This window comes from Hyla sarda, unplaced genomic scaffold (genome assembly GCF_029499605.1).
Source record: "Hyla sarda isolate aHylSar1 unplaced genomic scaffold, aHylSar1.hap1 scaffold_1422, whole genome shotgun sequence".
Taxonomy (NCBI): domain Eukaryota; kingdom Metazoa; phylum Chordata; class Amphibia; order Anura; family Hylidae; genus Hyla; species Hyla sarda.
In genome coordinates, this window is record NW_026608052.1 from 30,747 (window position 1) to 91,784 (window position 61,038).

The 61,038-nt window shown below is 43.8% G+C and overlaps 1 protein-coding gene, 18 non-coding genes and 1 pseudogene across 19 annotated transcripts; all 20 read right to left on the reverse strand.

The window, feature by feature from the left end:
* LOC130307377 (U2 spliceosomal RNA) overlaps positions 1-35 on the reverse strand; it is a 218-nt pseudogene extending 183 nt beyond the window's left edge.
* A 7,180-nt stretch (positions 36-7,215) lies between these two features.
* LOC130307367 (U2 spliceosomal RNA) lies at positions 7,216-7,406 on the reverse strand. Its single transcript, XR_008856551.1, has one exon. It is a non-coding gene; the product is annotated as a U2 spliceosomal RNA (small nuclear RNA).
* Positions 7,407-9,487: 2,081 nt separating this feature from the next.
* Positions 9,488-9,678, reverse strand: LOC130307356 (U2 spliceosomal RNA). Its single transcript, XR_008856540.1, has one exon. It is a non-coding gene; the product is annotated as a U2 spliceosomal RNA (small nuclear RNA).
* Positions 9,679-11,787: 2,109 nt separating this feature from the next.
* LOC130307357 (U2 spliceosomal RNA) lies at positions 11,788-11,978 on the reverse strand. The gene has a single exon (XR_008856542.1). It is a non-coding gene; the product is annotated as a U2 spliceosomal RNA (small nuclear RNA).
* Positions 11,979-14,067: 2,089 nt separating this feature from the next.
* On the reverse strand, positions 14,068-14,258 carry LOC130307358 (U2 spliceosomal RNA). Its single transcript, XR_008856543.1, has one exon. It is a non-coding gene; the product is annotated as a U2 spliceosomal RNA (small nuclear RNA).
* A 2,076-nt stretch (positions 14,259-16,334) lies between these two features.
* LOC130307370 (U2 spliceosomal RNA) lies at positions 16,335-16,525 on the reverse strand. Its single transcript, XR_008856555.1, has one exon. It is a non-coding gene; the product is annotated as a U2 spliceosomal RNA (small nuclear RNA).
* A 2,094-nt stretch (positions 16,526-18,619) lies between these two features.
* Positions 18,620-18,810, reverse strand: LOC130307359 (U2 spliceosomal RNA). The gene has a single exon (XR_008856544.1). It is a non-coding gene; the product is annotated as a U2 spliceosomal RNA (small nuclear RNA).
* Positions 18,811-20,890: 2,080 nt separating this feature from the next.
* On the reverse strand, positions 20,891-21,081 carry LOC130307360 (U2 spliceosomal RNA). The gene has a single exon (XR_008856545.1). It is a non-coding gene; the product is annotated as a U2 spliceosomal RNA (small nuclear RNA).
* A 2,080-nt stretch (positions 21,082-23,161) lies between these two features.
* On the reverse strand, positions 23,162-23,354 carry LOC130307376 (U2 spliceosomal RNA). The gene has a single exon (XR_008856560.1). It is a non-coding gene; the product is annotated as a U2 spliceosomal RNA (small nuclear RNA).
* A 356-nt stretch (positions 23,355-23,710) lies between these two features.
* Positions 23,711-28,532, reverse strand: LOC130307348 (uncharacterized). The gene is given in 7 exon segments (XM_056552161.1): positions 23,711-23,914; positions 24,577-24,666; positions 25,330-25,371; positions 25,462-25,510; positions 26,593-26,727; positions 26,977-28,019; positions 28,022-28,532. Coding segments are annotated over 7 exon segments (1,662 nt in total). The 5' UTR covers positions 28,263-28,532; the 3' UTR covers positions 23,711-23,852.
* Positions 28,533-30,569: 2,037 nt separating this feature from the next.
* Positions 30,570-30,760, reverse strand: LOC130307363 (U2 spliceosomal RNA). Its single transcript, XR_008856547.1, has one exon. It is a non-coding gene; the product is annotated as a U2 spliceosomal RNA (small nuclear RNA).
* Positions 30,761-40,420: 9,660 nt separating this feature from the next.
* On the reverse strand, positions 40,421-40,611 carry LOC130307371 (U2 spliceosomal RNA). The gene has a single exon (XR_008856556.1). It is a non-coding gene; the product is annotated as a U2 spliceosomal RNA (small nuclear RNA).
* Positions 40,612-42,708: 2,097 nt separating this feature from the next.
* LOC130307372 (U2 spliceosomal RNA) lies at positions 42,709-42,899 on the reverse strand. Its single transcript, XR_008856557.1, has one exon. It is a non-coding gene; the product is annotated as a U2 spliceosomal RNA (small nuclear RNA).
* A 2,079-nt stretch (positions 42,900-44,978) lies between these two features.
* On the reverse strand, positions 44,979-45,169 carry LOC130307349 (U2 spliceosomal RNA). Its single transcript, XR_008856534.1, has one exon. It is a non-coding gene; the product is annotated as a U2 spliceosomal RNA (small nuclear RNA).
* Positions 45,170-47,246: 2,077 nt separating this feature from the next.
* LOC130307361 (U2 spliceosomal RNA) lies at positions 47,247-47,437 on the reverse strand. Its single transcript, XR_008856546.1, has one exon. It is a non-coding gene; the product is annotated as a U2 spliceosomal RNA (small nuclear RNA).
* Positions 47,438-49,539: 2,102 nt separating this feature from the next.
* LOC130307364 (U2 spliceosomal RNA) lies at positions 49,540-49,730 on the reverse strand. The gene has a single exon (XR_008856548.1). It is a non-coding gene; the product is annotated as a U2 spliceosomal RNA (small nuclear RNA).
* A 2,091-nt stretch (positions 49,731-51,821) lies between these two features.
* LOC130307374 (U2 spliceosomal RNA) lies at positions 51,822-52,012 on the reverse strand. The gene has a single exon (XR_008856558.1). It is a non-coding gene; the product is annotated as a U2 spliceosomal RNA (small nuclear RNA).
* Positions 52,013-54,102: 2,090 nt separating this feature from the next.
* Positions 54,103-54,293, reverse strand: LOC130307365 (U2 spliceosomal RNA). The gene has a single exon (XR_008856549.1). It is a non-coding gene; the product is annotated as a U2 spliceosomal RNA (small nuclear RNA).
* Positions 54,294-56,383: 2,090 nt separating this feature from the next.
* On the reverse strand, positions 56,384-56,574 carry LOC130307366 (U2 spliceosomal RNA). Its single transcript, XR_008856550.1, has one exon. It is a non-coding gene; the product is annotated as a U2 spliceosomal RNA (small nuclear RNA).
* A 2,090-nt stretch (positions 56,575-58,664) lies between these two features.
* Positions 58,665-58,855, reverse strand: LOC130307378 (U2 spliceosomal RNA). The gene has a single exon (XR_008856561.1). It is a non-coding gene; the product is annotated as a U2 spliceosomal RNA (small nuclear RNA).
* Between the last annotated feature and the right edge of the window lie 2,183 nt (positions 58,856-61,038).

Genomic DNA, 61,038 nt, shown 5'->3' on the forward strand with positions numbered 1-61,038 from the left:
TTTTTTCCTCAGTTACAGACTATTGTTCAAGCGATCATCAGGTCACCTACCAAAACTCATCACTTCTAAACAAAGTCTGAAAAAACATCATGCGGAAAAATATCTCAATAAGAAAACTATAAGAGAAGCACAAATTCAAAACCTTGATCAGGATACTTACAACTTTCTCCATTCCTTGTATCTCCAAATCTTTTCAGCCTCTTCCTCTCCCATTCTCTTCTTGTCAAATAGAAAAATAATAAACAACCTTCCAAAAAAAAGTCTCTTCAACTCCCTTGGAGAAATACACACATTTTTAAAAACAAGCAGGTTTCTAGAATCCCATAAAACTTCTTTAAAAACAGAAAATACAATCCAGCTTTCACGTGTGTCCTCTCTCCTGCTAAAATCCTGACCAATAAAAATCTTCTCAAAATTAAAATCAACATATCCCGTGATTGCAGAAAAAAACCTCTGTAGAAGCATAAAAAATTCTCTTGCATAAAAACAGTTCCAAAATAAGTGCACTGTATCCTCCCTGCCTCCACAACCCTCTCTTGGACATTTCTCGCTCACTCTTATTCCTCGTCCATTCAGGAAAGCTCTGGTTGGGAGGCAGCCATGAAAAGTCATCCAGTTTACATCTCTCTGTCTATTCGATAATCCTCTAACATTAAAAAGATTCCAGATCTTCACAGACTGAGCAGTAGTGCAGAATGGTACTTCATATAATCTCTCATTTTTTCTTATTTCATTTTCAATTTTCTTTTTCTCAGGTTTTCCCAGGGAACTCAAACCAAATTGATCACTGAAAGACCTGAGAACCACATAGAAGGTAGGTATAACTTGCGCTATTGGTCTCCTCAGATCCTTCTCACACCAGCCCCATTTGGAAAACAACCATCCTGCCAAATACCTGCTCATGTCTGCCACCCAATTATTGCACTGAGACACTTTATAAATTAAAAGAAAGTAATGAGTCTTTAAAAACAGATTAATATCCGGGAAATTATATCCGCCTTTCTTCACGCTCTTCATCACTTCCTCCCTCTTCATCTTTTCCATCTTTGAACCCCAGAAAAAAATAAACAACTTCCTTGTCATCCTTCTGGACCATAATTTGCCGGGTGGGAAAACCATTGCAGTATATAATAGTAGTGGCAAAATTACTGCCTTTAAAATCAGAACTTTACCTTTAAGGGACAAGTTTCTCAATTTCCAAAAAGATAATTTCTTCTCTATCTTCTCCTCCAACTTCTCATAACTTTTCCCTCCTTTTAGATTTTTTTCAAAAACAACGCCTAACACTTCAATATCTTCCTTCTCATCCACGCCATCCACCACCACTTTTCCTTGCTTTCCAAAATTACTCAATTGGCACTTCCCCCAATTGACTTTCATACCAGCAATACAACAAAAAATCTTTACATGCAAATTCACTCTATTAAGATCAGCTTGGGAAGTGCAAGTAAAAACCACATCATCCATGTAACTTAAAACCTTCAAATTCCTTCCATTACTTCCCGGGATAAAAACACCACTCACACATTTGTCCTTCTGTACATTTTTGAGCAAGGCCTCAATGACACAAATGAATAAAATTGGGGAGAGTGGGCATCCCTGTCGTACTCCTGATAAAATATTAAAACCCGGCCCCACATGTCCATTGACTAAAATCTGACTTGTTGCCCCATAATAAAAACTTTTAATCACAAACAGTAGCTTCTCAGGAATACCCATATGCTTTAAAACCATAAACATAAAATCATGAGCAACTCTGTCATAAGCTTTTTCAAAATCAATGGATTCCACAAAAAGTGCATTCTTATTAAAATTACTATAATAAATAGAGTCTCTTAAAACTAATAAATTATCAGTTATTCTCCTATTTGGCACTGCACAAACTTGGTATTCTCCAACAAGGTGCTCAACTATGTCACTCATCCTGTTCGCCACAATCTTTGCAATGATCTTATAACCTGTATTCAATAATGTGATCGGCCTCCAGTTTTTCAAATCTCTTTCATCACCTTTCTTATGTATCAAGGTAATAACTCCTTTCTTCATAGACTCCGCTAAAATACCTGAGTTAAAAACATATTGCACCACCCGTGTAAAATCTTGCTTTAAAATATGCCAAAAAACTGAATAAAACTCAAAGGGGAGGCCATCACAGCCCGGTGTCTTCCCTTTCGCTGTCTTGTCCAGAGCCTGCTTGATCTCCCCTTCACAAACTTCCTCAATTAAAAATGCACTTTTTCCTTCAGGGACATTATTCTCTAAAATATTACAATAATCATTCATCTCCGTCTCACTGGCTCTGCTCTTATTACTAAAAAGTGTTTCATAAAATCTGCCAATCTCCTTCACCATCTGATCACCAACAACTTCCCCTGTAGGAGTTAAAACAGACTTAAAAACACCCCTAGCATTAAAACATTTTTTAAAGAAATATCTTGTACATTGTTCATTTTCCTCCAAATGTTGAACTTTGGATTTAAAAACAATATTTCTACCTCTTTCCAACAACCTGTTCTTCATCTCAATTTTCACCTTCTCAATTTCCTCCTCCACCTCCACACCAACATGTTTAAACTTAAAGAGAGTTTCTAAACGTGAGATAAGCCTTTCATAACCCCTCCTCTTTTCTTGTGCCCTCCTTATGCAAATGAACTTAAAATACTTAGCAAACTCACTTTTTGCCCAATCCCACCAAGCTAAAACATTACTAAAAACAGATTGTTTAGAAGTACAAGATAAAAAAAAATCTTTAAAACCGGCCATTACTTCTTCATCTTCTAATAGACTTACATTTAATTTCCAGAGCCCTCTACCAAAATGAAAGGACTCTGCAATACTTATTTCTGCCGACACCATCTTATGATCTGAGAAAGTTGACATCATTTGATTGCACCGGACCACCTTAATCCCCTCAGAGACAAGAATGTAATCAATCCGGGATTTACAGCGGCCACTATCTGATATATAGGTGTATCTTTCATCAGTGCTAACCATCAGTCCAACATCAGAATAATGTAAGTCTTGAATAATTTGGTTTAAAACATTTGAAGTAATATCAGTTCTAACCTTAGCAGAGCTCTCACGATCATTGACGGATCTAATGCAGTTAAAATCACCAACAATAATAGTACCATCACGACCAGGAATAAAAAGTTTAAGAGACTCTAAAAATAACACACGTGCCTGTTTTTCTGCTGGCGCATATACATTAAAAACTCTCATTCTCTGGCCTAAAAACTCAAAATTTAAAACCATACAACGACCTGGTACTAAAACTTGGCAATTTAAAACTTTAATGTCCCTGTTACACAATAAAATCCCCACACCTTCATTTTTATTCTCTGTGCATGTAGACCAAAAAGACTGCCCTCTCTTCCATTCATCTACATAAGGTGCAGACTTAATTGCACACTCCTGTAAACAAAATATATCTCCCTTCACATTCTCCAAAAAATCAAAAACTGCTGCTCTTCTGATGGTTGTTCCTATACTCCGAACATTAAGAGTAGCCACAACCAATGCCATTAAAAAGGAAAGAAGGCAATCCATTTTCTTAACATCCATTTTAACTAGAAGTTAGTATTCTGACCTTCAACCTTCCTTAGCAGCATCCCATAGCAATCAGGCGACCCCACTTGAGAGTCCCTGTCCATCATTTTCTCACCTCCATACACAGGATCCGTCTGATCCCCTGACCAACTCCCTTTCTTACACCTTTTACTTTTACCTTGAAAGCCTCCATTTGCATTTTCATCTTCATCTTCCCCCTCCTCCTCCTCCTTCTCCTCCTCTTCAGATGTTACATTCTCCTCCCCACTAATCACCCTCTGCCCAGGTGTTAGGGATCTCTCACTCTCATTCTCCTGAAACTCCATCCCCTCCTCCTCCCCCACCACTGGGTTTGGGCATTCAAAATCCTCAATTGTTTCTTCACATGGGGGAACCTCCCTACACACAGTCTCCACACTCTCCACCACTTTCTCTTTTTTCCCTTTACGTGCTTTCTTCTTACTGACCTCAGTAAACTCTTCACCAACACCAGTCTCCTCACAATGCACACCAGTGGAGTCACCCTCCTCCCCTTTTCCAGATTTTTCCTGAGTATTCATGTGCTGCACTGTCACACCTGCTGCACTCCCTTTTACAGAGTTCTCGTCAATCACCTGAGTCACCTCAGCATTCACACCAAAAACACGTGGAAATGGCCTTTCTCCTCTTTCCTCTCTTCTATTTCCTGCTGCGTCAGCATAGCTCATTTTCTTTCTATACCATAAACTGCATCCTCTAGCCAAATGCTCCTCACTACCACAGATATCACACGTTTTCTTCTCAGTACATTCACCCGAGTTGTGACCTGATTTCCCACAATTCCTGCAGCATACTCCTTGCTCAGGGCAAGACTCCTGTACATGTCCATAAGCGTGACAACGTCTACAGTACTGCAACTGTCCTTCATAAAAACAAAAACCTCTTTCTCCTCCAATAGAAAATACCTGTGGTATACTCTTCCTTCCCTCTTCCATTCCTTCGTCCTTTTTAAATTTTACAACAAATTTCCTTTTACAATTAAAGTACCCATGTCTGTTCTTGAGTCTTCCAAGAAATTTAACTTCATCACAATATCGGTACAAAAAATTGGTCACCATCTCATCCGAAACCTTCGGGTTGTACATATGGACTATAACAACCTTAGACATATTCATGAATAATGGCTCCACTTTCACCTTACTCATTATAGCTGGCTCATTCCTCCTCTTCATCACTTCTAAGTCCATGTAGACCCTCTGGCAAACCTCAGAATCATAAAAGGTTATATCGTAAATCCCTTGCCTAGGGAAGTCTTGCATAGCGATTACATGCCATACCTGAAGGTACTGGAGCTTGCGAAGAATCTCCAGCACAACTTGATCCAATCCAATCGTCCCCCGGTGTTCGCCAGGAACGTAAATCCGCACCGTATCCTCGAGTCCTCGAGTCCTCTCTCCGCTCATTTTTGCAGGTTAAGATACCCACTATCGCAACCCAGTAACAATCCAGGGCCCCCCGCAAAAGAGGGCCCCGATCACCACCCCTTCCGACTCCTACCCTGCCCGGTAAACCGCACAGGATCGAAGCCAAAAGGCCGAGAAGCGATAACCGTGAAAGGGGCGGGCCCAACAAGGTGCCCTTCATGGGCACTATCACTGCTTGCTGTCAGGGAGGCTGCCAGACAATTTTCCATGCACACTCTGGGCTGGGGGGCAGTCAACCACCAGTACACACAGCAGAACCTAAACCCATACCATTATTGCTAAGCAGCAAGACAGGGGCCCATTGCACTCCCACGGGGCCTTTTTAAATGCAATCCATAACCCGGATTTGCCAGGAACCCTTCTTACTCCTCCTACTTGCATGTGACACTGGGCTTAGGATCTGCATAGGAAACACACACACAAGCACACACCTACCTTTGTTGCCTGCAGATGCCTCCTTGGCTGTCCCCAAACGGTATCAAACCAACACCCACGGGAAGCTGTAAGCATAGAGGACATGCCTGCACCCCATTGGACTTACCTGTGTGGGTTAAACCCGGGTTATTTGACAACCTATGGCGGTGATGGTTCTGCTCAGGCAGAGCAGTGCTGATGCTCCTCATAAAGCTGTCGCTGCTGTGAAGGTTCTAGGTGACATCACAAATCCCTATGGTTACATACACAACAAAGCTGGGTTGTTGTTGTTTACACTCTGCAAGGCCTGTGGAAGTGAGTGACATCATAGCACTGTAGTTCTGAGGGTTCTAGATGGATGCAACAATCTCCTGTTGCTTCTATGAAGGCCATAATAGACGACATCACCAAACAGCTCCATAGTCACATACACAGCAAAGGAGAGATGTTGTTTACACCTAGTGATGTCAGTGGTATTGAGTGACATCACAGCACAGTGCTAAGGCTCCTGGGCCTGGACACAGCAGCGGCTGCAATATCTCAACGGAGAATACGTTTATATATATGTGTGTGTGTGCGCGTATATATATATATATATATATATATATATATATATATATATATATTTCTCCGCCGAAATCACTTTTAAACCCATTTCCACCTTTTTTTCCCTTCTCTTCCTCTTACTTTTTTTTCACGTTTTTTTACGTTTTTCTCCTTTTCGCCTCTTTTCTGGGCGTATTATTCTTCTTTTTCTTCTTTTTTTTCGTCTAATGCATACCCCATCAGTGCAGCAATGCTTATTCAATACCGCCAGCAGATGGAGACACTGGGGGATAATTTTCGAAGGATTTATACTGATTTTTCCTGTCTGAATTTGTCGCACAGAAAGTTGCAGGCCAAATATGTGTGACATTTCTGCGACTTTAGCTTCTAGAGCATTTTTACAACATTATACATAGGTGCTGAATACATAAAAAGCGACTGTTCAGCGACAGACAAGTCGCATCGGCTGAAAGTAGGCCAGAATGTCAGTCCATGTTGGAGCAGGTTTAGATACAGTCTAAAGTATAGATCTCAAAGTCTGTGCACAGAATTTAGCAAGGGCCTCGCACCTTCTGATGCATCAGGTAGGTGCACAATAGCATAGCCTAACCCTCTGTACTTTGGTCTATATTGATGCGGGACATAGACAGCCAGCTGATGACCAATCCATTAGTGCAATGGATGGCTGGAAGCATTTGTCTTTGCCTTTGCAATACCACAGAAGCAATGCATGGTCAATGTACAGCAATGACACACCTGTGTGAACAGCCAGGAGACCCCCCCCCCCCCATGTTATGTTACATAGTTACATAGTTAGTACGGTCGAAAAAAGACATATGTCCATCAAGTTCAACCAGGGAATTAAGGGGTAGGGGTGTGGCGCGATATTGGGGAAGGGATGAGATTTTATATTTCTTCATAAGCATTAATCTTATTTTGTCAATAGGAACATTCAGCACCCACCCGCTATCAAGGCAGCTGCCTATCATGTCATGCCCTACCTGCACAGGTGTGCTGGCTACTCAAATGATCCAATTAAGGAGGCCATTTAGTCAGCAGCAGCAGAAGTCCTGTGCCTGGACGCTCCAACAGCGGCCAGACACAAGCAGAAGCAGAAGCAGCAGAAGCAGCAGCAGCACCACCTTTTGTTTTTTGGCTGCAGCAGCAGCAAGGCCCACAGGGCTGGCTAGCCAGCAAGCAGGTAGCAATGAAAGTAGGAATCTTTCTTTTTAACCCTGTACGGGGGTGGTGCACTGTACCCGAAGATACTGCCATATCGGGTCAATGCATAGGGCGACGGAAGCAAGCTTCGAAATCGGCCCCCGTTCTCAAAAATCCATTTAATATATGGTCCCCAGATAGGGGACGTATCAGATATTAAACTGATAAGAACAGATACTACACTTGATCTTAGCCAAAAGGCCGAGAAGCGATAACCGTGAAAGGGGCGGGCCCAACAAGGTGCCCTTCATGGGCACTATCACTGCTTGCTGTCAGGGAGGCTGCCAGACAATTTTCCATGCACACTCTGGGCTGGGGGGCAGTCAACCACCAGTACACACAGCAGAACCTAAACCCATACCATTATTGCTAAGCAGCAAGACAGGGGCCCATTGCACTCCCACGGGGCCTTTTTAAATGCAATCCATAACCCGGATTTGCCAGGAACCCTTCTTACTCCTCCTACTTGCATGTGACACTGGGCTTAGGATCTGCATAGGAAACACACACACAAGCACACACCTACCTTTGTTGCCTGCAGATGCCTCCTTGGCTGTCCCCAAACAGTATCAAACCAACACCCACGGGAAGCTGTAAGCATAGAGGACATGCCTGCACCCCATTGGACTTACCTGTGTGGGTTAAACCCGGGTTATTTGACAACCTATGGCGGTGATGGTTCTGCTCAGGCAGAGCAGTGCTGATGCTCCTCATAAAGCTGTCGCTGCTGTGAAGGTTCTAGGTGACATCACAAATCCCTATGGTTACATACACAACAAAGCTGGGTTGTTGTTGTTTACACTCTGCAAGGCCTGTGGAAGTGAGTGACATCATAGCACTGTAGTTCTGAGGGTTCTAGATGGATGCAACAATCTCCTGTTGCTTCTATGAAGGCCATAATAGACGACATCACCAAACAGCTCCATAGTCACATACACAGCAAAGGAGAGATGTTGTTTACACCTAGTGATGTCAGTGGTATTGAGTGACATCACAGCACAGTGCTAAGGCTCCTGGGCCTGGACACAGCAGCGGCTGCAATATCTCAACGGAGAATACGTTTATATATATGTGTGTGTGTGCGCGTATATATATATATATATATATATATATATATATATATATTTCTCCGCCGAAATCACTTTTAAACCCATTTCCACCTTTTTTTCCCTTCTCTTCCTCTTACTTTTTTTTCACGTTTTTTTACGTTTTTCTCCTTTTCGCCTCTTTTCTGGGCGTATTATTCTTCTTTTTCTTCTTTTTTTTCGTCTAATGCATACCCCATCAGTGCAGCAATGCTTATTCAATACCGCCAGCAGATGGAGACACTGGGGGATAATTTTCTAAGGATTTATACTGATTTTTCCTGTCTGAATTTGTCGCACAGAAAGTTGCAGGCCAAATATGTGTGACATTTCTGCGACTTTAGCTTCTAGAGCATTTTTACAACATTATACATAGGTGCTGAATACATAAAAAGCGACTGTTCAGCGACAGACAAGTCGCATCGGCTGAAAGTAGGCCAGAATGTCAGTCCATGTTGGAGCAGGTTTAGATACAGTCTAAAGTATAGATCTCAAAGTCTGTGCACAGAATTTAGCAAGGGCCTCGCACCTTCTGATGCATCAGGTAGGTGCACAATAGCATAGCCTAACCCTCTGTACTTTGGTCTATATTGATGCGGGACATAGACAGCCAGCTGATGACCAATCCATTAGTGCAATGGATGGCTGGAAGCATTTGTCTTTGCCTTTGCAATACCACAGAAGCAATGCATGGTCAATGTACAGCAATGACACACCTGTGTGAACAGCCAGGAGACCCCCCCCCCATGTTATGTTACATAGTTACATAGTTAGTACGGTCGAAAAAAGACATATGTCCATCAAGTTCAACCAGGGAATTAAGGGGTAGGGGTGTGGCGCGATATTGGGGAAGGGATGAGATTTTATATTTCTTCATAAGCATTAATCTTATTTTGTCAATTAGGAACATTCAGCACCCACCCGCTATCAAGGCAGCTGCCTATCATGTCATGCCCTACCTGCACAGGTGTGCTGGCTACTCAAATGATCCAATTAAGGAGGCCATTTAGTCAGCAGCAGCAGAAGTCCTGTGCCTGGACGCTCCAACAGCGGCCAGACACAAGCAGAAGCAGAAGCAGCAGAAGCAGCAGCAGCACCACCTTTTGTTTTTTGGCTGCAGCAGCAGCAAGGCCCACAGGGCTGGCTAGCTGGCTAGCCAGCAAGCAGGTAGCAATGAAAGTAGAAATCTTTCTTTTTAACCCTGTAAGGGGGTGGTGCACTGTACCCGAAGATACTGCCATATCGGGTCAATGCATAGGGCGACGGAAGCAAGCTTCGAAATCGGCCCCCGTTCTCAAAAATCCATTTAATATATGGTCCCCAGATAGGGGACGTATCAGATATTAAACTGATAAGAACAGATACTACACTTGATCTTAGCCAAAAGGCCGAGAAGCGATAACTGTGAAAGGGGCGGGCCCAACAAGGTGCCCTTCATGGGCACTATCACTGCTTGCTGTCAGGGAGGCTGCCAGACAATTTTCCATGCACACTCTGGGCTGGGGGGCAGTCAAACACCAGTACACACAGCAGAACCTAAACCCATACCATTATTGCTAAGCAGCAAGACAGGGGCCCATTGCACTCCCACGGGGCCTTTTTAAATGCAATCCATAACCCGGATTTGCCAGGAACCCTTCTTACTCCTCCTACTTGCATGTGACACTGGGCTTAGGATCTGCATAGGAAACACACACACAAGCACACACCTACCTTTGTTGCCTGCAGATGCCTCCTTGGCTGTCCCCAAACGGTATCAAACCAACACCCACGGGAAGCTGTAAGCATAGAGGACATGCCTGCACCCCATTGGACTTACCTGTGTGGGTTAAACCCGGGTTATTTGACAACCTATGGCGGTGATGGTTCTGCTCAGGCAGAGCAGTGCTGATGCTCCTCATAAAGCTGTCGCTGCTGTGAAGGTTCTAGGTGACATCACAAATCCCTATGGTTACATACACAACAAAGCTGGGTTGTTGTTGTTTACACTCTGCAAGGCCTGTGGAAGTGAGTGACATCATAGCACTGTAGTTCTGAGGGTTCTAGATGGATGCAACAATCTCCTGTTGCTTCTATGAAGGCCATAATAGACGACATCACCAAACAGCTCCATAGTCACATACACAGCAAAGGAGAGATGTTGTTTACACCTAGTGATGTCAGTGGTATTGAGTGACATCACAGCACAGTGCTAAGGCTCCTGGGCCTGGACACAGCAGCGGCTGCAATATCTCAACGGAGAATACGTTTATATATATGTGTGTGTGTGCGCGTATATATATATATATATATATATATATATATATATATATATATATTTCTCCGCCGAAATCACTTTTAAACCCATTTCCACCTTTTTTTCCCTTCTCTTCCTCTTACTTTTTTTTCACGTTTTTTTACGTTTTTCTCCTTTTCGCCTCTTTTCTGGGCGTATTATTCTTCTTTTTCTTCTTTTTTTTCGTCTAATGCATACCCCATCAGTGCAGCAATGCTTATTCAATACCGCCAGCAGATGGAGACACTGGGGGATAATTTTCTAAGGATTTATACTGATTTTTCCTGTCTGAATTTGTCGCACAGAAAGTTGCAGGCCAAATATGTGTGACATTTCTGCGACTTTAGCTTCTAGAGCATTTTTACAACATTATACATAGGTGCTGAATACATAAAAAGCGACTGTTCAGCGACAGACAAGTCGCATCGGCTGAAAGTAGGCCAGAATGTCAGTCCATGTTGGAGCAGGTTTAGATACAGTCTAAAGTATAGATCTCAAAGTCTGTGCACAGAATTTAGCAAGGGCCTCGCACCTTCTGATGCATCAGGTAGGTGCACAATAGCATAGCCTAACCCTCTGTACTTTGGTCTATATTGATGCGGGACATAGACAGCCAGCTGATGACCAATCCATTAGTGCAATGGATGGCTGGAAGCATTTGTCTTTGCCTTTGCAATACCACAGAAGCAATGCATGGTCAATGTACAGCAATGACACACCTGTGTGAACAGCCAGGAGACCCCCCCCCCCCCCCCCATGTTATGTTACATAGTTACATAGTTAGTACGGTCGAAAAAAGACATATGTCCATCAAGTTCAACCAGGGAATTAAGGGGTAGGGGTGTGGCGCGATATTGGGGAAGGGATGAGATTTTATATTTCTTCATAAGCATTAATCTTATTTTGTCAATTAGGAACATTCAGCACCCACCCGCTATCAAGGCAGCTGCCTATCATGTCATGCCCTACCTGCACAGGTGTGCTGGCTACTCAAATGATCCAATTAAGGAGGCCATTTAGTCAGCAGCAGCAGAAGTCCTGTGCCTGGACGCTCCAACAGCGGCCAGACACAAGCAGAAGCAGAAGCAGCAGACGCAGAAGCAGCAGAAGCAGCAGCAGCACCACCTTTTGTTTTTTGGCTGCAGCAGCAGCAAGGCCCACAGGGCTGGCTAGCTGGCTAGCCAGCAAGCAGGTAGCAATGAAAGTAGGAATCTTTCTTTTTAACCCTGTAAGGGGGTGGTGCACTGTACCCGAAGATACTGCCATATCGGGTCAATGCATAGGGCGACGGAAGCAAGCTTCGAAATCGGCCCCCGTTCTCAAAAATCCATTTAATATATGGTCCCCAGATAGGGGACGTATCAGATATTAAACTGATAAGAACAGATACTACACTTGATCTTAGCCAAAAGGCCGAGAAGCGATAACCGTGAAAGGGGCGGGCCCAACAAGGTGCCCTTCATGGGCACTATCACTGCTTGCTGTCAGGGAGGCTGCCAGACAATTTTCCATGCACACTCTGGGCTGGGGGGCAGTCAACCACCAGTACACACAGCAGAACCTAAACCCATACCATTATTGCTAAGCAGCAAGACAGGGGCCCATTGCACTCCCACTGGGCCTTTTTAAATGCAATCCATAACCCGGATTTGCCAGGAACCCTTCTTACTCCTCCTACTTGCATGTGACACTGGGCTTAGGATCTGCATAGGAAACACACACACAAGCACACACCTACCTTTGTTGCCTGCAGATGCCTCCTTGGCTGTCCCCAAACGGTATCAAACCAACACCCACGGGAAGCTGTAAGCATAGACGACATGCCTGCACCCCATTGGACTTACCTGTGTGGGTTAAACCCGGGTTATTTGACAACCTATGGCGGTGATGGTTCTGCTCAGGCAGAGCAGTGCTGATGCTCCTCATAAAGCTGTCGCTGCTGTGAAGGTTCTAGGTGACATCACAAATCCCTATGGTTACATACACAACAAAGCTGGGTTGTTGTTGTTTACACTCTGCAAGGCCTGTGGAAGTGAGTGACATCATAGCACTGTAGTTCTGAGGGTTCTAGATGGATGCAACAATCTCCTGTTGCTTCTATGAAGGCCATAATAGACGACATCACCAAACAGCTCCATAGTCACATACACAGCAAAGGAGAGATGTTGTTTACACCTAGTGATGTCAGTGGTATTGAGTGACATCACAGCACAGTGCTAAGGCTCCTGGGCCTGGACACAGCAGCGGCTGCAATATCTCAACGGAGAATACGTTTATATATATGTGTGTGTGTGCGCGTATATATATATATATATATATATATATATATATATATATATTTCTCCGCCGAAATCACTTTTAAACCCATTTCCACCTTTTTTTCCCTTCTCTTCCTCTTACTTTTTTTTCACGTTTTTTTACGTTTTTCTCCTTTTCGCCTCTTTTCTGGGCGTATTATTCTTCTTTTTCTTCTTTTTTTTCGTCTAATGCATACCCCATCAGTGCAGCAATGCTTATTCAATACCGCCAGCAGATGGAGACACTGGGGGATAATTTTCTAAGGATTTATACTGATTTTTCCTGTCTGAATTTGTCGCACAGAAAGTTGCAGGCCAAATATGTGTGACATTTCTGCGACTTTAGCTTCTAGAGCATTTTTACAACATTATACATAGGTGCTGAATACATAAAAAGCGACTGTTCAGCGACAGACAAGTCGCATCGGCTGAAAGTAGGCCAGAATGTCAGTCCATGTTGGAGCAGGTTTAGATACAGTCTAAAGTATAGATCTCAAAGTCTGTGCACAGAATTTAGCAAGGGCCTCGCACCTTCTGATGCATCAGGTAGGTGCACAATAGCATAGCCTAACCCTCTGTACTTTGGTCTATATTGATGCGGGACATAGACAGCCAGCTGATGACCAATCCATTAGTGCAATGGATGGCTGGAAGCATTTGTCTTTGCCTTTGCAATACCACAGAAGCAATGCATGGTCAATGTACAGCAATGACACACCTGTGTGAACAGCCAGGAGACCCCCCCCCCCCCCCCATGTTATGTTACATAGTTACATAGTTAGTACGGTCGAAAAAAGACATATGTCCATCAAGTTCAACCAGGGAATTAAGGGGTAGGGGTGTGGCGCGATATTGGGGAAGGGATGAGATTTTATATTTCTTCATAAGCATTAATCTTATTTTGTTAATTAGGAACATTCAGCACCCACCCGCTATCAAGGCAGCTGCCTATCATGTCATGCCCTACCTGCACAGGTGTGCTGGCTACTCAAATGATCCAATTAAGGAGGCCATTTAGTCAGCAGCAGCAGAAGTCCTGTGCCTGGACGCTCCAACAGCGGCCAGACACAAGCAGAAGCAGAAGCAGCAGAAGCAGCAGCAGCACCACCTTTTGTTTTTTGGCTGCAGCAGCAGCAAGGCCCACAGGGCTGGCTAGCTGGCTAGCCAGCAAGCAGGTAGCAATGAAAGTAGGAATCTTTCTTTTTAACCCTGTAAGGGGGTGGTGCACTGTACCCGAAGATACTGCCATATCGGGTCAATGCATAGGGCGACGGAAGCAAGCTTCGAAATCGGCCCCCGTTCTCAAAAATCCATTTAATATATGGTCCCCAGATAGGGGACGTATCAGATATTAAACTGATAAGAACAGATACTACACTTGATCTTAGCCAAAAGGCCGAGAAGCGATAACCGTGAAAGGGGCGGGCCCAACAAGGTGCCCTTCATGGGCACTATCACTGCTTGCTGTCAGGGAGGCTGCCAGACAATTTTCCATGCACACTCTGGGCTGGGGGGCAGTCAACCACCAGTACACACAGCAGAACCTAAACCCATACCATTATTGCTAAGCAGCAAGACAGGGGCCCATTGCACTCCCACGGGGCCTTTTTAAATGCAATCCATAACCCGGATTTGCCAGGAACCCTTCTTACTCCTCCTACTTGCATGTGACACTGGGCTTAGGATCTGCATAGGAAACACACACACAAGCACACACCTACCTTTGTTGCCTGCAGATGCCTCCTTGGCTGTCCCCAAACGGTATCAAACCAACACCCACGGGAAGCTGTAAGCATAGAGGACATGCCTGCACCCCATTGGACTTACCTGTGTGGGTTAAACCCGGGTTATTTGACAACCTATGGCGGTGATGGTTCTGCTCAGGCAGAGCAGTGCTGATGCTCCTCATAAAGCTGTCGCTGCTGTGAAGGTTCTAGGTGACATCACAAATCCCTATGGTTACATACACAACAAAGCTGGGTTGTTGTTGTTTACACTCTGCAAGGCCTGTGGAAGTGAGTGACATCATAGCACTGTAGTTCTGAGGGTTCTAGATGGATGCAACAATCTCCTGTTGCTTCTATGAAGGCCATAATAGACGACATCACCAAACAGCTCCATAGTCACATACACAGCAAAGGAGAGATGTTGTTTACACCTAGTGATGTCAGTGGTATTGAGTGACATCACAGCACAGTGCTAAGGCTCCTGGGCCTGGACACAGCAGCGGCTGCAATATCTCAACGGAGAATACGTTTATATATATGTGTGTGTGTGCGCGTATATATATATATATATATATATATATATATTTCTCCGCCGAAATCACTTTTAAACCCATTTCCACCTTTTTTTCCCTTCTCTTCCTCTTACTTTTTTTTCACGTTTTTTTACGTTTTTCTCCTTTTCGCCTCTTTTCTGGGCGTATTATTCTTCTTTTTCTTCTTTTTTTTCGTCTAATGCATACCCCATCAGTGCAGCAATGCTTATTCAATACCGCCAGCAGATGGAGACACTGGGGGATAATTTTCTAAGGATTTATACTGATTTTTCCTGTCTGAATTTGTCGCACAGAAAGTTGCAGGCCAAATATGTGTGACATTTCTGCGACTTTAGCTTCTAGAGCATTTTTACAACATTATACATAGGTGCTGAATACATAAAAAGCGACTGTTCAGCGACAGACAAGTCGCATCGGCTGAAAGTAGGCCAGAATGTCAGTCCATGTTGGAGCAGGTTTAGATACAGTCTAAAGTATAGATCTCAAAGTCTGTGCACAGAATTTAGCAAGGGCCTCGCACCTTCTGATGCATCAGGTAGGTGCACAATAGCATAGCCTAACCCTCTGTACTTTGGTCTATATTGATGCGGGACATAGACAGCCAGCTGATGACCAATCCATTAGTGCAATGGATGGCTGGAAGAATTTGTCTTTGCCTTTGCAATACCACAGAAGCAATGCATGGTCAATGTACAGCAATGACACACCTGTGTGAACAGCCAGGAGACCCCCCCCCCCCCATGTTATGTTACATAGTTACATAGTTAGTACGGTCGAAAAAAGACATATGTCCATCAAGTTCAACCAGGGAATTAAGGGGTAGGGGTGTGGCGCGATATTGGGGAAGGGATGAGATTTTATATTTCTTCATAAGCATTAATCTTATTTTGTCAATTAGGAACATTCAGCACCCACCCGCTATCAAGGCAGCTGCCTATCATGTCATGCCCTACCTGCACAGGTGTGCTGGCTACTCAAATGATCCAATTAAGGAGGCCATTTAGTCAGCAGCAGCAGAAGTCCTGTGCCTGGACGCTCCAACAGCGGCCAGACACAAGCAGAAGCAGAAGCAGCAGAAGCAGCAGCAGCACCACCTTTTGTTTTTTGGCTGCAGCAGCAGCAAGGCCCACAGGGCTGGCTAGCTGGCTAGCCAGCAAGCAGGTAGCAATGAAAGTAGGAATCTTTCTTTTTAACCCTGTAAGGGGGTGGTGCACTGTACCCGAAGATACTGCCATATCGGGTCAATGCATAGGGTGACGGAAGCAAGCTTCGAAATCGGCCCCCGTTCTCAAAAATCCATTTAATATATGGTCCCCAGATAGGGGACGTATCAGATATTAAACTGATAAGAACAGATACTACACTTGATCTTAGCCAAAAGGCCGAGAAGCGATAACCGTGAAAGGGGCGGGCCCAACAAGGTGCCCTTCATGGGCACTATCACTGCTTGCTGTCAGGGAGGCTGCCAGACAATTTTCCATGCACACTCTGGGCTGGGGGGCAGTCAACCACCAGTACACACAGCAGAACCTAAACCCATACCATTATTGCTAAGCAGCAAGACAGGGGCCCATTGCACTCCCACGGGGCCTTTTTAAATGCAATCCATAACCCGGATTTGCCAGGAACCCTTCTTACTCCTCCTACTTGCATGTGACACTGGGCTTAGGATCTGCATAGGAAACACACACACAAGCACACACCTACCTTTGTTGCCTGCAGATGCCTCCTTGGCTGTCCCCAAACGGTATCAAACCAACACCCACGGGAAGCTGTAAGCATAGAGGACATGCCTGCACCCCATTGGACTTACCTGTGTGGGTTAAACCCGGGTTATTTGACAACCTATGGCGGTGATGGTTCTGCTCAGGCAGAGCAGTGCTGATGCTCCTCATAAAGCTGTCGCTGCTGTGAAGGTTCTAGGTGACATCACAAATCCCTATGGTTACATACACAACAAAGCTGGGTTGTTGTTGTTTACACTCTGCAAGGCCTGTGGAAGTGAGTGACATCATAGCACTGTAGTTCTGAGGGTTCTAGATGGATGCAACAATCTCCTGTTGCTTCTATGAAGGCCATAATAGACGACATCACCAAACAGCTCCATAGTCACATACACAGCAAAGGAGAGATGTTGTTTACACCTAGTGATGTCAGTGGTATTGAGTGACATCACAGCACAGTGCTAAGGCTCCTGGGCCTGGACACAGCAGCGGCTGCAATATCTCAACGGAGAATACGTTTATATATATGTGTGTGTGTGCGCGTATATATATATATATATATATATATATATATATATATATATATATTTCTCCGCCGAAATCACTTTTAAACCCATTTCCACCTTTTTTTCCCTTCTCTTCCTCTTACTTTTTTTTCACGTTTTTTTACGTTTTTCTCCTTTTCGCCTCTTTTCTGGGCGTATTATTCTTCTTTTTCTTCTTTTTTTTCGTCTAATGCATACCCCATCAGTGCAGCAATGCTTATTCAATACCGCCAGCAGATGGAGACACTGGGGGATAATTTTCTAAGGATTTATACTGATTTTTCCTGTCTGAATTTGTCGCACAGAAAGTTGCAGGCCAAATATGTGTGACATTTCTGCGACTTTAGCTTCTAGAGCATTTTTACAACATTATACATAGGTGCTGAATACATAAAAAGCGACTGTTCAGCGACAGACAAGTCGCATCGGCTGAAAGTAGGCCAGAATGTCAGTCCATGTTGGAGCAGGTTTAGATACAGTCTAAAGTATAGATCTCAAAGTCTGTGCACAGAATTTAGCAAGGGCCTCGCACCTTCTGATGCATCAGGTAGGTGCACAATAGCATAGCCTAACCCTCTGTACTTTGGTCTATATTGATGCGGGACATAGACAGCCAGCTGATGACCAATCCATTAGTGCAATGGATGGCTGGAAGCATTTGTCTTTGCCTTTGCAATACCACAGAAGCAATGCATGGTCAATGTACAGCAATGACACACCTGTGTGAACAGCCAGGAGACCCCCCCCCCCCCCCCCATGTTATGTTACATAGTTACATAGTTAGTACGGTCGAAAAAAGACATATGTCCATCAAGTTCAACCAGGGAATTAAGGGGTAGGGGTGTGGCGCGATATTGGGGAAGGGATGAGATTTTATATTTCTTCATAAGCATTAATCTTATTTTGTCAATTAGGAACATTCAGCACCCACCCGCTATCAAGGCAGCTGCCTATCATGTCATGCCCTACCTGCACAGGTGTGCTGGCTACTCAAATGATCCAATTAAGGAGGCCATTTAGTCAGCAGCAGCAGAAGTCCTGTGCCTGGACGCTCCAACAGCGGCCAGACACAAGCAGAAGCAGAAGCAGCAGAAGCAGCAGCAGCACCACCTTTTGTTTTTTGGCTGCAGCAGCAGCAAGGCCCACAGGGCTGGCTAGCTGGCTAGCCAGCAAGCAGGTAGCAATGAAAGTAGGAATCTTTCTTTTTAACCCTGTAAGGGGGTGGTGCACTGTACCCGAAGATACTGCCATATCGGGTCAATGCATAGGGCGACGGAAGCAAGCTTCGAAATCGGCCCCCGTTCTCAAAAATCCATTTAATATATGGTCCCCAGATAGGGGACGTATCAGATATTAAACTGATAAGAACAGATACTACACTTGATCTTAGCCAAAAGGCCGAGAAGCGATAACCGTGAAAGGGGCGGGCCCAACAAGGTGCCCTTCATGGGCACTATCACTGCTTGCTGTCAGGGAGGCTGCCAGACAATTTTCCATGCACACTCTGGGCTGGGGGGCAGTCAACCACCAGTACACACAGCAGAACCTAAACCCATACCATTATTGCTAAGCAGCAAGACAGGGGCCCATTGCACTCCCACGGGGCCTTTTTAAATGCAATCCATAACCCGGATTTGCCAGGAACCCTTCTTACTCCTCCTACTTGCATGTGACACTGGGCTTAGGATCTGCATAGGAAACACACACACAAGCACACACCTACCTTTGTTGCCTGCAGATGCCTCCTTGGCTGTCCCCAAACGGTATCAAACCAACACCCACGGGAAGCTGTAAGCATAGAGGACATGCCTGCACCCCATTGGACTTACCTGTGTGGGTTAAACCCGGGTTATTTGACAACCTATGGCGGTGATGGTTCTGCTCAGGCAGAGCAGTGCTGATGCTCCTCATAAAGCTGTCGCTGCTGTGAAGGTTCTAGGTGACATCACAAATCCGTATGGTTACATACACAACAAAGCTGGGTTGTTGTTGTTTACACTCTGCAAGGCCTGTGGAAGTGAGTGACATCATAGCACTGTAGTTCTGAGGGTTCTAGATGGATGCAACAATCTCCTGTTGCTTCTATGAAGGCCATAATAGACGACATCACCAAACAGCTCCATAGTCACATACACAGCAAAGGAGAGATGTTGTTTACACCTAGTGATGTCAGTGGTATTGAGTGACATCACAGCACAGTGCTAAGGCTCCTGGGCCTGGACACAGCAGCGGCTGCAATATCTCAACGGAGAATACGTTTATATATATGTGTGTGTGTGCGCGTATATATATATATATATATATATATATATATATATATATCTCCGCCGAAATCACTTTTAAACCCATTTCCACCTTTTTTTCCCTTCTCTTCCTCTTACTTTTTTTTCACGTTTTTTTACGTTTTTCTCCTTTTCGCCTCTTTTCTGGGCGTATTATTCTTCTTTTTCTTCTTTTTTTTCGTCTAATGCATACCCCATCAGTGCAGCAATGCTTATTCAATACCGCCAGCAGATGGAGACACTGGGGGATAATTTTCTAAGGATTTATACTGATTTTTCCTGTCTGAATTTGTCGCACAGAAAGTTGCAGGCCAAATATGTGTGACATTTCTGCGACTTTAGCTTCTAGAGCATTTTTACAACATTATACATAGGTGCTGAATACATAAAAAGCGACTGTTCAGCGACAGACAAGTCGCATCGGCTGAAAGTAGGCCAGAATGTCAGTCCATGTTGGAGCAGGTTTAGATACAGTCTAAAGTATAGATCTCAAAGTCTGTGCACAGAATTTAGCAAGGGCCTCGCACCTTCTGATGCATCAGGTAGGTGCACAATAGCATAGCCTAACCCTCTGTACTTTGGTCTATATTGATGCGGGACATAGACAGCCAGCTGATGACCAATCCATTAGTGCAATGGATGGCTGGAAGCATTTGTCTTTGCCTTTGCAATACCACAGAAGCAATGCATGGTCAATGTACAGCAATGACACACCTGTGTGAACAGCCAGGAGACCCCCCCCCCCATGTTATGTTACATAGTTACATAGTTAGTACGGTCGAAAAAAGACATATGTCCATCAAGTTCAACCAGGGAATTAAGGGGTAGGGGTGTGGCGCGATATTGGGGAAGGGATGAGATTTTATATTTCTTCATAAGCATTAATCTTATTTTGTCAATTAGGAACATTCAGCACCCACCCGCTATCAAGGCAGCTGCCTATCATGTCATGCCCTACCTGCACAGGTGTGCTGGCTACTCAAATGATCCAATTAAGGAGGCCATTTAGTCAGCAGCAGCAGAAGTCCTGTGCCTGGACGCTCCAACAGCGGCCAGACACAAGCAGAAGCAGAAGCAGCAGAAGCAGCAGCAGCACCACCTTTTGTTTTTTGGCTGCAGCAGCAGCAAGGCCCACAGGGCTGGCTAGCTGGCTAGCCAGCAAGCAGGTAGCAATGAAAGTAGGAATCTTTCTTTTTAACCCTGTAAGGGGGTGGTGCACTGTACCCGAAGATACTGCCATATCGGGTCAATGCATAGGGCGACGGAAGCAAGCTTCGAAATCGGCCCCCGTTCTCAAAAATCCATTTAATATATGGTCCCCAGATAGGGGACGTATCAGATATTAAACTGATAAGAACAGATACTACACTTGATCTTAGCCAAAAGGCCGAGAAGCGATAACCGTGAAAGGGGCGGGCCCAACAAGGTGCCCTTCATGGGCACTATCACTGCTTGCTGTCAGGGAGGCTGCCAGACAATTTTCCATGCACACTCTGGGCTGGGGGGCAGTCAACCACCAGTACACACAGCAGAACCTAAACCCATACCATTATTGCTAAGCAGCAAGACAGGGGCCCATTGCACTCCCACGGGGCCTTTTTAAATGCAATCCATAACCCGGATTTGCCAGGAACCCTTCTTACTCCTCCTACTTGCATGTGACACTGGGCTTAGGATCTGCATAGGAAACACACACACAAGCACACACCTACCTTTGTTGCCTGCAGATGCCTCCTTGGCTGTCCCCAAACGGTATCAAACCAACACCCACGGGAAGCTGTAAGCATAGAGGACATGCCTGCACCCCATTGGACTTACCTGTGTGGGTTAAACCCGGGTTATTTGACAACCTATGGCGGTGATGGTTCTGCTCAGGCAGAGCAGTGCTGATGCTCCTCATAAAGCTGTCGCTGCTGTGAAGGTTCTAGGTGACATCACAAATCCCTATGGTTACATACACAACAAAGCTGGGTTGTTGTTGTTTACACTCTGCAAGGCCTGTGGAAGTGAGTGACATCATAGCACTGTAGTTCTGAGGGTTCTAGATGGATGCAACAATCTCCTGTTGCTTCTATGAAGGCCATAATAGACGACATCACCAAACAGCTCCATAGTCACATACACAGCAAAGGAGAGATGTTGTTTACACCTAGTGATGTCAGTGGTATTGAGTGACATCACAGCACAGTGCTAAGGCTCCTGGGCCTGGACACAGCAGCGGCTGCAATATCTCAACGGAGAATACGTTTATATATATGTGTGTGTGTGCGCGTATATATATATATATATATATATATATATATATATATATATATATCTCCGCCGAAATCACTTTTAAACCCATTTCCACCTTTTTTTCCCTTCTCTTCCTCTTACTTTTTTTTCACGTTTTTTTACGTTTTTCTCCTTTTCGCCTCTTTTCTGGGCGTATTATTCTTCTTTTTCTTCTTTTTTTTCGTCTAATGCATACCCCATCAGTGCAGCAATGCTTATTCAATACCGCCAGCAGATGGAGACACTGGGGGATAATTTTCTAAGGATTTATACTGATTTTTCCTGTCTGAATTTGTCGCACAGAAAGTTGCAGGCCAAATATGTGTGACATTTCTGCGACTTTAGCTTCTAGAGCATTTTTACAACATTATACATAGGTGCTGAATACATAAAAAGCGACTGTTCAGCGACAGACAAGTCGCATCGGCTGAAAGTAGGCCAGAATGTCAGTCCATGTTGGAGCAGGTTTAGATACAGTCTAAAGTATAGATCTCAAAGTCTGTGCACAGAATTTAGCAAGGGCCTCGCACCTTCTGATGCATCAGGTAGGTGCACAATAGCATAGCCTAACCCTCTGTACTTTGGTCTATATTGATGCGGGACATAGACAGCCAGCTGATGACCAATCCATTAGTGCAATGGATGGCTGGAAGCATTTGTCTTTGCCTTTGCAATACCACAGAAGCAATGCATGGTCAATGTACAGCAATGACACACCTGTGTGAACAGCCAGGAGACCCCCCCCCCCCCATGTTATGTTACATAGTTACATAGTTAGTACGGTCGAAAAAAGACATATGTCCATCAAGTTCAACCAGGGAATTAAGGGGTAGGGGTGTGGCGCGATATTGGGGAAGGGATGAGATTTTATATTTCTTCATAAGCATTAATCTTATTTTGTCAATTAGGAACATTCAGCACCCACCCGCTATCAAGGCAGCTGCCTATCATGTCATGCCCTACCTGCACAGGTGTGCTGGCTACTCAAATGATCCAATTAAGGAGGCCATTTAGTCAGCAGCAGCAGAAGTCCTGTGCCTGGACGCTCCAACAGCGGCCAGACACAAGCAGAAGCAGAAGCAGCAGAAGCAGCAGCAGCACCACCTTTTGTTTTTTGGCTGCAGCAGCAGCAAGGCCCACAGAGCTGGCTAGCCAGCAAGCAGGTAGCAATGAAAGTAGGAATCTTTCTTTTTAACCCTGTAAGGGGGTGGTGCACTGTACCCGAAGATACTGCCATATCGGGTCAATGCATAGGGCGACGGAAGCAAGCTTCGAAATCGGCCCCCGTTCTCAAAAATCCATTTAATATATGGTCCCCAGATAGGGGACGTATCAGATATTAAACTGATAAGAACAGATTTTTTTTTTTTTTTAACTTGGCTGCACCTTCACAGGTACACACCTATTTTATTTAAGTTTCAAGTTTTAACATAGTTACATAGTTACATAGCATTAAAACCAGGGGAACATAAAAAACTTACAATTTTACAATTTCACATATGCCCGTCGGTAAAATGCCATTTTAAGAATGCAAACTCATCACTTTGTTTATCGATTAAAAGATAGATGTACATTTCACTTAATATCATTCCAATAACATCATCGAAAGATAAAATGTCCTTTTTAAATAATAAAATATTCCTATTTTTCCACAGAGCTGCCTTCACACAGTTTATTATTTGCCATGCCTTCCGTTTCTCTTGTTCGCCGGGACAATCCAAACACCCATATAAAACCATATTATAGTCCAAGTCTTTTATAGCAGCAATTTTGTTTAAAAGTGGCAGCATTTTAGTCCATATCCTTCTAGAAAAATCACATGTCCATAAAAGATGTAAAACAGTCTCCTCTTCGTGGCATCCCTCTCTTGGACACTTTGCTGTGCTTGCAAATCCTCTACGGTGTTGGAAAGCCCGGCACGGAAGGCAACTGTGGATGCAGCTCCAGGATAAGTCCTTCTGTGAGTTAAAAAGATAAAATGAGTTCACAATTCTCCAGATTTCTTTACATTTATCATCATTAAAATTTCCAACTTGGCACATGTTAATATTGTTTAAAATGACTCTCGTAAGTTTTTTCCCATCGATTAGAATATCTTTACTAAAATCAAACAGTTTAAAAAGAGAAACAATCTTTTCTAAAATACAATAAGTAATAGGGAGGTTAAAAGCATAAGGGTGTTTAAGATCTGTTTCAAACCAACCATGGTGTCTCATGAGATTACCAACATTATAGCGCAAAAAGAACGACCAATAGTTGTCTTTAAAAACATTCTTAAGACACAATGAAAAGAATTTTGTATAAAGGAACGCAGTAAAATCAGTAAAACTTTTCCCCCCTTTCTCTTTAGGTTTAGATACAATTTCTCTTTTTAACTTCTCATATTTGGAATTCCAAAAAAAGGTGTAACAGACTTTTGAGACTTTACGTATTATATGTGTGTTAGGTGGGAACACTAAACTTAAATATAAAAGCAAAGGTAAAATCACCATCTTTAAAATCAGCACTTTTCCTTCCATTGTAAGGTCTCTTAGTCTCCATACACATAATTTTTGGTTCACCTTTTGCATTGTTAGCTCCCAGCTTTCGTTTCCATTATTTAATTCATTAAAATACACACCTAAAATTTTTACTTTTTCTACTACCGGTACCTTTATGTCTCTTGTATCCAGCTTGCCGACTTTTAAAATCTCGCACTTGTTAAAATTCACTTTAAAACCAGAAGCACAACAGAAATAGTTAATTTGTGTTAAAGTTTTTTTAAGTGCCAGGCTATCTTGACATGTCACTGCTACATCATCCATATAACTGACTACTTTAGCTTCAAGACCATTTCCTCCGGGGAGCCTTATCCCACGGATCTGTTTATCACCTCTTATGACACATAAAAGTGGCTCTAGTGCACAAATAAATAAAAGGGGTGATAGGGGGCAACCCTGCTTCACACCAGATTTTAAAGGAACCATTTCAGTCTTAAAACCATTAATTAAAATTTTGCTAAAACAGTCATTATAAAAGGCTTTGAGTGACGTTAAAAAACCTTCTGGTATGCCCATTTTATTTAAAACATTAAATAAAAAACAGTGCGAGACTCTGTCAAATGCTTTTTCAAAGTCTATTGTTAAAATTGCTAAATTACTTTTCCTTATTTTAGCATCTTCTATTATATCTTTTATGAGGTTTAAATTTTCCCACATGTTTCTACCCGGTATACCACACACTTGATTATTATGTATTAATTTATCTATAACATTTTTTAGTCTGTTTGCACATATTTTAGCCATTATTTTATAATCAGCGTTTAAAAGGGTTATTGGTCTCCAATTCCTAATATCCTCTTTATCACCTTTTTTAAAGAGCAGAGAAACCTCACCCATTTTCCATGACTGTGGTAAAATCTTGGTATTAAAAACATCTGTAAAAAGAGATAAAAGATCATCTTTTAAAACCTCATAAAAAACCTTATAAAATTCGATTGGCAGGCCATCAGACCCTGGTACTTTACCCAAATTAAAACTGTTTATGGTATCCAATATTTCCTTCTCTGGGATAGACTGTAAAAGAAAGGATTGAGAATTATTCTCTAAAACACGTTCTATTTTGTTTAAGGCATCGTTCATGAAATTAGCATCTATTTTTTTCTCATTAAAAAGTTCCCTATAATAACATTGTACTTTAAATAAAATTTTATTCATCTCCACTTCTCCTTCTAGTTTTTCGATATGGACTCTTTTTTGATTAGATTTTTTAAAAAAATATCTTGTACATTTTTCGTTATTTTCAATATGTTTGATTTTAGCTTTAAAAATGATCTCTTTACCTTTTTCATTTAAAAATGTTTTTATTTCTTTTTTAATGTTAACAATATCATCTTTTACATCTATCCCTATATTGTGCAATTTAAAAAGAGTTTGAAGATGTGTATTTAAAATATCATAACAATGTCTTTTATCTTTAGCTTTTTGGATACCTTGTTTTATAAAAAAATCTTTAGTTTTTTTCTTCATATTTTCCCACCATACTTTTATATCTATATTTGGGTCTCTATTATTTTTACATTTATTATAAAAATTGGCGTATTCTGTTAAGATTATTTTATCTTCTAAAAGAGATATGTTCAATTTCCATGAACCAATACCCCTCTTAAAACCAGGAACAGGATTTAAAACAAATAGAAGACATTTATGATCAGAAAATATATTAGTTAAAAGCTCACATTTGGCAGGTAAAACATTTTGAGAAGAGAAGATAAAATCAATCCTCGAGCTACAATTCACATTACTCCATGTAATGCCTTCAGTATCAGGTAAATTTGGATTACATTTTTTAAAAACATCTATAAGCCTAAAATCTAAAGTAATATTTTTTAAAATGTTAGATGTCTTATCATAATTTCTACTAGTAGCTCGAGAATATCTTTTCTCACCTCTTAAAACACAATTAAAATCCCCAGCTAAAATCAAAGGATAAGAATCATTAATAAAAAGAGGTAAAATCTCTAACATCTCTTCTCTTTCTTTTTTATCAGGTGAACCATAAAAGTTTAAAAACTGCCATGTAAAACCATTTATAAAAGCTTTAACTAATAAAATCCTTCCTGGTAAAATCTCTTGCTTAAAAATTATATTAACATTACCCTTAAAAAGTATAGCAACTCCTCCAGATTTAGATGCGTTGGACCCTGACCACACTGAGGGGCCATGCTTCCAGTCTTCTTCATATTTCTTGTATGATGCTTGGTGAGGGATGCCACATTCCTGTAAGAAGAAAACTGATGCAGACAAAAAGGATAAAAAATTAAAAATAGCAGTTCTTCTTGCGTGTGTCTTAAGGCCCCTCACATTGAGGGAGAGTCCATGGAGCGCCATCATTAAAGGTTACAGAGAGACCACTTTCAATATCTTTGTGCACATTCTATCTCATCCTCATCAGCCAGACCCCCAAAACTATCATTTTCCCCTTCTGATCTCACTGTCACCAGAGATTCCGGTGAGCTGCTACCGTCTGACTCCTCCATTACCTCCTCCTGAAGATCCTCCGGTAGGGGACTAAGGAGAGGATTCCTCTTCGCCGGAACAGGGGTTGTCCCGTCTCCGTCACCTTGCCCAGTGTCCATCTCCTCCCCGGGATGACCTGTCGGAGCCACCCCGGGCAGCTGGTCGGGCACAACGACTTCCACCGTGTCGGGAACCATGGACGAGTTGCCTGTTTCACTTGGGGAGGGGGCTGGAACACCTGATGGCATCCCTACCCCCCCCTCTTCTTCCACAAACGCCTCTTCTCTTCCTGTTCCGGTCTTTCTTCTCTTAGCCCCAACATTTTCTGGCTTCCTCAGGGGGGCACTCTGAGGCTTGCTGACAGCTTCATCCAGGTTACTACCCCTCTGCTGCGAGAGAGGAGCTCCTGTCTGCCATGCTTTCTTCTCCTTTCTTCTTACCTTCATGCTGGAGGGTTTCTCATATCCATCTTCATCAGAGGTAGCAGACTCACCATGTTGATCAGTTGGGTTTTCTTCTGGTTTGCTGTCTTCTCTGTTCATATGACGGGGGTCTGGCTGGCTTCTCTGTTGTTTCTCTTTGTTTCTGTGAGGACAAGAAGCATACAAATGGTCAACTCTGTAACATAAACTGCATTTCTTTTCTTTTGTGCATTCTCTGGAGGAGTGCTCAGTGCTGCCACAATTTGTACATGTACTCTCACATACGTTTTTATCATGTCCATATCTTCTACAAGCTCTGCAGAAATTGGGCATTCCTGGGAAAAACACGTCACCATTTACATTTCCTAACTTGAACCGAGCTGGAGGCATAACCTTTCGTCCTGGGAGTAATAGATCTTCTTTGAACTCAACCAGAAACTTCCACTTAGAGGACCATATTCCACACTCATTCATCACTTTCCCTCTATTTATAATTTTTTTACAAAAATTCCTTAAAAACACAACAATTTCATCTTCTTTAACGTATGGAGAGTACATTTTTATAACTAAAAGCATAAGTTCATCGGGAAAGTGCTCAACAATTCTTATTCCACTCAAGCGGGCATCTCCTTCTTCATCTGTATAACAAAGTCCTTGTAAATACCTCCTTCCGTAAAAGTAACATCGTATACTCCTCTTTTCGGATAATCTTGGATGGATAATATCTCATGCTTCCTTAATCCAAAGACGCCCAGCAGAACTTGCTCCACGATGTACTTCAGGTCCCGGTTCTTTCTCTGGTCCTCCAAGTACGATATACGTACTGAGTTCTTGAGCTTGGCATAAGATGGTACCATGCCTGGATCTCCGTCACTGGCTGACGCCATGCTCACAATCAAGCGCACCAAAGAGACACTAGGTCCCTAAGGCAAAGGGGGATCGCAACTCTACACTGAGGTGGGCCCCCTCCCCAATAGCAGCAAGGGACTTAAGCCCAACGAAGGGCGATGTCCCAGGGCCGAGGAGGGGGGGTCTCAGAGCACCCACAAAAGCAGGAACCGGATCAGCCAAGGTATATCCCTATACCTTAGCCAAAAGGCCGAGAAGCGATAACCGTGAAAGGGGCGGGCCCAACAAGGTGCCCTTCATGGGCACTATCACTGCTTGCTGTCAGGGAGGCTGCCAGACAATTTTCCATGCACACTCTGGGCTGGGGGGCAGTCAACCACCAGTACACACAGCAGAACCTAAACCCATACCATTATTGCTAAGCAGCAAGACAGGGGCCCATTGCACTCCCACGGGGCCTTTTTAAATGCAATCCATAACCCGGATTTGCCAGGAACCCTTCTTACTCCTCCTACTTGCATGTGACACTGGGCTTAGGATCTGCATAGGAAACACACACACAAGCACACACCTACCTTTGTTGCCTGCAGATGCCTCCTTGGCTGTCCCCAAACGGTATCAAACCAACACCCACGGGAAGCTGTAAGCATAGAGGACATGCCTGCACCCCATTGGACTTACCTGTGTGGGTTAAACCCGGGTTATTTGACAACCTATGGCGGTGATGGTTCTGCTCAGGCAGAGCAGTGCTGATGCTCCTCATAAAGCTGTCGCTGCTGTGAAGGTTCTAGGTGACATCACAAATCCCTATGGTTACATACACAACAAAGCTGGGTTGTTGTTGTTTACACTCTGCAAGGCCTGTGGAAGTGAGTGACATCATAGCACTGTAGTTCTGAGGGTTCTAGATGGATGCAACAATCTCCTGTTGCTTCTATGAAGGCCATAATAGACGACATCACCAAACAGCTCCATAGTCACATACACAGCAAAGGAGAGATGTTGTTTACACCTAGTGATGTCAGTGGTATTGAGTGACATCACAGCACAGTGCTAAGGCTCCTGGGCCTGGACACAGCAGCGGCTGCAATATCTCAACGGAGAATACGTTTATATATATGTGTGTGTGTGCGCGTATATATATATATATATATATATATATATATATATATATATATTTCTCCGCCGAAATCACTTTTAAACCCATTTCCACCTTTTTTTCCCTTCTCTTCCTCTTACTTTTTTTTCACGTTTTTTTACGTTTTTCTCCTTTTCGCCTCTTTTCTGGGCGTATTATTATTCTTTTTCTTCTTTTTTTTCGTCTAATGCATACCCCATCAGTGCAGCAATGCTTATTCAATACCGCCAGCAGATGGAGACACTGGGGGATAATTTTCTAAGGATTTATACTGATTTTTCCTGTCTGAATTTGTCGCACAGAAAGTTGCAGGCCAAATATGTGTGACATTTCTGCGACTTTAGCTTCTAGAGCATTTTTACAACATTATACATAGGTGCTGAATACATAAAAAGCGACTGTTCAGCGACAGACAAGTCGCATCGGCTGAAAGTAGGCCAGAATGTCAGTCCATGTTGGAGCAGGTTTAGATACAGTCTAAAGTATAGATCTCAAAGTCTGTGCACAGAATTTAGCAAGGGCCTCGCACCTTCTGATGCATCAGGTAGGTGCACAATAGCATAGCCTAACCCTCTGTACTTTGGTCTATATTGATGCGGGACATAGACAGCCAGCTGATGACCAATCCATTAGTGCAATGGATGGCTGGAAGCATTTGTCTTTGCCTTTGCAATACCACAGAAGCAATGCATGGTCAATGTACAGCAATGACACACCTGTGTGAACAGCCAGGAGACCCCCCCCCCCCCCCCCATGTTATGTTACATAGTTACATAGTTAGTACGGTCGAAAAAAGACATATGTCCATCATGTTCAACCAGGGAATTAAGGGGTAGGGGTGTGGCGCGATATTGGGGAAGGGATGAGATTTTATATTTCTTCATAAGCATTAATCTTATTTTGTCAATTAGGAACATTCAGCACCCACCCGCTATCAAGGCAGCTGCCTATCATGTCATGCCCTACCTGCACAGGTGTGCTGGCTACTCAAATGATCCAATTAAGGAGGCCATTTAGTCAGCAGCAGCAGAAGTCCTGTGCCTGGACGCTCCAACAGCGGCCAGACACAAGCAGAAGCAGAAGCAGCAGAAGCAGCACCTTTTGTTTTTTGGCTGCAGCAGCAGCAAGGCCCACAGGGCTGGCTAGCTGGCTAGCCAGCAAGCAGGTAGCAATGAAAGTAGGAATCTTTCTTTTTAACCCTGTAAGGGGGTGGTGCACTGTACCCGAAGATACTGCCATATCGGGTCAATGCATAGGGCGACGGAAGCAAGCTTCGAAATCGGCCCCCGTTCTCAAAAATCCATTTAATATATGGTCCCCAGATAGGGGACGTATCAGATATTAAACTGATAAGAACAGATACTACACTTGATCTTAGCCAAAAGGCCGAGAAGCGATAACCGTGAAAGGGGCGGGCCCAACAAGGTGCCCTTCATGGGCACTATCACTGCTTGCTGTCAGGGAGGCTGCCAGACAATTTTCCATGCACACTCTGGGCTGGGGGGCAGTCAACCACCAGTACACACAGCAGAACCTAAACCCATACCATTATTGCTAAGCAGCAAGACAGGGGCCCATTGCACTCCCACGGGGCCTTTTTAAATGCAATCCATAACCCGGATTTGCCAGGAACCCTTCTTACTCCTCCTACTTGCATGTGACACTGGGCTTAGGATCTGCATAGGAAACACACACACAAGCACACACCTACCTTTGTTGCCTGCAGATGCCTCCTTGGCTGTCCCCAAACGGTATCAAACCAACACCCACGGGAAGCTGTAAGCATAGAGGACATGCCTGCACCCCATTGGACTTACCTGTGTGGGTTAAACCCGGGTTATTTGACAACCTATGGCGGTGATGGTTCTGCTCAGGCAGAGCAGTGCTGATGCTCCTCATAAAGCTGTCGCTGCTGTGAAGGTTCTAGGTGACATCACAAATCCCTATGGTTACATACACAACAAAGCTGGGTTGTTGTTGTTTACACTCTGCAAGGCCTGTGGAAGTGAGTGACATCATAGCACTGTAGTTCTGAGGGTTCTAGATGGATGCAACAATCTCCTGTTGCTTCTATGAAGGCCATAATAGACGACATCACCAAACAGCTCCATAGTCACATACACAGCAAAGGAGAGATGTTGTTTACACCTAGTGATGTCAGTGGTATTGAGTGACATCACAGCACAGTGCTAAGGCTCCTGGGCCTGGACACAGCAGCGGCTGCAATATCTCAACGGAGAATACGTTTATATATATGTGTGTGTGTGCGCGTATATATATATATATATATATATATATATATATATATATATATTTCTCCGCCGAAATCACTTTTAAACCCATTTCCACCTTTTTTTCCCTTCTCTTCCTCTTACTTTTTTTTCACGTTTTTTTACGTTTTTCTCCTTTTCGCCTCTTTTCTGGGCGTATTATTATTCTTTTTCTTCTTTTTTTTCGTCTAATGCATACCCCATCAGTGCAGCAATGCTTATTCAATACCGCCAGCAGATGGAGACACTGGGGGATAATTTTCTAAGGATTTATACTGATTTTTCCTGTCTGAATTTGTCGCACAGAAAGTTGCAGGCCAAATATGTGTGACATTTCTGCGACTTTAGCTTCTAGAGCATTTTTACAACATTATACATAGGTGCTGAATACATAAAAAGCGACTGTTCAGCGACAGACAAGTCGCATCGGCTGAAAGTAGGCCAGAATGTCAGTCCATGTTGGAGCAGGTTTAGATACAGTCTAAAGTATAGATCTCAAAGTCTGTGCACAGAATTTAGCAAGGGCCTCGCACCTTCTGATGCATCAGGTAGGTGCACAATAGCATAGCCTAACCCTCTGTACTTTGGTCTATATTGATGCGGGACATAGACAGCCAGCTGATGACCAATCCATTAGTGCAATGGATGGCTGGAAGCATTTGTCTTTGCCTTTGCAATACCACAGAAGCAATGCATGGTCAATGTACAGCAATGACACACCTGTGTGAACAGCCAGGAGACCCCCCCCCCCCATGTTATGTTACATAGTTACATAGTTAGTACGGTCGAAAAAAGACATATGTCCATCAAGTTCAACCAGGGAATTAAGGGGTAGGGGTGTGGCGCGATATTGGGGAAGGGATGAGATTTTATATTTCTTCATAAGCATTAATCTTATTTTGTCAATTAGGAACATTCAGCACCCACCCGCTATCAAGGCAGCTGCCTATCATGTCATGCCCTACCTGCACAGGTGTGCTGGCTACTCAAATGATCCAATTAAGGAGGCCATTTAGTCAGCAGCAGCAGAAGTCCTGTGCCTGGACGCTCCAACAGCGGCCAGACACAAGCAGAAATAAAGACAAAAAAGACAACCGGGAGGCAGCGCCTCGTGTATTACCCTTGGCAGGTGAGGGAACCAAAAAGTATGCTGAATGTACACCCAGGACTTAAGTCAGGGTGGCCGCTCACCTTAAAGTAGAAGAATTGCGCATATCACCCCTTGATTGGGGTACCAGATAGAGTTGGATGAGCTGCCGAGCCTGATGGTCACAGGAGCGTGTCAACGCCCTGTAGAAACTGGAATACTTGTGAGAAAAAAGACCAATGGATCCAGGCGCTGCTCTATCCAGGTATACACAGGATGCAGGTAAGTGTTCTTAATCAAGCAATTTTATTGAACACAAAACAACAAAAGGATCATGACGCGTTTCGGGGTAAATTCCCCTTCCTCAGATGATCTAGGTGCTGCTACAACAAGCACCCTTTATATAATGGCAAGGTGGAGGAGGTACAGGTCAGGAAGGGGTGGGCTGAATGTGATGTCACATCCAGTCCACTTACAAAAAACTTAATTTACATGTAGAAACAGCAGAAAATAATTATTGTCTAAAACATACAGGTGTGCGTTCGATTATGATAATATAACGCAATATAAACAGTACTAAGTGATATAACATGGGTGGAATCGGCAATGTGACAAACACATGCGGGAGCTCTGACGAGGTAAACAACATAGCCATGTGGCTGAAAATAAACATAAACAATGGCATCGGTCTACTGTAAGGCGCTCCACTCGCAGCACGCACCGGCATAGCAGTGACAGGAGTATCCACGGACGCGTTGCCAAGCAGACGTCTCTGAACGGAAAACAACCAATCACAGTCCACAGGGCGCGGCTTGCAGCGGAGCGCCCAACATAGTGAGTAAACAACATAGGGAACAACACCATCTATGGAAGAAAAAGGTAAAATAAATACAAAAATAAATAAATGAAATGAAGGCAAGAGATATAAGTAATCCACAATATCCCATGTTAAAGGGTGGGAATAAAAAAAAAAAAAAAAAAAAAATTAAAAAAAAATTAAAAAAATAATAATAATAAAAAAAAAAAACGCCTTAGGATGTCCATATCGGGCGTTTCTAACAGCAACAACCACAAACTAAAATGTACCTTCTGAACACACATAATAAATTATTTAACACGCCAGAATAAATTAATTGATAGAAAATAATTAATAAAAAATGCGATGATCCCTATAAACAGTACATGATTACATAAAAAATGAATTGATATATATAAATACACAAAATAAATGTACATTAAAATACTAATAAAATTAAGTCTGGATCTTAATAATAAAATAGTATAAATAAGGAGTCAACGCTGTGACAGCTACTAACAAAATGTGATGATAAATACTTAGACAAAAGGCGTCCCCATCCAGTATGTCTACACAATCATATACCCATATCTAAAAGATTTAAAAAAAAAAAAAAATAAAAATAAAAAAAAAAAAAATATAAAAAAATAAAAAAATAAAATAATGATAATTAATGGAAAAATAAAGCTATTAAGATGTTATAACCGCTGAATGTTGCAATATCACAAGGCAGTCTCCACCAACTCATTCAAACCAGACGGTACAAGGGTACGGAGTTTAAAGATCCAGAAATTCTCTCTCCTTCTCAATAAGCTGAATCTCTGGGAATTATCAAGTGCAATATTTTCTATAGCCTGAAGTTTCATGCAACTGAAATCAGACTGATGGTGGGTCAGCAGATGCCGAGATACACTATGCAAGGTGAACCCTAAATTTGCATTGCTACGATGTTTGTTGATCCTCTCCCTGAGGCATTGGGTAGTACGACCCACGTACTGTAGGCCACATGGACACTCAAGGAGATAAACAACAAACCGTGTGGAGCAATTAATGAATGTTTTAGTTTTAAAACTTTCATGGGAGACAGTGGAAACAAATGTTTTACTGCGACTCACAATTGAGTCGCAGCACTTACATCTGTTGTGTCCACATTTAAACGTCCCAACTGTGGTTAAAAAGGTCTCTGAAACCTTCTTGGGTGCCTTTAGTCTACTTGGCGCTAAAATATTCTTTAAAGTGCGGCCTCTTCTGAAAGTGATGCCAGGCTTAGGTGGTAGTAATGAATTCAAAAAAGGATCCTTACATAAAACATGCCAATGTGTATTAAAAATGTTCCTAATGGCCTGATGGTCCTGATTAAAAGTAGTAATAAAGTTGCCCGCCCAATCGGGTACAGTTTTTTGTTCCGTATGCTCAGTTATATCTTTTGGAACAAGACACTCTTTTTGGGTTAGGGGTCTGGCTCTATCAAGTGACGCTTTAACCAGTTTCCTTGGATATCTTTTAGCAGCAAATCTTGCTTCTAGTGTTTTACTTTGCTTATCAAAGTCGCTCTGAAGGGTACAGTTTCTACGGATCCTTTTAAACTGTCCGAAAGGGATATTAGTCAGCCATTTTTTAAAATGGGCACTACCAAAATCTAAGTAACTATTACTATCTACCGCTTTAAAGTGCGTCTTAGTGTGCAGTTTTTTGGACTCATCATGAAAGACTACCACATCTAGGAATTCTGCATGGTTATTGTAAACAGACTGCGTAAAATTAAGGCCCCATTGATTTAAATTAAGATCCGTTAAAAATCTATTGAGCTCCAAACTACCACCATCCCAGATAAAAAAAATATCATCAATATACCTTTTAAACAAATGACAATGTACAAAAAGGGGATGGGTATATATGACCGTCTCCTCAAAAAGCCCCACAAATAGATTCGCAAAACTGGGCGCCATCTTAGAACCCATAGCGGTACCCGTGTCTTGCGAGTAGATTTGTTTTTGAAACTCGAAGTAATTGTGTTTTAAAATGAACATCAGGCTTTCCAATACAAACTCTCTCTGGACATCAGGCATGTTAAGATCTCGTAATAAAAACTGTTTGACAGCGTTTACTCCTAATTCATGGTCAATCACCGTATACAAAGAAGAAACATCCATGGTGACCAAAAGAAAATGGTCTTCCCATGTTGTATCAACCACACTGTTAATAAATTGAGCTGTGTCTTTTAGAAAGGATTTTAAGCCTATCACATGTTTCTGGAGTAATAAATCCACATAGTGTGACAAATTCGCGGTCAGGGAATTAATCCCTGACACTATCGGACGACCTGGGGGGTTCATGACACACTTGTGGATTTTGGGTAAAAAGTAAAAAAGGGGAAGTGCGGGTTCTGTAACTAGTAGGTAATCTTTTTCTGACTTGGTAAGAACACCTTCCGTATAGCCTTTCATCACCAAAATATGCAACTCTTTCAAATAAATAGTAGTAGGATTAAAAGAAAGGGGTCTATAAAACTTAGTGTCTGATAGTAGTCTGAGTGCTTCTTTAATATAGTTGTCCCGGTCCATGATAACAATTCCCCCCCCCTTATCTGCAGACTTAATAACAATGTTTGCATTGTCCGCCAATTGTTTGATGGCCAAAGCTTCCTTCTGATTGATATTACTGGGCTTTTTCTGGTTGCCTTTAGAGAGACCCTCTAGATCAGTGTTGACCAAAGCAAAGAAGGTCTCAATAAAGCAACCCCTGGCTTGCAGGGGAAAAAAAGTAGATTTAGGGCGAACCCCAGTGCAAATGGGGGGTGGATCCAGGGTCTCAACATAAGTGGTGATGGGGTTATACTCAGAGTTGGTGGGGCCCTCTGTGTCCTTCATAGCAAAAAACCGCTTGATAGTTAACTTCCTAATAAAATTATTAAGATCCATAAATAAATTAAAATTATTGGACTTATCAGTCGGACAGAAAGATAAGCCTTTTCTAAGTACATCTAACTCAATCTCATCCAAGATATATTTAGACAAATTAAAAATGTTCACGGTAGTTACCGTTTCTGTAGTTGGTTGTGATGGTTTGTTCTCTTTTTCTTTTCGTCTCTTACCTCCTCCTCTGCACCCTCTTTTCCTCTGTCTTTTCTTTTTAGACCTAATGGTGGGGCTACATGTACCGTCTCTACTGGCTGGGATTCCAGTGTTTTCAAATTGGGAGGGGTAATGTTCACAATTTGAGGAAGCCCTAAAAAAGCTGTTGTGTTGGCTTGGATGGAGTCATCTAGATCAGGATCCTCATGTATAGTGAGGGCTGAAAGGGAGATATTAGGTCCTGTTGGGGTATAAAACTGGTGTTCTATGACTGAAGTTGAAGTACTGGGTGTGACATGGTGTACCGTAATAAGGGAGTCCTCTAGCAGCGAATTATCGCTGTTATCAAACCTCCCTGTGGGAAGATTGTTGGTCCCGCTTGGTAAAAACTCAAGGAGGTCCAACAAATCCTGTGAAACATTATTGGATACAGAACAATAGCCTACTTGTTCTGTAGATGGCAAAGCACTATCAGTAGTGGATACTAAAGTGGTACTATGTATCACCTCAGGAATTAGAGGTGCTAAATGGTTACTATGAATCACCTCGGGAATTAGAGGTACTGGATGATTAGTTGTAACACAAAGGTTGCCAAGTGACTGTGTATTGGATTTAACTAGACTATTCGCAACATTAATGGGTTGAGATCTAATTGAAGAAATGTTTATATTAGTATTACTATTTTTGTTATGAACATTATTTTTATTATTGACAGTGTTGGACTGAATAACCGGCTTAGTAACATGATTTATTGCTTTTCTTTTGTTAGGGTATTGATTACCCTGATGATTGGAAGCCTTAAAGGTCCGTGGATGTTGATATGTATTCAAATTCTGCTTATTCCGGTTGGAAAGTGATATTTTGCGCTGTCTAGTAAAATTGGGTTTGTGACTGGAAAATGCCGGTGTGTTAGGCAGGCAGGTGTCTGATTGTTGTGCAGAGGATAATTGGTTATCTGTATGTTTTAAATGGGTATGGTTATTTAACCAATAACGGATATTGTTGGACCTATAATCGTCCCTATCTCTATTTAGTTTGCCTATCTTTTTGTGCATAATGTCTACTTCAAACTTATGTACTTTCCTCTTAAAACTAGAGAGCCATGACGCATACTCTGGTAAGTGTTCATACGCTGAAAGTAACAAAATACATGAGTCTATCCTATTTGAAACGTTTTCAACTAAGATGTTACGTTTGTCTCTCAAAAGTTTCAAAATGGTGTTAGAGCAAAAATTAAGTGCATGGTCCCAAGATCCACAGAACTCGGAATCATTCTCAAACGTAGGTAGAGGGCGCAATCTCAGTCCACGTGGAATGATCTGTTCTGCCAGGTATACCTCTAAAAATGAACTGTCTAAATGATGTTGGGTTTCCTCAAGGGAAAGTTTCTCTAGTTCAAAGAAGAGAGATTTCATACGAGCCAGTTCATCAGGCGTACCTGTTAATGCATTGGATGAAAGGAGATCTTCCGTTCTCACGGGTTCTGTGGAGATCATAGAGTTGAAGAATGTAGATCTTTTGTTCAGACGGGAATCCTTTAGATCCATGATGCCAGTCACTGGAGGGAAGTGTACTCCAGAAATAGATGTGTAAGATATGGATTTTACACGAGTCGCTCCGGTAGTGGGCACAAATGCACCTATTGGTCTGTCCTCCTGGACAGCCAAGACCTACGAAGAAATAAAGACAAAAAAGACAACCGGGAGGCAGCGCCTCGTGTATTACCCTTGGCAGGTGAGGGAACCAAAAAGTATGCTGAATGTACACCCAGGACTTAAGTCAGGGTGGCCGCTCACCTTAAAGTAGAAGAATTGCGCATATCACCCCTTGATTGGGGTACCAGATAGAGTTGGATGAGCTGCCGAGCCTGATGGTCACAGGAGCGTGTCAACGCCCTGTAGAAACTGGAATACTTGTGAGAAAAAAGACCAATGGATGCAGGCGCTGCTCTATCCAGGTATACACAGGATGCAGGTAAGTGTTCTTAATCAAGCAATTTTATTGAACACAAAACAACAAAAGGATCATGACGCGTTTCGGGGTAAATTCCCCTTCCTCAGATGATCTAGGTGCTGCTACAACAAGCACCCTTTATATAATGGCAAGGTGGAGGAGGTACAGGTCAGGAAGGGGTGGGCTGAATGTGATGTCACATCCAGTCCACTTACAAAAAACTTAATTTACATGTAGAAACAGCAGAAAATAATTATTGTCTAAAACATACAGGTGTGCGTTCGATTATGATAATATAACATCAATATAAACAGTACTAAGTGATATAACATGGGTGGAATCGGCAATGTGACAAACACATGCGGGAGCTCTGACGAGGTAAACAACATAGCCATGTGGCTGAAAATAAACATAAACAATGGCATCGGTCTATTGTAAGGCGCTCCACTCGCAGCACGCACCGGCATAGCAGTGACAGGAGTATCCACGGACGCGTTGCCAAGCAGACGTCTCTGAACGGAAAACAACCAATCACAGTCCACAGGGCGCGGCTTGCAGCGGAGCGCCCAACATAGTGAGTAAACAACATAGGGAACAACACCATCTATGGAAGAAAAAGGTAAAATAAATACAAAAATAAATAAATGAAATGAAGGCAAGAGATATAAGTAATCCACAATATCCCATGTTAAAGGGTGGGAATAAAAAAAAAAAAAAAAAAAAAAAAAAAAAATTAAAAAAAAATTAAAAAAATAATAATAATAAAAAAAAAACGCCTTAGGATGTCCATATCGGGCGTTTCTAACAGCAACAACCACAAACTAAAATGTACCTTCTGAACACACATAATAAATTATTTAACACGCCAGAATAAATTAATTGATAGAAAATAATTAATAAAAAATGCGATGATCCCTATAAACAGTACATGATTACATAAAAAATGAATTGATATATATAAATACACAAAATAAATGTACATTAAAATACTAATAAAATTAAGTCTGGATCTTAATAATAAAATAGTATAAATAAGGAGTCAACGCTGTGACAGCTACTAACAAAATGTGATGATAAATACTTAGACAAAAGGCGTCCCCATCCAGTATGTCTACACAATCATATACCCATATCTAAAAGATTTAAAAAAAAATAAAAAATAAAAAAAAAAAAATATTAAAAAAAAATATTAAAAAAAAAAAAAAAATAATGATAATTAATGGAAAAATAAAGCTATTAAGATGTTATAACCGCTGAATGTTGCAATATCACAAGGCAGTCTCCACCAACTCATTCAAACCAGACGGTACAAGGGTACGGAGTTTAAAGATCCAGAAATTCTCTCTCCTTCTCAATAAGCTGAATCTCTGGGAATTATCAAGTGCAATATTTTCTATAGCCTGAAGTTTCATGCAACTGAAATCAGACTGATGGTGGGTCAGCAGATGCCGAGATACACTATGCAAGGTGAACCCTAAATTTGCATTGCTACGATGTTTGTTGATCCTCTCCCTGAGGCATTGGGTAGTACGACCCACGTACTGTAGGCCACATGGACACACAAGGAGATAAACAACAAACCGTGTGGAGCAATTAATGAAACGCGTCATGATCCTTTTGTTGTTTTGTGTTCAATAAAATTGCTTGATTAAGAACACTTACCTGCATCCTGTGTATACCTGGATAGAGCAGCGCCTGGATCCATTGGTCTTTTTTCTCACAAGTATTCCAGACACAAGCAGAAGCAGCAGAAGCAGCAGCAGCACCACCTTTTGTTTTTTGGCTGCAGCAGCAGCAAGGCCCACAGGGCTGGCTAGCTGGCTAGCCAGCAAGCAGGTAGCAATGAAAGTAGGAATCTTTCTTTTTAACCCTGTAAGGGGGTGGTGCACTGTACCCGAAGATACTGCCATATCGGGTCAATGCATAGGGCGACGGAAGCAAGCTTCGAAATCGGCCCCCGTTCTCAAAAATCCATTTAATATATGGTCCCCAGATAGGGGACGTATCAGATATAAAACTGATAAGAACAGATACTACACTTGATCTTAGCCAAAAGGCCGAGAAGCGATAACCGTGAAAGGGGCGGGCCCAACAAGGTGCCCTTCATGGGCACTATCACTGCTTGCTGTCAGGGAGGCTGCCAGACAATTTTCCATGCACACTCTGGGCTGGGGGGCAGTCAACCACCAGTACACACAGCAGAACCTAAACCCATACCATTATTGCTAAGCAGCAAGACAGGGGCCCATTGCACTCCCACGGGGCCTTTTTAAATGCAATCCATAACCCGGATTTGCCAGGAACCCTTCTTACTCCTCCTACTTGCATGTGACACTGGGCTTAGGATCTGCATAGGAAACACACACACAAGCACACACCTACCTTTGTTGCCTGCAGATGCCTCCTTGGCTGTCCCCAAACAGTATCAAACCAACACCCACGGGAAGCTGTAAGCATAGAGGACATGCCTGCACCCCATTGGACTTACCTGTGTGGGTTAAACCCGGGTTATTTGACAACCTATGGCGGTGATGGTTCTGCTCAGGCAGAGCAGTGCTGATGCTCCTCATAAAGCTGTCGCTGCTGTGAAGGTTCTAGGTGACATCACAAATCCCTATGGTTACATACACAACAAAGCTGGGTTGTTGTTGTTTACACTCTGCAAGGCCTGTGGAAGTGAGTGACATCATAGCACTGTAGTTCTGAGGGTTCTAGATGGATGCAACAATCTCCTGTTGCTTCTATGAAGGCCATAATAGACGACATCACCAAACAGCTCCATAGTCACATACACAGCAAAGGAGAGATGTTGTTTACACCTAGTGATGTCAGTGGTATTGAGTGACATCACAGCACAGTGCTAAGGCTCCTGGGCCTGGACACAGCAGCGGCTGCAATATCTCAACGGAGAATACGTTTATATATATGTGTGTGTGTGCGCGTATATATATATATATATATATATATATATATATATATATATATATATATATTTCTCCGCCGAAATCACTTTTAAACCCATTTCCACCTTTTTTTCCCTTCTCTTCCTCTTACTTTTTTTTCACGTTTTTTTACGTTTTTCTCCTTTTCGCCTCTTTTCTGGGCGTATTATTCTTCTTTTTCTTCTTTTTTTTCGTCTAATGCATACCCCATCAGTGCAGCAATGCTTATTCAATACCGCCAGCAGATGGAGACACTGGGGGATAATTTTCTAAGGATTTATACTGATTTTTCCTGTCTGAATTTGTCGCACAGAAAGTTGCAGGCCAAATATGTGTGACATTTCTGCGACTTTAGCTTCTAGAGCATTTTTACAACATTATACATAGGTGCTGAATACATAAAAAGCGACTGTTCAGCGACAGACAAGTCGCATCGGCTGAAAGTAGGCCAGAATGTCAGTCCATGTTGGAGCAGGTTTAGATACAGTCTAAAGTATAGATCTCAAAGTCTGTGCACAGAATTTAGCAAGGGCCTCGCACCTTCTGATGCATCAGGTAGGTGCACAATAGCATAGCCTAACCCTCTGTACTTTGGTCTATATTGATGCGGGACATAGACAGCCAGCTGATGACCAATCCATTAGTGCAATGGATGGCTGGAAGCATTTGTCTTTGCCTTTGCAATACCACAGAAGCAATGCATGGTCAATGTACAGCAATGACACACCTGTGTGAACAGCCAGGAGACCCCCCCCCCCCCCATGTTATGTTACATAGTTACATAGTTAGTACGGTCGAAAAAAGACATATGTCCATCAAGTTCAACCAGGGAATTAAGGGGTAGGGGTGTGGCGCGATATTGGGGAAGGGATGAGATTTTATATTTCTTCATAAGCATTAATCTTATTTTGTCAATTAGGAACATTCAGCACCCACCCGCTATCAAGGCAGCTGCCTATCATGTCATGCCCTACCTGCACAGGTGTGCTGGCTACTCAAATGATCCAATTAAGGAGGCCATTTAGTCAGCAGCAGCAGAAGTCCTGTGCCTGGACGCTCCAACAGCGGCCAGACACAAGCAGAAGCAGAAGCAGCAGAAGCAGCAGCAGCACCACCTTTTGTTTTTTGGCTGCAGCAGCAGCAAGGCCCACAGGGCTGGCTAGCTGGCTAGCCAGCAAGCAGGTAGCAATGAAAGTAGGAATCTTTCTTTTTAACCCTGTAAGGGGGTGGTGCACTGTACCCGAAGATACTGCCATATCGGGTCAATGCATAGGGCGACGGAAGCAAGCTTCGAAATCGGACCCCGTTCTCAAAAATCCATTTAATATATGGTCCCCAGATAGGGGACGTATCAGATATTAAACTGATAAGAACAGATACTACACTTGATCTTAGCCAAAAGGCCGAGAAGCGATAACCGTGAAAGGGGCGGGCCCAACAAGGTGCCCTTCATGGGCACTATCACTGCTTGCTGTCAGGGAGGCTGCCAGACAATTTTCCATGCACACTCTGGGCTGGGGGGCAGTCAACCACCAGTACACACAGCAGAACCTAAACCCATACCATTATTGCTAAGCAGCAAGACAGGGGCCCATTGCACTCCCACGGGGCCTTTTTAAATGCAATCCATAACCCGGATTTGCCAGGAACCCTTCTTACTCCTCCTACTTGCATGTGACACTGGGCTTAGGATCTGCATAGGAAACACACACACAAGCACACACCTACCTTTGTTGCCTGCAGATGCCTCCTTGGCTGTCCCCAAACGGTATCAAACCAACACCCACGGGAAGCTGTAAGCATAGAGGACATGCCTGCACCCCATTGGACTTACCTGTGTGGGTTAAACCCGGGTTATTTGACAACCTATGGCGGTGATGGTTCTGCTCAGGCAGAGCAGTGCTGATGCTCCTCATAAAGCTGTCGCTGCTGTGAAGGTTCTAGGTGACATCACAAATCCCTATGGTTACATACACAACAAAGCTGGGTTGTTGTTGTTTACACTCTGCAAGGCCTGTGGAAGTGAGTGACATCATAGCACTGTAGTTCTGAGGGTTCTAGATGGATGCAACAATCTCCTGTTGCTTCTATGAAGGCCATAATAGACGACATCACCAAACAGCTCCATAGTCACATACACAGCAAAGGAGAGATGTTGTTTACACCTAGTGATGTCAGTGGTATTGAGTGACATCACAGCACAGTGCTAAGGCTCCTGGGCCTGGACACAGCAGCGGCTGCAATATCTCAACGGAGAATACGTTTATATATATGTGTGTGTGTGCGCGTATATATAAATATATATATATATATATATATATATATATATATTTCTCCGCCGAAATCACTTTTAAACCCATTTCCACCTTTTTTTCCCTTCTCTTCCTCTTACTTTTTTTTCACGTTTTTTTACGTTTTTCTCCTTTTCGCCTCTTTTCTGGGCGTATTATTCTTCTTTTTCTTCTTTTTTTTCGTCTAATGCATACCCCATCAGTGCAGCAATGCTTATTCAATACCGCCAGCAGATGGAGACACTGGGGGATAATTTTCGAAGGATTTATACTGATTTTTCCTGTCTGAATTTGTCGCACAGAAAGTTGCAGGCCAAATATGTGTGACATTTCTGCGACTTTAGCTTCTAGAGCATTTTTACAACATTATACATAGGTGCTGAATACATAAAAAGCGACTGTTCAGCGACAGACAAGTCGCATCGGCTGAAAGTAGGCCAGAATGTCAGTCCATGTTGGAGCAGGTTTAGATACAGTCTAAAGTATAGATCTCAAAGTCTGTGCACAGAATTTAGCAAGGGCCTCGCACCTTCTGATGCATCAGGTAGGTGCACAATAGCATAGCCTAACCCTCTGTACTTTGGTCTATATTGATGCGGGACATAGACAGCCAGCTGATGACCAATCCATTAGTGCAATGGATGGCTGGAAGCATTTGTCTTTGCCTTTGCAATACCACAGAAGCAATGCATGGTCAATGTACAGCAATGACACACCTGTGTGAACAGCCAGGAGACCCCCCCCCCCCCCCATGTTATGTTACATAGTTACATAGTTAGTACGGTCGAAAAAAGACATATGTCCATCAAGTTCAACCAGGGAATTAAGGGGTAGGGGTGTGGCGCGATATTGGGGAAGGGATGAGATTTTATATTTCTTCATAAGCATTAATCTTATTTTGTCAATTAGGAACATTCAGCACCCACCCGCTATCAAGGCAGCTGCCTATCATGTCATGCCCTACCTGCACAGGTGTGCTGGCTACTCAAATGATCCAATTAAGGAGGCCATTTAGTCAGCAGCAGCAGAAGTCCTGTGCCTGGACGCTCCAACAGCGGCCAGACACAAGCAGAAGCAGAAGCAGCAGAAGCAGCAGCAGCACCACCTTTTGTTTTTTGGCTGCAGCAGCAGCAAGGCCCACAGGGCTGGCTAGCTGGCTAGCCAGCAATGAAAGTAGGAATCTTTCTTTTTAACCCTGTAAGGGGGTGGTGCACTGTACCCGAAGATACTGCCATATCGGGTCAATGCATAGGGCGACAGAAGCAAGCTTCGAAATCGGCCCCCGTTCTCAAAAATCCATTTAATATATGGTCCCCAGATAGGGGACGTATCAGATATTAAACTGATAAGAACAGATACTACACTTGATCTTAGCCAAAAGGCCGAGAAGCGATAACCGTGAAAGGGGCGGGCCCAACAAGGTGCCCTTCATGGGCACTATCACTGCTTGCTGTCAGGGAGGCTGCCAGACAATTTTCCATGCACACTCTGGGCTGGGGGGCAGTCAACCACCAGTACACACAGCAGAACCTAAACCCATACCATTATTGCTAAGCAGCAAGACAGGGGCCCATTGCACTCCCACGGGGCCTTTTTAAATGCAATCCATAACCCGGATTTGCCAGGAACCCTTCTTACTCCTCCTACTTGCATGTGACACTGGGCTTAGGATCTGCATAGGAAACACACACACAAGCACACACCTACCTTTGTTGCCTGCAGATGCCTCCTTGGCTGTCCCCAAACGGTATCAAACCAACACCCACGGGAAGCTGTAAGCATAGAGGACATGCCTGCACCCCATTGGACTTACCTGTGTGGGTTAAACCCGGGTTATTTGACAACCTATGGCGGTGATGGTTCTGCTCAGGCAGAGCAGTGCTGATGCTCCTCATAAAGCTGTCGCTGCTGTGAAGGTTCTAGGTGACATCACAAATCCCTATGGTTACATACACAACAAAGCTGGGTTGTTGTTGTTTACACTCTGCAAGGCCTGTGGAAGTGAGTGACATCATAGCACTGTAGTTCTGAGGGTTCTAGATGGATGCAACAATCTCCTGTTGCTTCTATGAAGGCCATAATAGACGACATCACCAAACAGCTCCATAGTCACATACACAGCAAAGGAGAGATGTTGTTTACACCTAGTGATGTCAGTGGTATTGAGTGACATCACAGCACAGTGCTAAGGCTCCTGGGCCTGGACACAGCAGCGGCTGCAATATCTCAACGGAGAATACGTTTATATATATGTGTGTGTGTGCGCGTATATATAAATATATATATATATATATATATATATATATATATTTCTCCGCCGAAATCACTTTTAAACCCATTTCCACCTTTTTTTCCCTTCTCTTCCTCTTACTTTTTTTTCACGTTTTTTTACGTTTTTCTCCTTTTCGCCTCTTTTCTGGGCGTATTATTCTTCTTTTTCTTCTTTTTTTTCGTCTAATGCATACCCCATCAGTGCAGCAATGCTTATTCAATACCGCCAGCAGATGGAGACACTGGGGGATAATTTTCGAAGGATTTATACTGATTTTTCCTGTCTGAATTTGTCGCACAGAAAGTTGCAGGCCAAATATGTGTGACATTTCTGCGACTTTAGCTTCTAGAGCATTTTTACAACATTATACATAGGTGCTGAATACATAAAAAGCGACTGTTCAGCGACAGACAAGTCGCATCGGCTGAAAGTAGGCCAGAATGTCAGTCCATGTTGGAGCAGGTTTAGATACAGTCTAAAGTATAGATCTCAAAGTCTGTGCACAGAATTTAGCAAGGGCCTCGCACCTTCTGATGCATCAGGTAGGTGCACAATAGCATAGCCTAACCCTCTGTACTTTGGTCTATATTGATGCGGGACATAGACAGCCAGCTGATGACCAATCCATTAGTGCAATGGATGGCTGGAAGCATTTGTCTTTGCCTTTGCAATACCACAGAAGCAATGCATGGTCAATGTACAGCAATGACACACCTGTGTGAACAGCCAGGAGACCCCCCCCCCCCCATGTTATGTTACATAGTTACATAGTTAGTACGGTCGAAAAAAGACATATGTCCATCAAGTTCAACCAGGGAATTAAGGGGTAGGGGTGTGGCGCGATATTGGGGAAGGGATGAGATTTTATATTTCTTCATAAGCATTAATCTTATTTTGTCAATTAGGAACATTCAGCACCCACCCGCTATCAAGGCAGCTGCCTATCATGTCATGCCCTACCTGCACAGGTGTGCTGGCTACTCAAATGATCCAATTAAGGAGGCCATTTAGTCAGCAGCAGCAGAAGTCCTGTGCCTGGACGCTCCAACAGCGGCCAGACACAAGCAGAAGCAGAAGCAGCAGAAGCAGCAGCAGCACCACCTTTTGTTTTTTGGCTGCAGCAGCAGCAAGGCCCACAGGGCTGGCTAGCTGGCTAGCCAGCAATGAAAGTAGGAATCTTTCTTTTTAACCCTGTAAGGGGGTGGTGCACTGTACCCGAAGATACTGCCATATCGGGTCAATGCATAGGGCGACAGAAGCAAGCTTCGAAATCGGCCCCCGTTCTCAAAAATCCATTTAATATATGGTCCCCAGATAGGGGACGTATCAGATATTAAACTGATAAGAACAGATACTACACTTGATCTTAGCCAAAAGGCCGAGAAGCGATAACCGTGAAAGGGGCGGGCCCAACAAGGTGCCCTTCATGGGCACTATCACTGCTTGCTGTCAGGGAGGCTGCCAGACAATTTTCCATGCACACTCTGGGCTGGGGGGCAGTCAACCACCAGTACACACAGCAGAACCTAAACCCATACCATTATTGCTAAGCAGCAAGACAGGGGCCCATTGCACTCCCACGGGGCCTTTTTAAATGCAATCCATAACCCGGATTTGCCAGGAACCCTTCTTACTCCTCCTACTTGCATGTGACACTGGGCTTAGGATCTGCATAGGAAACACACACACAAGCACACACCTACCTTTGTTGCCTGCAGATGCCTCCTTGGCTGTCCCCAAACGGTATCAAACCAACACCCACGGGAAGCTGTAAGCATAGAGGACATGCCTGCACCCCATTGGACTTACCTGTGTGGGTTAAACCCGGGTTATTTGACAACCTATGGCGGTGATGGTTCTGCTCAGGCAGAGCAGTGCTGATGCTCCTCATAAAGCTGTCGCTGCTGTGAAGGTTCTAGGTGACATCACAAATCCCTATGGTTACATACACAACAAAGCTGGGTTGTTGTTGTTTACACTCTGCAAGGCCTGTGGAAGTGAGTGACATCATAGCACTGTAGTTCTGAGGGTTCTAGATGGATGCAACAATCTCCTGTTGCTTCTATGAAGGCCATAATAGACGACATCACCAAACAGCTCCATAGTCACATACACAGCAAAGGAGAGATGTTGTTTACACCTAGTGATGTCAGTGGTATTGAGTGACATCACAGCACAGTGCTAAGGCTCCTGGGCCTGGACACAGCAGCGGCTGCAATATCTCAACGGAGAATACGTTTATATATATGTGTGTGTGTGCGCGTATATATATATATATATATATATATATATATATATATATATATTTCTCCGCCGAAATCACTTTTAAACCCATTTCCACCTTTTTTTCCCTTCTCTTCCTCTTACTTTTTTTTCACGTTTTTTTACGTTTTTCTCCTTTTCGCCTCTTTTCTGGGCGTATTATTCTTCTTTTTCTTCTTTTTTTTCGTCTAATGCATACCCCATCAGTGCAGCAATGCTTATTCAATACCGCCAGCAGATGGAGACACTGGGGGATAATTTTCTAAGGATTTATACTGATTTTTCCTGTCTGAATTTGTCGCACAGAAAGTTGCAGGCCAAATATGTGTGACATTTCTGCGACTTTAGCTTCTAGAGCATTTTTACAACATTATACATAGGTGCTGAATACATAAAAAGCGACTGTTCAGCGACAGACAAGTCGCATCGGCTGAAAGTAGGCCAGAATGTCAGTCCATGTTGGAGCAGGTTTAGATACAGTCTAAAGTATAGATCTCAAAGTCTGTGCACAGAATTTAGCAAGGGCCTCGCACCTTCTGATGCATCAGGTAGGTGCACAATAGCATAGCCTAACCCTCTGTACTTTGGTCTATATTGATGCGGGACATAGACAGCCAGCTGATGACCAATCCATTAGTGCAATGGATGGCTGGAAGCATTTGTCTTTGCCTTTGCAATACCACAGAAGCAATGCATGGTCAATGTACAGCAATGACACACCTGTGTGAACAGCCAGGAGACCCCCCCCCCCCCCCCCCATGTTATGTTACATAGTTACATAGTTAGTACGGTCGAAAAAAGACATATGTCCATCAAGTTCAACCAGGGAATTAAGGGGTAGGGGTGTGGCGCGATATTGGGGAAGGGATGAGATTTTATATTTCTTCATAAGCATTAATCTTATTTTGTCAATTAGGAACATTCAGCACCCACCCGCTATCAAGGCAGCTGCCTATTATGTCATGCCCTACCTGCACAGGTGTGCTGGCTACTCAAATGATCCAATTAAGGAGGCCATTTAGTCAGCAGCAGCAGAAGTCCTGTGCCTGGACGCTCCAACAGCGGCCAGACACAAGCAGAAGCAGAAGCAGCAGAAGCAGCAGAAGCAGCAGCAGCACCACCTTTTGTTTTTTGGCTGCAGCAGCAGCAAGGCCCACAGGGCTGGCTAGCTGGCTAGCCAGCAAGCAGGTAGCAATGAAAGTAGGAATCTTTCTTTTTAACCCTGTAAGGGGGTGGTGCACTGTACCCGAAGATACTGCCATATCGGGTCAATGCATAGGGCGACGGAAGCAAGCTTCGAAATCGGCCCCCGTTCTCAAAAATCCATTTAATATATGGTCCCCAGATAGGGGACGTATCAGATATTAAACTGATAAGAACAGATACTACACTTGATCTTAGCCAAAAGGCCGAGAAGCGATAACCGTGAAAGGGGCGGGCCCAACAAGGTGCCCTTCATGGGCACTATCACTGCTTGCTGTCAGGGAGGCTGCCAGACAATTTTCCATGCACACTCTGGGCTGGGGGGCAGTCAACCACCAGTACACACAGCAGAACCTAAACCCATACCATTATTGCTAAGCAGCAAGACAGGGGCCCATTGCACTCCCACGGGGCCTTTTTAAATGCAATCCATAACCCGGATTTGCCAGGAACCCTTCTTACTCCTCCTACTTGCATGTGACACTGGGCTTAGGATCTGCATAGGAAACACACACACAAGCACACACCTACCTTTGTTGCCTGCAGATGCCTCCTTGGCTGTCCCCAAACGGTATCAAACCAACACCCACGGGAAGCTGTAAGCATAGAGGACATGCCTGCACCCCATTGGACTTACCTGTGTGGGTTAAACCCGGGTTATTTGACAACCTATGGCGGTGATGGTTCTGCTCAGGCAGAGCAGTGCTGATGCTCCTCATAAAGCTGTCGCTGCTGTGAAGGTTCTAGGTGACATCACAAATCCCTATGGTTACATACACAACAAAGCTGGGTTGTTGTTGTTTACACTCTGCAAGGCCTGTGGAAGTGAGTGACATCATAGCACTGTAGTTCTGAGGGTTCTAGATGGATGCAACAATCTCCTGTTGCTTCTATGAAGGCCATAATAGACGACATCACCAAACAGCTCCATAGTCACATACACAGCAAAGGAGAGATGTTGTTTACACCTAGTGATGTCAGTGGTATTGAGTGACATCACAGCACAGTGCTAAGGCTCCTGGGCCTGGACACAGCAGCGGCTGCAATATCTCAACGGAGAATACGTTTATATATATGTGTGTGTGTGCGCGTATATATATATATATATATATATATATATATATATATATATATTTCTCCGCCGAAATCACTTTTAAACCCATTTCCACCTTTTTTTCCCTTCTCTTCCTCTTACTTTTTTTTCACGTTTTTTTACGTTTTTCTCCTTTTCGCCTCTTTTCTGGGCGTATTATTCTTCTTTTTCTTCTTTTTTTTCGTCTAATGCATACCCCATCAGTGCAGCAATGCTTATTCAATACCGCCAGCAGATGGAGACACTGGGGGATAATTTTCTAAGGATTTATACTGATTTTTCCTGTCTGAATTTGTCGCACAGAAAGTTGCAGGCCAAATATGTGTGACATTTCTGCGACTTTAGCTTCTAGAGCATTTTTACAACATTATACATAGGTGCTGAATACATAAAAAGCGACTGTTCAGCGACAGACAAGTCGCATCGGCTGAAAGTAGGCCAGAATGTCAGTCCATGTTGGAGCAGGTTTAGATACAGTCTAAAGTATAGATCTCAAAGTCTGTGCACAGAATTTAGCAAGGGCCTCGCACCTTCTGATGCATCAGGTAGGTGCACAATAGCATAGCCTAACCCTCTGTACTTTGGTCTATATTGATGCGGGACATAGACAGCCAGCTGATGACCAATCCATTAGTGCAATGGATGGCTGGAAGCATTTGTCTTTGCCTTTGCAATACCACAGAAGCAATGCATGGTCAATGTACAGCAATGACACACCTGTGTGAACAGCCAGGAGACCCCCCCCCCCCCCCCATGTTATGTTACATAGTTACATAGTTAGTACGGTCGAAAAAAGACATATGTCCATCAAGTTCAACCAGGGAATTAAGGGGTAGGGGTGTGGCGCGATATTGGGGAAGGGATGAGATTTTATATTTCTTCATAAGCATTAATCTTATTTTGTCAATTAGGAACATTCAGCACCCACCCGCTATCAAGGCAGCTGCCTATCATGTCATGCCCTACCTGCACAGGTGTGCTGGCTACTCAAATGATCCAATTAAGGAGGCCATTTAGTCAGCAGCAGCAGAAGTCCTGTGCCTGGACGCTCCAACAGCGGCCAGACACAAGCAGAAGCAGAAGCAGCAGAAGCAGCAGCAGCACCACCTTTTGTTTTTTGGCTGCAGCAGCAGCAAGGCCCACAGGGCTGGCTAGCTGGCTAGCCAGCAAGCAGGTAGCAATGAAAGTAGGAATCTTTCTTTTTAACCCTGTAAGGGGGTGGTGCACTGTACCCGAAGATACTGCCATATCGGGTCAATGCATAGGGCGACGGAAGCAAGCTTCAAAATCGGCCCCCGTTCTCAAAAATCCATTTAATATATGGTCCCCAGATAGGGGACGTATCAGATATTAAACTGATAAGAACAGATACTACACTTGATCTTAGCCAAAAGGCCGAGAAGCGATAACCGTGAAAGGGGCGGGCCCAACAAGGTGCCCTTCATGGGCACTATCACTGCTTGCTGTCAGGGAGGCTGCCAGACAATTTTCCATGCACACTCTGGGCTGGGGGGCAGTCAACCACCAGTACACACAGCAGAACCTAAACCCATACCATTATTGCTAAGCAGCAAGACAGGGGCCCATTGCACTCCCACGGGGCCTTTTTAAATGCAATCCATAACCCGGATTTGCCAGGAACCCTTCTTACTCCTCCTACTTGCATGTGACACTGGGCTTAGGATCTGCATAGGAAACACACACACAAGCACACACCTACCTTTGTTGCCTGCAGATGCCTCCTTGGCTGTCCCCAAACGGTATCAAACCAACACCCACGGGAAGCTGTAAGCATAGAGGACATGCCTGCACCCCATTGGACTTACCTGTGTGGGTTAAACCCGGGTTATTTGACAACCTATGGCGGTGATGGTTCTGCTCAGGCAGAGCAGTGCTGATGCTCCTCATAAAGCTGTCGTTGCTGTGAAGGTTCTAGGTGACATCACAAATCCCTATGGTTACATACACAACAAAGCTGGGTTGTTGTTGTTTACACTCTGCAAGGCCTGTGGAAGTGAGTGACATCATAGCACTGTAGTTCTGAGGGTTCTAGATGGATGCAACAATCTCCTGTTGCTTCTATGAAGGCCATAATAGACGACATCACCAAACAGCTCCATAGTCACATACACAGCAAAGGAGAGATGTTGTTTACACCTAGTGATGTCAGTGGTATTGAGTGACATCACAGCACAGTGCTAAGGCTCCTGGGCCTGGACACAGCAGCGGCTGCAATATCTCAACGGAGAATACGTTTATATATATGTGTGTGTGTGCGCGTATATATATATATATATATATATATATATATATATATATATATATATATTTCTCCGCCGAAATCACTTTTAAACCCATTTCCACCTTTTTTTCCCTTCTCTTCCTCTTACTTTTTTTTCACGTTTTTTTACGTTTTTCTCCTTTTCGCCTCTTTTCTGGGCGTATTATTCTTCTTTTTCTTCTTTTTTTCGTCTAATGCATACCCCATCAGTGCAGCAATGCTTATTCAATACCGCCAGCAGATGGAGACACTGGGGGATAATTTTCTAAGGATTTATACTGATTTTTCCTGTCTGAATTTGTCGCACAGAAAGTTGCAGGCCAAATATGTGTGACATTTCTGCGACTTTAGCTTCTAGAGCATTTTTACAACATTATACATAGGTGCTGAATACATAAAAAGCGACTGTTCAGCGACAGACAAGTCGCATCGGCTGAAAGTAGGCCAGAATGTCAGTCCATGTTGGAGCAGGTTTAGATACAGTCTAAAGTATAGATCTCAAAGTCTGTGCACAGAATTTAGCAAGGGCCTCGCACCTTCTGATGCATCAGGTAGGTGCACAATAGCATAGCCTAACCCTCTGTACTTTGGTCTATATTGATGCGGGACATAGACAGCCAGCTGATGACCAATCCATTAGTGCAATGGATGGCTGGAAGCATTTGTCTTTGCCTTTGCAATACCACAGAAGCAATGCATGGTCAATGTACAGCAATGACACACCTGTGTGAACAGCCAGGAGACCCCCCCCCCATGTTATGTTACATAGTTACATAGTTAGTACGGTCGAAAAAAGACATATGTCCATCAAGTTCAACCAGGGAATTAAGGGGTAGGGGTGTGGCGCGATATTGGGGAAGGGATGAGATTTTATATTTCTTCATAAGCATTAATCTTATTTTGTCAATTAGGAACATTCAGCACCCACCCGCTATCAAGGCAGCTGCCTATCATGTCATGCCCTACCTGCACAGGTGTGCTGGCTACTCAAATGATCCAATTAAGGAGGCCATTTAGTCAGCAGCAGCAGAAGTCCTGTGCCTGGATGCTCCAACAGCGGCCAGACACAAGCAGAAGCAGAAGCAGCAGAAGCAGCAGCAGCACCACCTTTTGTTTTTTGGCTGCAGCAGCAGCAAGGCCCACAGGGCTGGCTAGCTGGCTAGCCAGCAAGCAGGTAGCAATGAAAGTAGGAATCTTTCTTTTTAACCCTGTAAGGGGGTGGTGCACTGTACCCGAAGATACTGCCATATCGGGTCAATGCATAGGGCGACGGAAGCAAGCTTCGAAATCGGCCCCCGTTCTCAAAAATCCATTTAATATATGGTCCCCAGATAGGGGACGTATCAGATATTAAACTGATAAGAACAGATACTACACTTGATCTTAGCCAAAAGGCCGAGAAGCGATAACCGTGAAAGGGGCGGGCCCAACAAGGTGCCCTTCATGGGCACTATCACTGCTTGCTGTCAGGGAGGCTGCCAGACAATTTTCCATGCACACTCTGGGCTGGGGGGCAGTCAACCACCAGTACACACAGCAGAACCTAAACCCATACCATTATTGCTAAGCAGCAAGACAGGGGCTCATTGCACTCCCACGGGGCCTTTTTAAATGCAATCCATAACCCGGATTTGCCAGGAACCCTTCTTACTCCTCCTACTTGCATGTGACACTGGGCTTAGGATCTGCATAGGAAACACACACACAAGCACACACCTACCTTTGTTGCCTGCAGATGCCTCCTTGGCTGTCCCCAAACGGTATCAAACCAACACCCACGGGAAGCTGTAAGCATAGAGGACATGCCTGCACCCCATTGGACTTACCTGTGTGGGTTAAACCCGGGTTATTTGACAACCTATGGCGGTGATGGTTCTGCTCAGGCAGAGCAGTGCTGATGCTCCTCATAAAGCTGTCGCTGCTGTGAAGGTTCTAGGTGACATCACAAATCCCTATGGTTACATACACAACAAAGCTGGGTTGTTGTTGTTTACACTCTGCAAGGCCTGTGGAAGTGAGTGACATCATAGCACTGTAGTTCTGAGGGTTCTAGATGGATGCAACAATCTCCTGTTGCTTCTATGAAGGCCATAATAGACGACATCACCAAACAGCTCCATAGTCACATACACAGCAAAGGAGAGATGTTGTTTACACCTAGTGATGTCAGTGGTATTGAGTGACATCACAGCACAGTGCTAAGGCTCCTGGGCCTGGACACAGCAGCGGCTGCAATATCTCAACGGAGAATACGTTTATATATATGTGTGTGTGTGCGCGTATATATATATATATATATATATATATATATATATATATATATATATTCTCCGCCGAAATCACTTTTAAACCCATTTCCACCTTTTTTTCCCTTCTCTTCCTCTTACTTTTTTTTCACGTTTTTTTTACGTTTTTCTCCTTTTCGCCTCTTTTCTGGGCATATTATTCTTCTTTTTCTTCTTTTTTTTCGTCTAATGCATACCCCATCAGTGCAGCAATGCTTATTCAATACCGCCAGCAGATGGAGACACTGGGGGATAATTTTCTAAGGATTTATACTGATTTTTCCTGTCTGAATTTGTCGCACAGAAAGTTGCAGGCCAAATATGTGTGACATTTCTGCGACTTTAGCTTCTAGAGCATTTTTACAACATTATACATAGGTGCTGAATACATAAAAAGCGACTGTTCAGCGACAGACAAGTCGCATCGGCTGAAAGTAGGCCAGAATGTCAGTCCATGTTGGAGCAGGTTTAGATACAGTCTAAAGTATAGATCTCAAAGTCTGTGCACAGAATTTAGCAAGGGCCTCGCACCTTCTGATGCATCAGGTAGGTGCACAATAGCATAGCCTAACCCTCTGTACTTTGGTCTATATTGATGCGGGACATAGACAGCCAGCTGATGACCAATCCATTAGTGCAATGGATGGCTGGAAGCATTTGTCTTTGCCTTTGCAATACCACAGAAGCAATGCATGGTCAATGTACAGCAATGACACACCTGTGTGAACAGCCAGGAGACCCCCCCCTCCCCCCCCATGTTATGTTACATAGTTACATAGTTAGTACGGTCGAAAAAAGACATATGTCCATCAAGTTCAACCAGGGAATTAAGGGGTAGGGGTGTGGCGCGATATTGGGGAAGGGATGAGATTTTATATTTCTTCATAAGCATTAATCTTATTTTGTCAATTAGGAACATTCAGCACCCACCCGCTATCAAGGCAGCTGCCTATCATGTCATGCCCTACCTGCACAGGTGTGCTGGCTACTCAAATGATCCAATTAAGGAGGCCATTTAGTCAGCAGCAGCAGAAGTCCTGTGCCTGGACGCTCCAACAGCGGCCAGACACAAGCAGAAGCAGAAGCAGCAGAAGCAGCACCACCTTTTGTTTTTTGGCTGCAGCAGCAGCAAGGCCCACAGGGCTGGCTAGCTGGCTAGCCAGCAAGCAGGTAGCAATGAAAGTAGGAATCTTTCTTTTTAACCCTGTAAGGGGGTGGTGCACTGTACCCGAAGATACTGCCATATCGGGTCAATGCATAGGGCGACGGAAGCAAGCTTCGAAATCGGCCCCCGTTCTCAAAAATCCATTTAATATATGGTCCCCAGATAGGGGACGTATCAGATATTAAACTGATAAGAACAGATACTACACTTGATCTTAGCCAAAAGGCCGAGAAGCGATAACCGTGAAAGGGGCGGGCCCAACAAGGTGCCCTTCATGGGCACTATCACTGCTTGCTGTCAGGGAGGCTGCCAGACAATTTTCCATGCACACTCTGGGCTGGGGGGCAGTCAACCACCAGTACACACAGCAGAACCTAAACCCATACCATTATTGCTAAGCAGCAAGACAGGGGCCCATTGCACTCCCACGGGGCCTTTTTAAATGCAATCCATAACCCGGATTTGCCAGGAACCCTTCTTACTCCTCCTACTTGCATGTGACACTGGGCTTAGGATCTGCATAGGAAACACACACACAAGCACACACCTACCTTTGTTGCCTGCAGATGCCTCCTTGGCTGTCCCCAAACGGTATCAAACCAACACCCACGGGAAGCTGTAAGCATAGAGGACATGCCTGCACCCCATTGGACTTACCTGTGTGGGTTAAACCCGGGTTATTTGACAACCTATGGCGGTGATGGTTCTGCTCAGGCAGAGCAGTGCTGATGCTCCTCATAAAGCTGTCGCTGCTGTGAAGGTTCTAGGTGACATCACAAATCCCTATGGTTACATACACAACAAAGCTGGGTTGTTGTTGTTTACACTCTGCAAGGCCTGTGGAAGTGAGTGACATCATAGCACTGTAGTTCTGAGGGTTCTAGATGGATGCAACAATCTCCTGTTGCTTCTATGAAGGCCATAATAGACGACATCACCAAACAGCTCCATAGTCACATACACAGCAAAGGAGAGATGTTGTTTACACCTAGTGATGTCAGTGGTATTGAGTGACATCACAGCACAGTGCTAAGGCTCCTGGGCCTGGACACAGCAGCGGCTGCAATATCTCAACGGAGAATACGTTTATATATATGTGTGTGTGTGCGCGTATATATATATATATATATATATATATATATATATATATATTTCTCCGCCGAAATCACTTTTAAACCCATTTCCACCTTTTTTTCCCTTCTCTTCCTCTTACTTTTTTTTCACGTTTTTTTACGTTTTTCTCCTTTTCGCCTCTTTTCTGGGCGTATTATTCTTCTTTTTCTTCTTTTTTTTCGTCTAATGCATACCCCATCAGTGCAGCAATGCTTATTCAATACCGCCAGCAGATGGAGACACTGGGGGATAATTTTCTAAGGATTTATACTGATTTTTCCTGTCTGAATTTGTCGCACAGAAAGTTGCAGGCCAAATATGTGTGACATTTCTGCGACTTTAGCTTCTAGAGCATTTTTACAACATTATACATAGGTGCTGAATACATAAAAAGCGACTGTTCAGCGACAGACAAGTCGCATCGGCTGAAAGTAGGCCAGAATGTCAGTCCATGTTGGAGCAGGTTTAGATACAGTCTAAAGTATAGATCTCAAAGTCTGTGCACAGAATTTAGCAAGGGCCTCGCACCTTCTGATGCATCAGGTAGGTGCACAATAGCATAGCCTAACCCTCTGTACTTTGGTCTATATTGATGCGGGACATAGACAGCCAGCTGATGACCAATCCATTAGTGCAATGGATGGCTGGAAGCATTTGTCTTTGCCTTTGCAATACCACAGAAGCAATGCATGGTCAATGTACAGCAATGACACACCTGTGTGAACAGCCAGGAGACCCCCCCCCCCCCCCCCATGTTATGTTACATAGTTACATAGTTAGTACGGTCGAAAAAAGACATATGTCCATCAAGTTCAACCAGGGAATTAAGGGGTAGGGGTGTGGCGCGATATTGGGGAAGGGATGAGATTTTATATTTCTTCATAAGCATTAATCTTATTTTGTCAATTAGGAACATTCAGCACCCACCCGCTATCAAGGCAGCTGCCTATCATGTCATGCCCTACCTGCACAGGTGTGCTGGCTACTCAAATGATCCAATTAAGGAGGCCATTTAGTCAGCAGCAGCAGAAGTCCTGTGCCTGGACGCTCCAACAGCGGCCAGACACAAGCAGAAGCAGAAGCAGCAGAAGCAGCAGCAGCACCACCTTTTGTTTTTTGGCTGCAGCAGCAGCAAGGCCCACAGGGCTGGCTAGCTGGCTAGCCAGCAAGCAGGTAGCAATGAAAGTAGGAATCTTTCTTTTTAACCCTGTAAGGGGGTGGTGCACTGTACCCGAAGATACTGCCATATCGGGTCAATGCATAGGGCGACGGAAGCAAGCTTCAAAATCGGCCCCCGTTCTCAAAAATCCATTTAATATATGGTCCCCAGATAGGGGACGTATCAGATATTAAACTGATAAGAACAGATACTACACTTGATCTTAGCCAAAAGGCCGAGAAGCGATAACCGTGAAAGGGGCGGGCCCAACAAGGTGCCCTTCATGGGCACTATCACTGCTTGCTGTCAGGGAGGCTGCCAGACAATTTTCCATGCACACTCTGGGCTGGGGGGCAGTCAACCACCAGTACACACAGCAGAACCTAAACCCATACCATTATTGCTAAGCAGCAAGACAGGGGCCCATTGCACTCCCACGGGGCCTTTTTAAATGCAATCCATAACCCGGATTTGCCAGGAACCCTTCTTACTCCTCCTACTTGCATGTGACACTGGGCTTAGGATCTGCATAGGAAACACACACACAAGCACACACCTACCTTTGTTGCCTGCAGATGCCTCCTTGGCTGTCCCCAAACGGTATCAAACCAACACCCACGGGAAGCTGTAAGCATAGAGGACATGCCTGCACCCCATTGGACTTACCTGTGTGGGTTAAACCCGGGTTATTTGACAACCTATGGCGGTGATGGTTCTGCTCAGGCAGAGCAGTGCTGATGCTCCTCATAAAGCTGTCGCTGCTGTGAAGGTTCTAGGTGACATCACAAATCCCTATGGTTACATACACAACAAAGCTGGGTTGTTGTTGTTTACACTCTGCAAGGCCTGTGGAAGTGAGTGACATCATAGCACTGTAGTTCTGAGGGTTCTAGATGGATGCAACAATCTCCTGTTGCTTCTATGAAGGCCATAATAGACGACATCACCAAACAGCTCCATAGTCACATACACAGCAAAGGAGAGATGTTGTTTACACCTAGTGATGTCAGTGGTATTGAGTGACATCACAGCACAGTGCTAAGGCTCCTGGGCCTGGACACAGCAGCGGCTGCAATATCTCAACGGAGAATACGTTTATATATATGTGTGTGTGTGCGCGTATATATATATATATATATATATATATATATATATATATATATATATATATATATATTTCTCCGCCGAAATCACTTTTAAACCCATTTCCACCTTTTTTTCCCTTCTCTTCCTCTTACTTTTTTTTCACGTTTTTTTACGTTTTTCTCCTTTTCGCCTCTTTTCTGGGCGTATTATTCTTCTTTTTCTTCTTTTTTTCGTCTAATGCATACCCCATCAGTGCAGCAATGCTTATTCAATACCGCCAGCAGATGGAGACACTGGGGGATAATTTTCTAAGGATTTATACTGATTTTTCCTGTCTGAATTTGTCGCACAGAAAGTTGCAGGCCAAATATGTGTGACATTTCTGCGACTTTAGCTTCTAGAGCATTTTTACAACATTATACATAGGTGCTGAATACATAAAAAGCGACTGTTCAGCGACAGACAAGTCGCATCGGCTGAAAGTAGGCCAGAATGTCAGTCCATGTTGGAGCAGGTTTAGATACAGTCTAAAGTATAGATCTCAAAGTCTGTGCACAGAATTTAGCAAGGGCCTCGCACCTTCTGATGCATCAGGTAGGTGCACAATAGCATAGCCTAACCCTCTGTACTTTGGTCTATATTGATGCGGGACATAGACAGCCAGCTGATGACCAATCCATTAGTGCAATGGATGGCTGGAAGCATTTGTCTTTGCCTTTGCAATACCACAGAAGCAATGCATGGTCAATGTACAGCAATGACACACCTGTGTGAACAGCCAGGAGACCCCCCCCCCCATGTTATGTTACATAGTTACATAGTTAGTACGGTCGAAAAAAGACATATGTCCATCAAGTTCAACCAGGGAATTAAGGGGTAGGGGTGTGGCGCGATATTGGGGAAGGGATGAGATTTTATATTTCTTCATAAGCATTAATCTTATTTTGTCAATTAGGAACATTCAGCACCCACCCGCTATCAAGGCAGCTGCCTATCATGTCATGCCCTACCTGCACAGGTGTGCTGGCTACTCAAATGATCCAATTAAGGAGGCCATTTAGTCAGCAGCAGCAGAAGTCCTGTGCCTGGATGCTCCAACAGCGGCCAGACACAAGCAGAAGCAGAAGCAGCAGAAGCAGCAGCAGCACCACCTTTTGTTTTTTGGCTGCAGCAGCAGCAAGGCCCACAGGGCTGGCTAGCTGGCTAGCCAGCAAGCAGGTAGCAATGAAAGTAGGAATCTTTCTTTTTAACCCTGTAAGGGGGTGGTGCACTGTACCCGAAGATACTGCCATATCGGGTCAATGCATAGGGCGACGGAAGCAAGCTTCGAAATCGGCCCCCGTT